A 72,089-nucleotide genomic window follows, 5' to 3' on the forward strand; every position below is an offset into this window, starting at 1 on the left:
ACTAAAAATGGAATGCTAACTTAAGTTTATACCTTAGGACTTCTGATCTGTTATCTAATTTCATGCATGTTACAGGTTGAAGATTGCATTCCCCAGTTTTAATGTAACGCCCTGGTTACCCCAGAACAGTTACAGTGAACGGTGAACCGGAAATTTGACCCGCTACCCGAGTCCTTTGGTTAAAAACGTGATCTAAGTGTTATTATCAGGTTAAGGTAGAAAACCAATAAAAAGGAAAGGGTACATTTCATTAAGTAAACAAACTGCTCATGAGCCTTTCAAAATGTTTACAAGTAGTTCGTAATACAAAAGAGTCGCTATTGTTCCAAATTTACAATCCCCGCCGGCCTAAGCGGCAAAAATAGGGTAAACCCCTAGTCCCTCTGAGAACTCCTTGACCGTGGAGGTCAAGCGGCCCTGTATGTACACAACACCGCCCAAGCTCTTCACTCAAGGCTAGTTAAGCTTCTCCTTTCCCTTACCTGCACCACATAGCACCCATGAGCCAGGGCCCAGCAAGAAAAACACAATAAGACATGATATAATATCAACAACAATCATAATAACCCTTCAGGACCCTCAGTCTAAACAAATAGATGACAATAGCCAAAAGCCACGATAATGAGCATCGCTCTCTCTAGACATGTGACGATAGGGTCACCAGGGCTTAACGGTTAAGTGATTCTTTTGTATGTTCGACCAGGACATGTGCATGGTGATTAGTCACCAACATAACCTTCCTCACGACTCTAGAGTCGAAGCTATGGACAACGTCCCTTAGCCACGTGACTAACGGTCACCGGGGTCGTATACCTTGGCTATAGACATTTGGTCGTAGACCAGGCAAGCGCTTATAAGTTCTTCGACCTTAGGGCCGGTCCCGCATTAATGCCATAGAGCCATTCAATGCGTGATCATCGACTTTAGAGTCGGTCCCTGACTAGTCAGTGTCTTAAACAGGTAATCAGCATTCATTAGCATTTAATATGCAATCCACGTTCACATATATCAACCAACATGCCTCAATATCAAACCATGCATGTCATATACCTGTACAGGGTGCAACTGTATCCACACACTGTTTTCTTACCTCAAGTTCGAGCGAGAAGTATGATAAAGACGACCCCTGAGAACGATCGATCTTTTAGTTCCTTAGCGGTTACCTAATCACAACCAATTATAACCTCCATTAATGAGAATCCATAGTAATAGGGTCTTAACCTAAGCACCACCCTCAGGACCTCGAAACATGCCCACACGGTGAGTAGATTCGATCCCGGGCCTTAAGGATTGAAACCCCAAGTCAAAACCCCTTAAAAACACTCAAAACGGGACTTAGAAGGAACAGGGTAGCACTACAGCGCTCAACCCCTAGTGCCACAGCGCTATACACAGAACCTCCCAAGCGCTAGAAAGCCTCCTGAGGAGCGCTATAGCGCCCTAAGGTGGGCGCTGTAGCGCTACCTCCAGACCCAAACACCCCTGAACCGACTTTCTTCAACTCCTTCGATTCTAACTCGATTTCCAAGCTTCCAAATCCTATTCTTGATGCCAAATGAACCCAAAATCCTTCCCAACACACCCCAAACATAACAAGCATGGGAACCCTAGCCAAAACTCCCAACAAAACCATGAATTCACCCTAGTAATCTCAGCTGCAAAATAAAACCAAAACAGGGCAAACCAGAGAAAACCATGGCTAGAAACTTACCCAAAGCTCGACTTAGGATGCTCTTCAATGGTGGAACACACTCCCAAACTCTCAAGGCTTGCTCCTCAAGCTTGAATCCTCAAAATTGGTTCAAAAACCACAAAGAAAGGTGAAGAGAAGAAGGTACAGGAGAACTCTTTGCATACTCTGTTTTTCCACTACTTTTCTTCAGCCATCAAGAGTTATATCTATCCTAGGGGTGAAATGTCCATTTTACCCCTAGGTCAATTATTACTTTCTAAAGGCTCCCAAGGGCATATTTGGTACTTCCCTCCTATCTCGTTAATCATAGTTAACGCTCTCCAATTCCTGCTATTCTCAATAATCATAAACACCAATAATTTACATCCCGTTACCCTTTATCTCCCGATAACGCTCTAATCATTAAAAACACCCCGAGACTCAACCTAAGCCCCGGCTCTTACACCTGTTGTGACTAAACCACTAATCAATAACCTACGATCGTCTCATGTCGAAAAGCTCGAGCAAACCCACATCATAATGTGGTCTCAACATATATCACCGACATGCATACAATTAACATTATATTATAATATAATTCTCATAAACATGCATAAACACATTTAATGGCATAATTAAACAATTATGGCCCTCCCGGCCTACAAATCCAGCCGTTAAACCACATTAGGGAATCTGGGGCATTACATTTAACCTGTTCCTGAATTTCGGTTTTAGTCTCTCTAGCTCTTAATTTCCATCTCTCAGAACTATAGTACTAAATTTCTAATTCAGATTATTTAGGAACCAGTTGAAATGATAGTAGAATTCTTCTATGGTGTATATTTCTAATATAATACATAAAGGAATATATAGATTGCCATGTTCTGTTTATCCAATTTATTAGAATTTTTTTTCTCTTTCCTCCTTTCAAGACAATTTTCAATAAGTTAATAGCCTTTATTATAATTATTTAGTTAATATATTTATATATTTTATATATGTTGATCTATATTCATGTGGATAAGCAAACCATGCTTGTTTGTGTCTCTCCTTGTTTGTTCAATAATGGCTGCTGTCTCTCTTTGATGAATGTGGTGCTATTTGGAGAGACCAGTGATAAGGAACACAGCATAATGAAAATTTCATATGTTTTCCATAATGGAGTTGTATTGTATTGTATGTATTTGGTTTCGATTCATGTTAGGGTGATTGGTGCAGGATAATTGGCCTTCTGTGATGTTTGCAATGGCAGGAGGGGTGGTACTTAGCCTTGGAAATCTCTCTACTCAGTATGCTTGGGCTTTTGTTGGCTTATCAGTCACAGAAGTGATCATTGCAAGCATAACAGTTGTTATAGGTCCTTTCTTTATGATTTTGTTGTATAAGAAGTCAAAGTGTGATTCTGTTTTTATTCTTTAATTTTTTTTGGGGATATATTGATAGAATTTAGAGTTCTGGAATAAATTCTTCCTCACATAATTTTTTATCATTGAGAATGATATATTTGTTATCTTGATACATTTCACAAGCCTTGTTTTAAGTTGCATGTTTTGTTACTTCAGTCGTTGTTTTGCATGGTAGTACATCTTGCTATACCCTGCTGTTTCGTCAAGTTTTGGAGTTATTACAAATTTAATTTAAACTTTATATGCTTACAGGTGGAAACTAGCTTAAGTCTTATGTTCTTAATAATAAAAGGACTTTTTTTTTTTACAATGTGCAGGTATATTGAGGTGATTTCTTTGGAGCAATTCTTGACAACATTTGTAGTTGAGGCCTTTAGAATGGAAGAATGTATTTCACTAATTTTTGTATACGTTTCTTGTTTTGTATTTAGTGATAAAGGAATCCGAATTGGGCATAAATTATGTTGTAATATGATTTCTTAAGCCTAGACTAGTAGACTAAATATTGTAATTACATTTGAGTAATTAATAAAAATCTATTTATGTTACCTTATTTGGCTTCAACTTTCATATTTGTTTTCCTAGTTTAGTGTAAGTAAAAAAATATTATGTTTCTCTAAGCTAATATAACACATGTGTTATACTAAAGTGTAGTATAACAAAAATAATGTGTTATACTAAAGTGTAGTATAACACAAAAAATGTGTTATACTAAACTATAGTATAACACACAAAAATTTGTTATACTAAAGTGTAGTATAACACAAAAAAAGTGTTATACTAAAGTGTAGTATAACACAAATTTATAAGTATTGAAATGTGTTATATAATCGACTATAAATAACATAATTAAACACTTATCTATTTATTAAAATAACACAGAAATTGTGTTATCGTTGACAGTATAATAACACATCTGTATAACAATGATAAAGTGTTATGTAAAGTACCCTGACCTACGATAACATAGTCGGTCTTAACACATCAAAAAGTGTTATGGTATGTTTTGATAACACATTTTCGGTGTTATTAAAAGCATTTTTTCTTGTAGTGTCGGTGGTATAATTGAGTGGGAGTGTTAATTATAGATATGAACATCTATAGCTTCTGATGAAGAAGTAAAACGATGATTTCCTTTTAGTTTAGTTCAAGGTGCTAAATGATAGAGATCCCATTTCAGTAATTAATATTTGTAATTGAAATATCATTTACAAAGAACTAAGTGTTTTAAGGATGAAATACAATGAGGGGTAAAATAATATTTTAGTCCGATCTTATTGTAGACTGTCTATAGAGGATTGAGTGATAATTATGGTTGTAACAATGGATACCTAATAATGTATCTATATTTGTTATAGAGTGTTCTATGAATTCAATAGTGCAATTTTGAGTCTTTAGTGGAGTCACAAGGAATTAATGAATTAGTAAATTTTTTTGTTAAATTTATGATAATTTATTGGAGCTTGATTTTATAGGCCCATGGTCCCCATAGTACCTTGAATAAAATCATCTAGATAATCCCAATTAATTGATTTAATTGTCAATTAGAATTATCAAAGTTGACCAAGTCAATTTTGGATAGTTTCACAGAGTTATACAATTTAGAGAAGAAAAGAAATTTTAGGGAAGATTTATGAATTAAGACAAATTGGTGTCTAAATTAATAAATAAGTTTAAATCAAGGTTCAAATTATTAATAATTAATTTGATAAAGGATTTAAATAATTATTTAATTAATTAATCAACAGAAAATAATACAGGGCTTGATTTTAAGTCCAACAGGTTTATAATTAAATGAGAAATTTCACGAGCCTAAAGCCCATGAGAATTTCGACATAATGGCTGATATTATCTATTATTTTATTTATTTTTTAATTAAATCAATGACCTAGTTGAGCCTATAAAAGGAATGCTACGTGAGAGTTGAAATCAGACTATCTAACAGATGAACAGAACAACAGAACATCTAGTTTTGATGCTCTAAGTTTTTTAGATTCTCTTTGCAGCAAAAAGTCCTTTTCTAAGCCTCTAAATTCTCTTCTCTTATTCTCTTTGTATCTATCTCATGTGTTGAGAATTTCCCACTGTAGTCTAGGTGATTCTAAGGACATTTGGAAGGCTGTGGAGAAATTTGAAGATCGATTCAGTTTCTTGGCGATCCCCTAGGACAGAAAGGATTCAAGGGTTGGAGAAACTGAAGGAAGGACTAATACATTCCATTGCATATAATTTAAGTTTTCTTATCATTATCTCTATTTCAAATTCAATTATAGAAACATGTTCTAGGTTGTCTTATATTATTTTGTTTAATATAAGATTTACATGAAAATAAACATGATTATGTATAAGTTTTCCCAACAACTGGTATCAGAGACTTAGGTAATCTTTATATTCATGCATAAACATGGTAAAATTGAATCATTAATGTTTTGAGTAATTGGATGGATTTCATGTTTTTTCATGATGCATATTGTTTTTTATGTGATTATTAGCAAATTTTGGTTATTTTGTTGTGTTTTCTTTGCAAATAATTTTTATATAAATGCTTTATTTTATGTAAAACATGGTAAAAATTATTTTGAAAATGTTTTGGGTTGAAAAATTACACAAAAGTTTATTGAAATTTTTTTTTGGGCTATGGCCGCGGCCACCCGTTTTCACTGGTCGCAGCCTAGTTATCCGACGCTAGTGACTACGACCACCAACTTTCATTGGTCGCGGCCTACGATATATTTTTTCTTAAAATTTGAATTTTGAATGTATTTTAATGGGTTTATAGAAAAATATCAAATTTTTTCTATCATTTAAAAATATCTTTTTGTTTTTAAATACGATATTTTTTGTTTGCTCTTTAAATACGATATTAAAATATTAGAATTAAGTTATTAGATATTAAAGATATTTTTTAATACTTGATATTTTGGAAATCTTGTATTTGAAAATAATAATATCTGATTATTCTATAGATTTTAATATTTAAATAATTTAAAATTTGAAAATTTATTGACTAGATATTTTTATGGATATTTGAATTTGTTTAAGATATTTTAGAATTAAGCTATTAGATATTAAGGATATTTGTTTTAAAAATTTATAACTGGTTAATTTTTTTTTTAAAATATCACGTTATGCAAACCAATTAATAAAATATTTTTTTAATAAATGAGATTTAAATTAACTTTGGTTAATTGTTGATAAATCTAATTTAAATTAAATTAATATTTTTCAAAATGACATAAACTAAGTTAATTGTTGATAAATGAAATTTAAATTAACTTTTGTTAATTGTTGATAAAGTTCATTTAAATTGACTTATTTATTTTTGCGAAAATTTCATTAATTCGAATTTTGGATAAATTATAGAAAATTAATTGTTGTATTTTTTGAAAATGAAATAAATTGTGGTATTTTTGCATAAATTCATAGACTTGCTGATTAGTGCTCAAAAATATCATTTTATTAGTCTTAAAAGTGTAAATTATTTAAGTTTTAATTAATATTTTCATGGATTTATTGTCATATATTTTATATTTGAAAATATTAATTTTAATTTAATTTGTATTTAATTTTCAGGAAATAAAATATATTTTTGACACAGAAAAAGAAAAGAGAAAGAAAGAATTAAAATTGAAGAAATCTTGAAGAAAATGGCATTTTTGAATATGAAATGGCCCAAAACTAGGCCCAAAATGGAGCCCAAACCCAAGCAAAATCTTCTCCCCAAGCTGGCAGCTTGCCATTCGTCCACCCGAGCCGCCGAGCCGAGCCAGCTGAGCCGAGCCAAGCCGAGCCACCAACAGCTACCACCTGACGCCGTTTGACGCGCTGTCCAATCTGAGCCTGCACGATGTGACACGCCTGAAGCAACTGCCCCCCTGACGCGCGCCTATCAGCTGCCACAGTCAGCACTTGTCTCCCACGGCTGAACACCATTTTCCCCACTTTGCACCTATTTTTCAGCCATTTTTCCCACTATATTGTACACGATTTTTCACATTTTGGGTCCTAACTTCACTATAAATAGAGGACCAAATGTAGGGAAAAAATAATCAGATTGTGGAAGGAGAGTAGAGAGAGTATTAGAAAGAAAAACACTTATTTTTCCTATTTTTCTTTTACATTTTTGTGAGTGAAAACAATGCCTATTTTAGGCTAAATTCTCTTGTGGAAAGGCTAAAGTGGAGTTCATGTTTAACATTATATTTTTAATATATTGATTCTTTATTTTGTTCTTCATTTCTATATATTTGTTACAATTAAATTTATTTTCTTCTAATTTTTATTATAAATTTATTATTATCTTTTACATAAGTCTAGTCATGTTCTTCTTATGTAATTTAGGTTTTTAATTTAATTTAGGATATTTGTTATATTATATGTTTTTTACTGCATTCTGTCATTGGTATTTTGTCGCTCTAAAGTATATAATATGATAGGTTTTTAAAATTAGAAGTTAGTATAATTTAATTAAAGAACATATTTTAAGGTGAGCTTTATTATATATATTTTCCAACTATAATTAATGGTGTAGACTTATAGTTGAGTATAATGAATCAATTTTATTAAAATATAGATATGCTTGCATGAATGAAACTTATGCTTTCCATATTTTCTTTCTGATTCTAATTCCACAATTTTGTTTATTTAATGTTTACATTCTTTTTCAAAGTTACATCATTTCAAAGTTTATTATTTCTGATTTACTAATCTTCCTTTTTACTTGTATTTTACCTCTCTGTGGATACGGCATAGCCCGATTACTACTGCGACCGCTTAGGAATTTATTGGGCGATATCACTTGCTCATATACTAACATAATTAGGCCCAAACAATTATAACATGTCTCTTTGCACTATATGTGATATTTTTGCAATTGGGCTTAGATGCATATAGTGGACCATATTTTTGCTTTATATATGGATTTTGCTAAATAAAACATTCATAAAATGATAGGTTTTATTTGGGCCCATTAAAAAATGTAAAGTTTAAATTCTCTCTTGTGTTGGTGGTTCCACTTGTGAAGACTCGTTTTCTTTGCATGATTATAGTGAGTCTAATCAATTAATAACAATTAATAAAACAAAGGTTTAAAATCATGTCTTTTGGACCATGTACGTGTAACGCCCTAATTTCTCATAGATTACCGAGAACACAGCGTTGGGTCATAATCGTAAATATTGCTCTTTTATTTAATAAAAAATTAAAAATAAATACATGGATCCATGGTTTTTACAAAAATAAAATACTTGTCTTTAACATAAAAATGAGCAACATTTAAATAAAAATCTAAAATAAACATTCTTTAATAAAAATAGGCCCGCATGATCTTCCTCGACTATATGGTCCCCACGAGTACATCACGAAGCTCTTAGGTTCCACTCGCCACCGGCCTTTCTATCCTTAATTTCCTGAAATAATAACATCATAAGGAGTGGGCTTCTAAGCCCAGTAAGGAAAATACAAACAAGAGTTAGTCATATAATCAAACATAACATATATTCACAATAGTCATACAAACACAAACCTCTAGATCATATCATAGCTTAAGTCATAATTCTACGTCATAATGTAAGTCATAAATCATAAATCATACTCTAAGTCATAAGTCATAGGTCATAAGTCATAAGTCATAGATCATAGGTCATAAGTCATAAGTCATAAATCATAATCATAACTATAATAACAAGTCAGATATAATAAAAAGATAAGTGTTTATACACGGGTGGCAATTAAGCCCCGGACAAAAGTCTGTCATACACCGGACATAGGTCCGTCATAAAGTTTTGGCAACCGAGCCTACCGGACATAGTCCGTCATACATCATTGGACACCTTAAGTCCAGACACACTTACCCCTTTATTGTACCTGAAATGTTAGGTCATACAAACATAAACTATACCATAAACTACATAAACTAAGCCATAATACTAAACTATCTAATTTTCCTTACCAAAAACCAGAATATTGGAGACAAGAGCGGGATTGAAACTCCTAAAACCAAACATAGGAAAACCATAAGTTTCTAAAGAAATGAAGTTGAAGAGAAGATCTAAACCATCGATGTAAGAACTTACCAAATACTTTGTAATGACCCACTAATCTAGACTTTTGGACCATTAACGAAACTATACATACAATCCTTCATAGAACTTACATTTGCAAATATACCATAATTTTATTAAGTAACTTGTAAAAATAAGAGTTACTTACAAAATAAATACCAAGAAGGATATGGGATCCCATTGTCTTTAAAAACAAAACATGATTTAAAATAAAAAGACCTTACATAAATAGTGCGGAAAATACATGTAAAAAGACATAAAAAAAAGAAACTACATCCTCGAATCGAATAACGCTCGGCTCCTTGACTCCATTCACCATCGATACACAATCTCCAAGCTTCCATGAACCTTACCGCCACTAAAAGCTATTTTCCTGCACATAAAACAAAAAGGAATGAGCCTAATGCCCAGCAAGGAAAATCTAACACATAGCCATAAACATAGATTTCGTAATAAACATAAATACATAACATAACACTTAATACATACACTTATAATAATGGCCATTATTACTTGGGGTCCCATAGACTAAACAAGCATATGCCCATGAGATTAGTGGGGTCCTACTAGCTAAGTAGGTCATATGCCCATAATCTATTTGGGGTCTTGTTAGTCATATGGGTCATATGCCCAAGCCTACAAACATACATACATACATACATATCATAACACATTTAATAACATAAAACATAAGATAACATAAGCATATAACATATTGATTCTAGCCTATTTTCCTTACCAAAGTTACCGGGATATGTGGACTGAGTGGGGACTTTTGGAACACTCCTAAAACCATATATAAAGGGTGAGTATATTTGAAGAAAAGAGATGAAATGAAAGGGATGGAAAGACTAAACCATTGAAAGTCACACTTACCAAAACTTATGTGCTCAAGAATTTAGATTTCCTAACCAAAATAAGAATGGGGTTAGGAGACTGAGTAGAAGACTAAGAGAAAGAAAATAACATAATACAGAAATGAACTAGAGTTTTGGTTTACCTCAAAGACTTGCAAGACCAATCTACACCACAACCGAAATACTATAGAACCTTACTTCCCCAAAGTGTTTGATAAGCTTATGATTTTCCCACACAAGTGTTTAACTCTCACACTCTCCTAGCACTTGCAGCTTCTGAACTTAGAGTAAAAGGTGAATAATGGCTGGGTACTAGGTCCTATTTATAGAGTTTGGGAATGAAAGTATCTTGATTTTACTTGAATAAAAATAATGGCTTTTTAGGTGAAAATAATTTGAATAATCGTTCAGCAGAGGCTGAAGACTCGTTCAAAAGATGCTGGACTTATGAAGGAGTTTGAATGGCTGAAAGGGAAAAGAATTCAAAAACATTTGAATATACACTGAAGGAGGTGATATATCGCCCCCTGTAGGCGATATATCGCCTGGGCCAGTATGCCCGAGGCGACCGTGCATCGTCTCGTGTTTTCCGTATCTACGTGCTGCGATATATCGCACCCTATAGCTGCGATATATCGGCACACGCTGAATATTTAAACACGAAATTACACATTTTTAGCTAAGTGTGAATGGAGTAAACAGCCTTGACTAAGCCCTCAACATATTCAAAGCTGCTGATTGACCCTATAACATTCAAACTTTACTCCTTATTAAATTAAATCCTCAAAATAATTAATCTTTAATCTCCCATTCATAACATGTGCTTAAAATCCTATTGGTTGATATCTAAACCTTATAGTATAACAAATATTATCCTTAATATCAGCTATATAATCAAACCTTAGGTTAAAATTAATATTCTTAAACTATAGGTTAAACTTAGAAAGTCTATAAGTACTACTATGAGTGTCCAAATTAATTCTCGGTCTGAACCAAAAATCCACAGTTACAAAGATAATACTATACATACTATAATACTACTAAATAATTAGCTAAGTAAAGTTCTTGGACTCTACATACTTTATGCTTCAAAGGAATTGAACACCTAACCAAAAGTCACTATCACAAGTTAGGATTTGAAGAAAATGAAAGAATAATAGAAACTATAATGAACTAAACCTGAATATAATGAATACCTTAGATAGCTTACAACCTTGATCTATACCTCAAACACCGAAAATCACACAAACACTTACTTCACAAGTATTTATAAAAGCTTAGATTTGAAAAGCTTTAACCCCAAAACCCTAGTGTTTCTCTCTAGAATAATCTTAGTAGCTTGGAGGCTCTGAACTGTGCTTGAATGATGAATGAAATGGCTGAGTGAAGGGTCCTATTTATAAAGTTCAAGGAGTGAAACTAACTCCTTTAAAATGAATAAATAAATGATTAAAAATGAATAAATTTAAATTATTTGTTCAACAAACGCCCAGAACTTGGTCAAAAACATTCAGGAGCGAGTCAAGGTTGTTGAGGGTTGTTTCTAGTTCTGAATTCTACGAAATTCAAAAATTGGCCATTGGAGTCGATATATCGCCTAGGGTAGGCGATATATCACCCCTACCATGATATCGAAGGTCCGTGGTTTCGTTCGTGCGAAGTCGACGTGTTTTCCGTACCAATCATAGGCGATATATCGGCCCCTATAGCTGCGATATATCGGCATACGCTGATATTTCAAACACGTTTTTGCACATTTTAGGATAATTTGAAATTGATTAAAACTTATTTGACTGGGTAAAACGTGATTGTTACACCCAGATTTCAAGCATGAGAAGTTATGATCCTGAAATCTAGGCTCGTTAGGTGTAAGCTTGAAATATGCACTATCGTCATATGGCCCTTCAGTCAAACCGTGTTGCTATAAATAATGACATCGAAAGCTCGAAGAGTGTGTAGCCTCGGATATGCTCTAAGCTCGCAATAGCCATGGTTTGACACATGTATATATTTCCTAATGCATCTCTTGCCTTCAGACGAGATGGTTCGAGCTCGGGAAGTGTAAGCTCGAATGTGATGAATTTATCAATGGATACTTGCTATAAACATAGGTGAAATAAGATGACGAGCTCGTGATTGACGGATAGTCTTGAAGATGTAATGAACTCCCTATCTGAGCTAATCGATTACATATGAATGTATTTATTGTTGTAAAATCCCAATGTTTAGGGGATATTATATAATTTGTTATCCAAACCTACATTTTATGGGATGTTTCCGTGTACGTAGGATATAATGCATTAAATGGCATTATATTATTTGATTTACATAATATCTTCCCTAAATATGTGGGACTGAATTCTGAAACCTTCTTTATAAAAAGAGAAGGAAACTCCATTTGTGAGGGACCGAAATTCTGAGATTGTAATGACCCACTAATCTAGACTCTTGGACCATTATCAAACTATACATACAAATTCTTACTAAAACATACATTTGCGAAAATACCATAATTTATTATAAACTTGTAGAAACAAAGGTTACTTTCATAAAAATAAGTAGGATATGGGTACCCATTGTCTTTAAAACAAAAATAACTTAAAGTGAAAAGAGTTACATAGAAAATGCGGAAAATACATGTAAAACCATAAAAAAAAGTAAATATAAGACTACATCCTTGAATCGAATAACGCTCGGCCCCTTGACTCCATTCACCATCGATAAACATCCTCTAAGCGTCCACGAATCTTACCGCCTCTTAAACTATTTTCCTGCACATAAAACAAAAAGGAATGAGCCTAATGCCCAGCAAGGAAAATCTAACACATAGTCATAAACATAAATTTCATAATAAACGTAAAGACATATCATAACACTCAATACATACACTTATTATAATGGACATTATTACTTGGGGTCCCATAGACTAAACAAGCTTATGCCCATGAGATTAGTGGGGTCCTACTAGCTAAGTAGGCATATGCCCATAATCTTTTTGGGGTCTTGTTAGTCAAATAGGGCATAAGCCCAAGCCTACAAACATACACATTCATAACATATTCATAACATAGCATATTTCATAACATAACACATAAGATAACATAAGCAATACACATATAGATTCTATCCTATTTTCCTTACCAAAGTTACCGGGATATGATGGACTGAGTTGGGACTTTTGGAACACTCCTAAAACCATATGAGAAAGAGTGAGTCTTATGAAGAAAAAGAAATGAAAATGAAGACTAAACCATTGAGAAATATGCTTACCACAACTTATGCGCTTAAGAACTTGGATTCCCTAACCAAAATAAGAATGAGGTTAGGGGACTGAGTAGAAGGCTTTGAGAAAGAAAACAACATGAAGCAAATGAAATAGAGTTTCGGGTTTACCTCAAAGACTTGCAAGACCAATCTACCCACAACCGAAATACTAAAGAACCTTACTTCCCAAAGTGTTTGATAAGCTTATGATGTTTAAGCTTATGATTTCCCAACCCAGGTGTTTACACTCTCACACTCACTTAGCACTAGCAGCTTCTGATCTTAGAGTAAAAGGTGAATAATGGCTGGGTACTAGGTCCTATTTATAGAGTTTGGGAATGAAAGTATCTTGATTTTACTTGAATAAAAATATTGGCTTTTTAGGTGAAAATCATTTGAATAATCGTTCAGCAGAGGCTGAAGACTCGTTCAAAAGATGCTGGACTTATGAAGAAGTTTGAATGGCTGAAAGGAAAAGAATTCAAAAATGTTTGAATTTATGCTGGAGGAGGCGATATATCGCCCACTGTAGGCGATATATCGCCTGGGCCAGTATGCCCGAGGCGACCGTGCATCGTCTCGTGTTTTTCGTATCTACGTGCTGCGATATATCGCCCCCTATAGCTGCGATATATCGGCACACGCTGAATATTTAAACACGAAATTACACATTTTTAGCTAAGTTTGAATGGAGTAAACAGCCTTGACTAAGCCTTCAACGTATTCAAAGTTGCTGACTGACCCTATAACATTCAAACTTTACCCTTATTTAATTTAATCCTCAAAAATACTTAATCCTTAATTACCCATTCATAACATGTGCTTAAAATCCTATTGGTTGATATCTAAACCTTATAATATAACAAATATTATCCTTAATATCAGTCATATAATCAAACCTTAGGTTATACTTAATATTCTTAAACTATAGGTTAAACTTAGAAAATCTATAAGTACTACTACGAGTGTCCAAATAGTTCCCGGTCTGAACCAAAAATCCATGGTAACAAAGATAACACTAAACATACTATAATACTACTAAACAATTAGCTAAGTAAAGTTCTTGGACTCTACAGAGATCTTGAGAGAAAACTTTGGGCAACTATTCTCTGAAAAGTTTCCAGAAAACTCCCAAGTACTAATAACACAGACTCGTGGACTTGGCAGATTTAACTGTTGAACCACATAAAAAAGCATTCTGTTTTTGTAACTCCATGGTTACCCCAAGACCGTTATGGTGAACGTTGAACCGTGAATTTAACTCGCTAACCGAGTTCTTTGGTTAAAAACGTGCCTCTAGGTGTTATTAATAGGTTAAGGTGGAAAACCAATCAAAAGGAAAGGATATATTTTATTTAAAACATAAAACTATTCATGGGCCCATAAAAACGTTTACAAGTTATTTACAATGCAAAATGGTCATTACTATTTAAAATTTACAACCCGCGATCTAAGCGGCATAAATAGGGTAAACCCTAGTTCCCCTAAGAACTCCTTGGTCGTGGTGGTCAAGCGGCCGCATATGTACACATCACCACCTAAGCTCTCCACTCAAGGCAGAATGAGCTTTTCTTTCCCTTTACCTGCACCACATAGCACCCATGAGCCAAAGCCCAGCAAGAAAACACAGTAATTCATATAAATATTATCAAATGATTATAATTATAATCACACAGAGCTTATAGCTCTGAACAGATGAGTGAATATCACTTGAGGTTCTGGTAAACCATAATGAGTGATTGACAAGCAAGTCACTAGCTTAAACAGAAGAGTGACTGATGGGTAATTCACACGGGGCTCGGCACCCACAGCAATGTGACTAAATAGTCGTTGTGGCTCTAAGTAACTAGCCTTTGGCTAGACAAGCGCTTATAGTATTCATTGAACTTGAGGTCGTTCCGGAATTAATGCTCTTTCAAGTCATTTAATGCAGATGTTGATTAGATCTAACCTTTTATCGGCTTGCAACCAGTGCTCAGTACTACTGCCGAACTTGAATAATGAGTCACAGCTTCACAGTTAATACTGACACCATTGCCAACTCTGACTAATTAGTTAGTGACATACACAAGTGAGCAAGGTTTGCTAAGCATTCAATATTCAATCCATGTCCACATTTAAACATTCAACATGCCTCATGAATAACCATGCATGTCACATATGGGTGAAATTTTCTTACCTCGAATTCGAGCGAGAAATAATATAAGAACGACCCTTGAGAACGATCGACCTTTTAGTTCCTTAGCGGTCACCTAATCATAACCAATTGGAATCCATTAATAAAGTAAATTAATGAAAGGTTCACAATCTAAAACCACACTCCCAGGATCAATCCCACACTCTCGAGAATCTCAATCTACTCAAATGGGGTAAAGGAACCAACCCTCGACCCTTAAAAATCATCCCGAGCCCTAAAAATGAGATTTTCTAGAATTGGCCTAGCGCTGGGGCACTACCAAATGGCTCTGGGGCGCTGACCCAAGGCAGAGAGGCCCTAGTCCATGCCCTGCATAGCACTGGGGCACCAGCTTCAGACCAGAGAAATTTCTGGTTTTCCCTCCTTGCGATTTCCCTTGAAACCAACCCTCCAAACCAATCCCAAACCATACCAAAACATCCAATTCAACCCCTAAATTTCATCTACATCACACCCTCATCAAAACCCAAGCAATCTTACTCAAAAACCTCCACTAATTCCCAACTATCAACATCAAAATCTATAAGCTGAAAACTATAAGAAAAACAGAGCAAAGCTTATATTCATGGATGATTTCTTACCTCAAGTTGGTTTTGAGTTCTCTTCAATGGATGAACCAACATCCTAAGCTCAAACCTTTAATTTCCTAGCTTATTTCTTCAATTTGGGCTTCAAAAATCAGAAGGAAGAAGAAGGAAAAATGGTGTACGGGTGAGGGAAAAATCTTGCTCTGTTTTGATTATGCTAATGGCCTTCTACAGCTTCCCAAGGTCATACACATCCCTTGCCAAATGACCAAATTGCCCCTAGTCATTTAAAAGTTTCTAAAAACTCCCAAGGGTAAAATCGTCCTCTTCCACTAATTTTGTTAATCATAATCTACACCCTTCAATTCCCACTATTCTCGATATTCTCAAATACCAATAATTTATATCTCCTTACCCTTTAATTCCTGGCAACGTTCTAATCATTAACACACTCTGAAACTCACCCCGAGCCTCGAATGTAGTCCCGTTATGACTAAACCTCTACTTAATATTCAAATATCGTCTCAAGTCGAATAGCTTGAACAAGTCCACATTATAATGTGGCCTCAACAATATATCACCGACACGGATACAAATATACAATTACGCCCTCAACGGGCCAAATTACAAAAATACCTCTATCATGAAATGTGGACCCACATGCATGCATTTAACATCATATTATAATTTAATTCACAAAAACATACATATAACAGTTTAATGGCATAATAAATCAATTATGGCCCTCCCGACCTACTTATCCAACCATTAAACCACATTAGGGATTTCGGGGCATTACAACTATCCCATCCTTACAGAAATTTCGTCCTCAAAATTTACCTGAACAGCATGGGATACTGACTCCGCATATCTGACTCCAGCTCCCAGGTCGCTTCCTTAACCTTGTTGTTCCTCCACAATACCTTAACCATAGGTATCGTCTTATTTCTGAGGACCTTGTCCTTTTTGTCAAGTATCTAGACTAGCTGATCCTCAAATGAGAGATCTGCCTCAAGCTCTAGATCTTCATAGCTCAAAATATTAGTCACATCAGATACTTACCTTCGAAGAGCTAAAACATGAAACACATTATGCATAGCTGACAACGTTGGAGGCAAGGCCAACCTGTAAGCCACCTGACCAATCCTCTCCAGGATCTCAAATGGACCTACAAACCTAGGGCTCAACTTTCCCTTCTTCCCAAACCTTCTCACCCCTTTCCATGGCGAGACTCTAAGGAAGACGTAGTCTCCCACTTGGAACTCTACGCTCCTACGCTTGGGATCTGCATAACTCTTCTATCTACTCTGAGAAGCGAGCATCCGAGCTCTAATCTTTTCAATGGCCTCACTGGTCCTCTGAACTGCCTCAGGACCTAAGTATCTCCTTTCACCTGTCTCATCCCAATGAATGGGAGATCTGCACTTCCTACCATACAACATCTCATAAGGTGCAACCCCAATGGTAGACTGATAACTGTTGTTGTAAGAAAACTCTATCAAAAGTAGATACTTACTCCAAGATCCACCAAAGTCCAACACACATGCTTGCAGCATGTCTTTTCATATCTGGATCATCCTCTCAGATTTCCCATCTTTCTGAGGATGATAAGCAGTACTGAACTTCAACTGTGTTCCCATGGCCTTCTGTAAACCTCCCCATAACTTGGAAGTAAAAGTGGGGTCATGATCTGACATGATCGACCTTGGCGCTCCATGGAGGCGCACGATCTCTCTCACATAGAGATCTGCATACTAATCAACTGTATAGGTAGTCCTCACTGGCAAGAAGTGAGCTGATTTGGTATAGCAATCCACTATCACCTAAATGGAATCATGCTGACCAACAGTCCTGGGTAACCCCACCACGAAATCCATCGTGATGTCCTCCCATTTCCACTATGGGATATCCAGAGGCTACAATAACCCTGCTAGCCTCGGATGCTCAGCCTTGACCTGTTGACATGTCAAGCACTTAGCCAGATATTCCACTACATCCCTCTTCATCCCCGGCCACCAATACAATGATCTCACATTCTGATACACCTTTGTGGTGCCTGGATGCAAAGAGTAAGGTGTAGTATGAGATTCATCTAGAATCTCTCTCCTCATAGCAGTGTCTAACGAAACACATATCCGCCCCTTGTATCTCAACAAGCCTAAATCAGACACTGTATAATATCTGGATGCTCCAGCCAAAACATCCTCTCTGATCTTGATCAACTGTGGATCACTCAACTGACCCTCCTTGATTATCTCCAACAACGTAGACTGTAGCGTAATATTAGCCAACTGGCCCACCAGCAACTCTATACAAGCTCTGGTCATATCCTCTGCTAACTCTCTAGCTATCAGCCTCGCACCACAAATTTGTCCCGGACCCTTCCGGGTTAAAGGATCAGCTACCACGTTGGCTTTTCCTAGATGATACAAAATCTCACAATCATAATCTTTTACTAACTCCAGCCAATGCCTTTGTCTCATATTCAGATCTTTCTAGGTGAAGAAGTATTTCAGGCTCTTGTGGTCTGTATAAATCTCACACTTCTCCCCATAAAGATAGTGCCTCCATATGTTTAAAGCAAATACCACAGCCACCAACTCCAAATCATGAGTGGCATATCTCTTTTCATACTCCTTCAACTGACATGAGGCATAAGCAATTACCCTTTCTGACTGCATCAGAATACAGCCCAAACCTTGATGTGAAGCATCGCAATAAATCACAAACTTCTCCTGATCTATTGGAAGACTCAGAATCGAAACTGTAATCAACCTCTGTTTCAGATCCTGGAAGCTGTTCTCACACTTATCTGACTACACAAACTTCTGACTCTTGCGTGTCAGCTCAGTCAATGAAGTAGTAATCCTTGAGAACCCTTCCACGAAATGCCTATAATAACCTGCCAATCCAAGGAAACTTCTAACCTCACAAGCATTCTTTGACCTTGGCCAATCTCTGTAGAGTCCAAGAACTTTACTTAGCTAATTATTTAGTAGTATTATAGTATGTATAGTATTATCTTTGTAACTATGGATTTTTGGTTCAGACCGGGAATTATTTGGGCACTCATAGTAGTACTTATAGATTTTCTAAGTTTAACCTATAGTTTAAGAATATTAAGTTTAACCTAAGGTTTGATTATATGACTGATATTAAGGATAATATTTGTTATACTATAAGGTTTAGATAAGGACCAATAGGATTTTAAGCACATGTTATGAATGGGTGATTAAGAATTAAGTATTTTGAGGATTAAATTTAATAAGGAGTAAAGTTTGAATGTTATAAGGTCAGTCAGCAGCTTTGAATACGTAGAGGGCTTAGTCAAGGCTGTTTACTCCATTCAAACTTAGCTAAAAATGTGTAATTTCGTGTTTAATTAATCAGCGTGTGCCGATATATCGCAGCTATAGGGGGCGATATACCGCAGCACGTAGATACGGAAAACACGAAACGATGAACGGTCGCCTCGAGCATACTGGCCCAGGCGATATATCGCCTACAGGGGGCGATATATCGCCTCCTTCAGCATAATTCAAATGTTTTTTAATTCCTTTTCCTTTCAGCCATTCAACTTCTTCATAAGTCCAGCATCTTTTGAACGAGTCTTCAGCCTCTGCTGAACGATTATTCAAATTATTTTCACCTAAAAAGCTATTATTTTTATTCAAGTAAAATTAAGATTCCTTCATTCCCAAACTCTATAAATAGGACCTAGTACCCAGCCATTATTCACCTTTTACTCTAAGTTCAGAAGCTGCAAGTGCTAGGAGAGTGTGAGAGTTAAACACTTGGGTGGGGAAATCATAAGCTTAATCATCTTAAGCTTATCAAACACTTTGGGAAGTAAGATTTCATAGTATTTCAGTTCGAGGGTTAGATTGATCTACAAGTCCTCAAGGTATTCAACACACTCTAGTTCATTGGTTTTATGTTATGTTTCCTTTCTCTTAGTCTTCTACTCAGTCTTCTAACCTCATTCTTATTTTGGTTAGGGAACCTAAGTTCTTGAGCACATAAGTTTTGGTAAGTGTGACTTTCAATGGTTTAGTCTTTCCATTCCTTTCATTTCATCTCTTTTTCTTCATTAGACTCACCCTGTTATATATGGTTTTAGGAGTGTTCCAAAAAGTCCCAACGCTGTCCTCTTATCCCAGTAACTTTGGTAAGGAAAAAAGGGTAGAATCAATATGTTATATGCTTATGTTATCTTATGTTTTATGTTATTAAATGTATTATGATATGTATGTATGCATGTAGGCTTGGGCATATGACCCATATGACTAACAAGACCCCAAAAGATTATGGGCATATGACCTACTTAGCTAGTAGGACCCCACTAATCTAATGGGCATATGACTTGTTTAGTCTATGGGACCCCAAGTAACAATGGCCATTATAGTATGTGTATGTTATAAGTATTATGTTAAGTCTTTATGTTTCTTATGAAATTATGTTTATGACTATGTGTTAGATTTTCCTTGCTGGGCATTAGGCTCATTCCTTTTTGTTTTATGTGCAGGAAAATAGCTTTAAGAGGCGGTAAGATTCGTGGACGCTTAGAGAATGTGTATCGATGGTGAATGGAGTCAAGGAGCCGAGCGTTATTCGATTCGAGGATGTAGTTTTGTTTTATGTCTTTTTACATGTATTTTCCGCACTATTTATGTAATGTCTTTTAATTTTAAATCATGTTTTGTTTTTAAAGACAATGGGATCCCATATCCTTCGTGGTATTTATGTTGCAAGTAACTCTTATTTTTTTTACAAGTTACTTAATAAAATTATGGTATTTTCGCAAATGTAATTTTTAGTAAGAATTTGTATGTATAGTTTCGTTAATGGTCCAAAAGTCTAGAGTAGTGGGTCATTACAATCTCTGACTGCCTCAATCTTCGCTAGATCTACCTTAATCCCCTCCTTACTGAAAATATGCCCAAGAAAGGATACCTGAGATAACCAAAACTCACATTTCTTGAACTTTGCAAACAATTTGTGTTCCCTTAGTCTCTGTAGAACCAACCTCAGATGCTGCTCATGCTTTGACTCAGACTGAGAATATACCAGGATATCATCGATGAAGACGATCACAAACTGATCCAGATAATCCTTGAACACTCTGTTCATCAGTTCAATAAAAGCAGCAGGGGCATTAGTCAATCCAAAATACATGACTAAGAATTCATAATGCCCATACCTAGTACAAAAAGCAGTCTTCGGTATATCTCCCTCCTTGACCCTCAACTAATGAAAACCAGAACAAAGGTCGAACTTTAAGAATACCTTCTTACCTTGCAACTGGTCAAACAGATCATCTATCCTTCGCAAAGGATACTGGTTCTTGATTGTTAGCTTATTCAGTTCTCTGTAATCAATACACATCCTCAGAGAACCATCCTTCTTTTTCATAAACAGAACTGGCGCACCCCAAGGTGAGAAACTAGGTCTGAAAAAACCCAAATCTAACAACTCTTGCAACTGTACTTTCAATTCCTTTAACTCAACTGGGGCCATTCTGTAAGGTGCTCTAGACACTGGCTCCGTCCTTGGTGTCAGTTCTATGACGAACTCTATCTCTCTGTGTGGTGGCAACCCTGGCAAATCTTTTGGAAATACATCCAGTAATTCACAGACTAATCTGGTATCTTCTGGTCTTACTGGCATGACCTGAGTGGTATCAACCACGCTGGCTAAGAATCCAATGAAACCTCCTTGCAATAGATCTCTAGCCCTTAACACAGAAATCATAGGTATACGAGGTCCATGCACAGTACCAACAAACACAAAAGGATCCTCACCTTCAGGCTCAAAGGTGACCATCTTCCTTCTGCAATCAATGGTTGCCCCATACTTCACTAACCAGTCCATACCAAGAATCACGTCGAAGTAAGTCATAACTAACTCTATCAAATCCACTGACAATTCTCTGCCCTCCATTGTCACTGGCAAAGATCTGACCCATCTCCTGGATACCACTAATTCCCCAGTGGGTAACAAAGTTCCAAAACCCACAATATAAAAATCACAAGGTCTACACAGTCTATCAATAATTCTACTAGCAACAAAAGAATGTGTAGCACCAGAATCAATCAATACATTATAAAGGGTTCCAGCACTAAGAAGCTGACCTGAAACTACTGAGGGAGAAGCCTCAGTTTCTGCTTGTGTCAATGCGAACACTCGAGCTGGGGTCGAGCTGTCCGCTTTCCTAGGTTCTTTTTTTCTTGCCTTAGGGCAGTCTTTCTTAAGATGACCCATTACTCCACATGAGAAGCAGGCCTTTGCCCTACACTCTCCCAAATGATGCCTCTTACATCCAGGGCATTCAAGACGAGTCTTCCAAGTTTCACTACCACCTTGACGACCCATTGAAATACCACGGGGCCGCCTATTAGGACTTGGAACTGGCAAGGTGTCAGGAACCTTCCTCTTTTGATCACTGGGGCCTCCACCCTTACTTGAACCCACAAAAGGAGAAACTGTTCTCCTAAAATTCTTTCTGGCTGCATTATCTCGCCAGATCTTATTTTCTACACTCTCAGCTGTGAGTGCCTTCTCAACCACCTGTGCATAAGTAGTAACTCCAGCCACAGTGGTAATGCGAACATCTCGGGCTAGTCTAGGTTGTTGCCCCTGGAAAAATCTCTCCCTCTTAGTCCCATCAGTGGGCACCAGCTCCATGGCAAATTTTTCCAAACGATCAAACTTCAGGGCATACTCAGTCACTGACAAACCTCCCTGAAGTAGCTTGATGAACTCCTCAGCCTTTGCCGCCCTGATGGCATCGTTATAGTATTTTTCATTGAATAGAGTCTGAAATTCTTCCCAACCCAGGGCATTGACATTTCAGGTCTGGGATATAACTTCTCACCAAATTCAGGCATCCTCCCGAAACATTTGAAAAATATATTTTACTAGTATTATTTGAAGACTAAATTTTAAGTGGAATAAATTCAAAAGTGATAACCCAATAATTAATTTAAAATATTTTAACTAAACTTTTAGCCACTATTTAATTTATTTAAAAAATCACAAGTGAATTAATTTCAACATTTTTCTTAATTTAAATAAAGAAAAATCATATCTATTAAAATGAACACTCATGGTTATATGAAAAATATCATTTTTAATATTTTCATAGTTTAGGTTATTAATTTATTTCAACATACACACAAAATTCCTTTTATTTAAAAATACAACTTCACATTTTTACTAAAATTCCAGCAACTAAATATATCCTCAAAATCACCATTTTTATTTTTAAAAACTCATATTTTCTCAAAAATAAAAAAAAAATATGTAGGTAATTATTTGAGCAAAAATATCATTTCAAGGCATATTAAAGTTCCATTTAATTTTTTGAAAACATTATAGCACTTACAAAATTATTTAAACATTCAAAAACATTATTCTCATCATATTTGACACCATTTATACACAAAATCAGCAAGTACTTCAAATCATAAAATTCATCAATTTCATCATGCCTTACAAAATTCACACATTAATCATGCATGTTTAATTAACATAATTAAACACAAACCCTAGCATGCTTCTATCATTCAAATAATCCAAAAGAAAACACAACTAATATATACCCATTTAAAATCTTGCAAACACCCTACCATGTGTCTAATGAATATATACATGACATCAAATAAAATAAGAATGACAAACATGCATCAAATAACATAAATACCAATATCCATATATGCCTTCACATGAAACCTAGCATGTTCCTATTTCCCAAATAACATGACCAAGATCATAGAAACATCAAAGGAAATATAAGCAAAACTCCACATGTATTATCTACATATGCCTTGGGCGAAATCTATATGGGATTTATGCTCTTGAATCCAAAAAATATATATATAATCACCTAACAAGTTTCTCATTAAGCCATCATAACAATAATGCAAAACAAACACCAAGGCCACAATAATCAAAATATTAGATTTCGTTCAAAACATTTTTTTTTTAAAACATCCATCAATATCAAAGCAACACAAACATAATATCCTTACCCAAAACACCAATCCACATTCAACCATGATCTCTCCAAAATAACAAAAATAAAACAACAACAACCATAGATTTAGGGAGGAAATCCAATACCTCTTCTTGATAGTAATTCAAGAACTCAAACTAGAATCACCACCTTGCTCAAACCCTAGGGGTTTTTCAAAAATCCACATGGAGAAGAAGAACACCAACAACACAAACAACTCTAATCAAAATACTAGAATCAAAAGAAGGGAAAATCACAGACATAAACATAAAGAGGCATACCCTAGAATTGATCCCTTCTTCTTCCTCTTTTTCTCCTTCTTCTTCTCTTTCTCTCTTTCTCTCTCTAGAACTCGCCTCTGTCTCTCTCTCTCTCTCTCTCTCCCCTTCTCTCTAGGCCGACGATACCACCATGCAAAATGGCTCTTATTTTTCCCTCTTCCCTTTTTATTCTAATTTGGCCAAAAATAACCTAATAAACAAAATGGTAAGTTTTCTAATGGTGCCTATTTTTCCTTTATTCTAATTTATTTGATTGAAGAAAAAAAAAAGAAACAAAATACATGGGACAACTCTAATGCCCTCTTACCGTCCACACTACCCCTTGTTACCTTTTCTTTTATTATTTTTTTAATCAACTAATAAATAAATCTAATAAAAAAGAAACTACAAAGTATGTAGAAAATTCTACACATATGCACCATGCAACCACGCACATGCACACACTCAATAACTAGAGTGCATCACTACCTACCATGCACCTTAGTGCATTCAACCAAAACTCAATTATTCACATTTTTAAAATAAATAAATAAATAACAGTTAACAATTAAATTCACAAAATTCTACCAAACAACTCTAACAATTAATTCAATCAAATAAATAAAATAATTCACATTACTTAACAATTTAATTAAACAAAGCACAAAATTTAAATAAAAAAAAAGTGGGTGCGCTACATTGTCACTAAAAAGCCTCTACCAATGACATTTTTTGTATTGTCGTTAAACATGTCATCGGTAGAGCCTAACATTTTTGTAGTGTGTGCACTTTACTTAAAAAAAAAATAGGTGGATTTTATTTATTTTTAGAATTTTTAAATCTTGAATTGTTAATAGGGAAAAAGATTGAAAAGAAAACAAATATATATTTGTAGAGGAGAAATGAATAACTCATTAATTAATAATTAGGGATTTTTTTTATTAAAACATATATAAAAAAGTTATACTTTATTTATACTTGAAATTAAAAATTAATTCAAATCTATATAAAGTAAACTTTTTAATGAAAATATACGGTCTCCTCCTCAAAGCCGATTCCATGACAAATCAACTATGTTCATGTGAATTTCCTTTTGCTAATGAATACAAATCTATCCACACAATAAACAAATAAACAAAGCTATTGGATTATATATTTAGCATAAAGAACATATGCATTATTTAATATTGCGAGATAGAAATTGTCAATGTTGTGGCTTTAAAACCACTTTTGACTTTGAATAGCCAAAAGACAGTAGATAATTCTTACATCCCAAAAAGTTATAGAAGCTTGGATGCTTCTTTATTAAGACATTGACTAAGTCAAATGTTATTAATTATGTGCCTAGAGAACTTGATCAAAGTATCTCATTTAAAGCATCTCTATGAAAGAAAAAGACTCAATGAAGAAAGAGAGAAAATAGAAAGTGTTAGAGAGAAAATAAAGTGAGATGTTTCCTATAAACTTGTAATCTTTCCTTAGTTAGAGAGTGAGTGATGTTTATCTTATTATAAGAGAGAAAGAGTATTATTATTTGTGCTTTCCTTACTTTAGAGAGAATTATTATAATCCTTTTATTATAGTGAAATTCTTAATTTTATTTGGAATTCTCATTTTTATTATCTCAACTTTAGTTGTAATTGTGTAGTTCACCAATTTTTTTCTTTTTCTTATTATTATTATTGTTTTTGTTGTTGTTATTTGATTATGTCTTAGGTTATTTTAAATTTAATTATTTAAATGTTAAGTGTTTAATTGTTGAATTGATTTAGTTGTAAATTGTTGTGCAGGAGTTTTGATTGTGTGCATGTGTGTGCATGATTATTAGTTATAGACTTGTTAATTGAGTGTGTGCAAGTACATGACATGCATGGTCATAACTTGAGTTGCAGATGTCCGATATAGACAAACTTGATACCGTTGGAAAGATAATTTGATAACCTACAACTTTGTACAAGGAACCGAACCCTAGTTCACAAGTTATCACGGTCAAAATCAAGTCCCAAAGTGATAGGATCTAGAGCTACAAAAATTAGACATTTCCTTACTAGTGTGGTGCGCCAAGGAAGGAAAGAGAGAAGTTACTGTGCTGTCAATTTGTTAATAGAATTTTATTGGCTGAAACAATCATTTTTTGATTTATTGTTTAAAGGAAATAAAGAATTAATAGAAATTAGGTTACCCATTACACTATAAATAGAACCTTAGAACCCTAGAGAGCATTTTTGCTCATCTTTTCTCTATGCCACAGCCCCCCACCTAGGGAGAAAGAGAGGGTGAATTCGAAAGAAAGAGAAAGAAGAAGAGGGAGAATGAGGTTTCAAAATTCTAGGGTAAGTGTTCTAACTTTGGTGTTCTTGAATCCGCTAAGTCTATATTCTCCTCTTCTTAATTCTAAGAGTTTTTTCTTTTGTGTTTGGTATTGGTTGAACCTAGGTATCAATGGCTTAACCATTGTTAGTGTGTTTGTGAACACTACCAAGGAGGTAATGGAGATTCTAGTGCCTTTATATTTTATTGATGATTATTGTGTTTTTTATCTTTGTTTTGGATTGTGTTCATGAAAGAGTATGTTAGATGATGATGGTTATGTTCTGGTGTTTTTGGTTTTTCTTGAAAGGTTGAATCTATTATTTAAAATTTTAATAAAGATAGATGATTGATCAGAAGCATGTAATAGATCATTAAAATTCACTATTTATTTAATCTATGATTTTATGTAAATATCATATTTTGAGTTGTTGTTGGGTTATTTGGAGTTTGATGATTTGATCATAAAAATGCAAACTTGATAATAGAAACATGCTAGGTTTAATTTTTTTATTTTTGGAAAAATCAATGGATGGTAACATGCTATACGTTTCGGCCAAGGGGGGAATGTAGTATTCTATGGTTGTGTCATTGATTTTAGTTATTCAATTGTATTTTTGGTTTGATAAAAATGCATGATAAAACGTTGGAAAATTATTTTGGAAAAAGTGTATATGGGTTTTGGCCTAGGGCATTATTAAAGGGTCATGAGTTGTATTTTGTTCCTAGATTTTTCTTTTTAAATTATTGAGTAATGAGCATGTTGTTAATTGTAATAATTTCATGTTATTATGTCATATAGAATTTGGCCATGACCCATGAGTGCATATTGTGGTTTAGGCTTGTTTTGATTTTTGTTGTTAGTTTTGAATGTTTAAATGTAATATTGAGTTGTTCAATGTGTAGAAACATATTAGGATAAATTGTTCAATTGTTAAAAGAATTATAAGCATGGTTTAAGCATCTTTTATGATTTTATATACTTTCTGATTTTTATGGTTTTAGAATGGTTTTATTTTATTGATTGAATTATCTTGCATGCTAATTGTAATATTAAAATGCATTAACTGTAGAAACGTGTTAGGTTAATTTGTTAAAATTGTTAAAAATGATTATGAGTATGTTTAGAATGTGGTGTGAATTTAGTCTGGCTGATTTTATTATTTTTGGAATGGTGATATACAAAGATAATTTAAAAGAAAGCAAAATATGTCTTGAGTTCATATTTTAAAACTAAGATGAAAAAAGTGTAAGTTTGGCACATATGTCTTGCATTTATAAATATGGCATATGCTGAAATTTTAGTATTTAAAGGTTGTAAAAGTTGAAATTTAAAAGTGCTTAAAATTTGGTTTTATTGAAAAATATACATATTGTGAGTTCTTTTACCAAATTTAAATAATTATGAATAATGTGATTTTATGGCCTAATGATTTCTAGAAAATAAAATAAATATGTCACATTTTATTTGTAACGCCCTCCTAATCAAGGATCGTTACACTGTGTACTTAAAGTTGTGTCATATCTGCTAATTAGGTCATTTTGATTCAAATGTGTAACTAAGGTTAGTGACAAGGGTTAGGGTTAAAATTTTGGTCAAAGAACCGTTGACTTTTATTTAAAAAAATTCACATAAACATGGGATCCCAAAATATTACAACTAAACTTTTAAAAAGGTAATTATACACATCAAAAATTACATCAGCCGGCCTAAGCGGCAAAACAGGGCTATAACCCTAGTTCCTCTGAGATAACCTCGACCGTGGTGGTCGAGCAGCCTCATATGTACACGCCGCCACCAAAGCTCTCCAACTCATGGCTGGTCAAGCTTTCCCTTGCCCTTACCTACGCCACAAAGCACCTGTGAGCCGAGGCTTAGCAAGAAAACTCAACATATGCATAAAAAAAAGAATATAAGCATCTAGACATCCATTTTACAAATTCAGCAACATTAATCCATAAATACTATTATTCAATACAAACAAGTGGCCATTGGACCAATTACGGGGTCGCTGCCCTAAATAGATGGCCTTAGAGCCAATCCCGAAACCTATGCCCTAGCTACCTGACCATAGAGTCACCTGGGCCCTCGCCCTTAGCTCTATCTCACTAGCCATGGAGCTAGCCCAACCCCATTGGTTCAATATCGACCTTAAAGGCGACCAACATAATAGTACGTTACTTGTTTAGGCCTAAGACTTTCGACCAGTGCGCAGCGCGCTATTGTCGTCCTTGACTCAATACATAAGTCAAGCCCTGATCCAGGATTACATACCTCAATACAAAAAATAGATGTGGATAGGCACATCCCAACAACTAAGCACACATGCACGTTAAACATCTAATACCACTGAATAACCATTTTCCACAACACTAAACATATCCATTTAACGGGGCCACATGCCCTAACCATAGAGTTCATGCAACGATCATAACACTTAAGCATTTATCAGCAAACATGTGAAACAATAACCTAGCATAAACATCCTGGGGCCTAAACCCTATTCATAATAACATATAACAGTCGGACCAAACCCTAATCACATATAACACGTATTGGGTGCAGTTTTCTTACCTCGGGTCCAAGTAAGCGTACACAAGAACGACCCTCGAGCACGATCCCGTTCTGAGCCCTAGAGAAGACCCAGTCACAAACCATAAATGGTACTTCGATGAGTTTTAAAATCCAAAGCCCAGTCCTAGGACCAATCTCGCGCCCTCAAGATCTCTAATTCCACCAAATGGGGTGGTGAAATCGTCCCTTGAGCCCCTGAGCAAAAACTGTAAAAAGTACCCAAAAATCTAGTTTTGAAAGCTGAGTAGCGCTACAACGCTACCTGTAGGGCGCTACAGCGCTAGAGTCAGAGACTCTAGCCCCCAAATTCGCAGCTTAACGTTGTAGAGCTCCCAACCTAGCGCTATAGCACTGATACCAGAAATGCGATTTTCTGGGTTTCTCTCATCAAATTTCCCCGAGCCAAAGCTCCAAAAATTCGTCCCTTAAGACCTCAAAACCCAGAATTAACCATAGAGATCCACTCTACTCATCAAAGGAAACAAAACCTACCCAAGTTTATCCCAAAAACTCCAACAAATCCCCAAAATCCTTGATCAAACCCTCACACTTAAGAACACACCAAGAACACAAAAAACTCAAAGATTCAAAGGTTTAAATTATTACCTCTATTGTTATGAACGACCTTAAGTTGTTGCTACACTAATTCCTAGTCCCAAGCTTCCAAACTCCAAGCTTTCCTCTTTCAAAATGGCAAAATCCCAAGGTAGTAGAGAGAGATACGGGTAATAGAGGTAAAAGGGAAGTGTTTGCTCTGTTTTCCTTTTGTTTCTTCAGTTTCCTATTTTTGCTAAGTATAGACAAATTCCGCAAAAGACGTAAATGCCCTTAAGTCCAAAGCTTTCGCTCTAATGCCCATAGGGGCATGAATAGTCATTTGCCACCATTTCTTAACATTTCCTTAAATAAATCTCAACTATCTTAAATAACACCAAATAAATATCCACTACCCAATAATCCTAGGTAATGTACTAATTTACCAAAATACCCCTAGGCTCACCCTGAGCCGGGTATTTATTCCCATTGTGACATTTTTCGCTAATTGCTCACTAGGATCACCTCGTGCCTAGTAACCAAAATAAACCCACATAATAATGTCGTCTCAGACATATATCACATAATTCACATAATAACAATTAATATAATCATTAAACACATAATTACATATATTGTCATTTTGACCTCCTAATTAAGGCCCTAAAGCCTTATTAGGAAATTCTGGGACGTTACATTATTAGTCGAAAGAAAAACTATTTTCTTAATTTTTCCAAATTCAAGGTAGCTTTCATAAACTTAATTATTTTGAAAAGCGTGTTTCCAAACAAGTTATTAAATAACAAACAAGTTTATTATTTTGTACAATTTAACCTATGAACATTATGAGAAAAATAAATTTTTTTAATAAAATTTATGTATGGCTTTGGTATGATTTAAATGAATAAATAATAGTAACTAAGTTGGTAATTTATTTTAAGATTTGTAATGCTTGTTAACTTTTTGTGAAATAAACAAGAAAATGAGAGTTAATATTACCAACTTTAAGCAAGTTTTTAAGAGTGGTCTCACGTACGCATGTTACATGCAAGAGTATTTTTACGTGCAATTATATGTTATTTGGTTAAATGCATACTGCTTGATTAAAAATCATTGAAGATTAATTGGTAGAAACAAATTATTCTTTTGTGATTTTTATGTGATACTAGATGTATGTTTCTGTTAGAACTAAGTTGTTGTGCAAATTATGTGGGTTAGGTGCCACGCGTACATGGCCCATGCACACATGGGATATACTTGTATGATATGCTTAATTTTACTTGATATTAAGACGAGTGTTTGATTGATTATTCTAGGCTCATTGGAAGCTACCTCACCATTTTTATAGGTCGGACTTGAGGTAAGGAAGTTAGTTGGATTCTTATGTGCTATGTTGGACCGTTGAGAATTGATCTTGATATTATGAGATGAATTGTATGTTATTGATATGATGTATGACTGTATTCAAAGAGTAAATTATTGTTAGCGTGTTGAATGCGACACAACAATATGAATTATGTTACTTTCATATTAAAGTTATGATGTTGAGACTAGTTTGCTTTATGAATATCTGTTATGTTTTGTGCTTGTACTTCCTTACTAGGCTTTTAACTCATCACCCCCTTGCTTTCCTCCTTTTAGGTAGACGAAAGAATTTCTGTTTGGCACGCATGGTGATCTGGGGAGTTCCAAAGGCAAGTGTGTATGCTGTTGGGAGCTATGAAGGAAAACGATTTAGGAACGCCAATAGACTTATGTTGAGTTTTATTATGTTTATTTAAATTTTAGTGAGACTCTAGTTATTTTTCTCTTATGAACTGCATCAAAGACATTGTATTTTGTTTTGAACAAATGAGCCTATATTGCATGTTTTTAATAGGGGATTCTTCATAAATGGCTTTTATGTCATTATTGTGGAAAAATATGGGGATTACACTTTCATAATTTGTATGAGAAAATTTATTAAAGAAAAAAACAAAGTATGGGAAACACAATTGCTAACTAACTAAATATGGGAAACTTGATTAAGAGTAAAACTATGACATAACCTAACTTTTATACAAAAATATGGGAAACTAAACCCATAAGAGTGAAAATTCTTTGAAAAAATTCATAGAATAACTTTTTTTTTGGAAAAAAAAACACTACTTTTTCAAACTTTATTAAAAAAACTCATATAAAATGTAATTTCCTCTATTTAATAAGGCTCCACTAGACCTTTTTGGATAATTGTTGGTATTTTTCTAAATAAGCATAAAAATGGCGTTTTACAAATTGAGTGCTTAGTAGTATAACATTCCTAACAAATGGTTTGGATTGTGAAACTTGGTTTGAATTATAATTTATAAACCAACTCTTGAAACTCCTTAAGCAATTCTTAAGGCAAGTAGTAATAAACTCATATGTAACCTATTAAGCAACCACTGAAACTTCAAAACAACCCATAAAACATGTTAAGAAATTGTTAAAACTCAAAAAAACCATATATAGCAACATTTAAAACTCAATAGCATCCTATAAAGTAACTCTTGAAACTCTCACTACTACAAAATTGGGCTATCCCGACACCTAACCACGACAAACAACTCTGTTGACTGTCGTAATTGCTTGGCGGGACTCTACGTCGACAGTTAAAAACTGTAGGCATAGAGACCAACGCCGACAGCTAATAATTGTCACCATTGCTTTTGAGTGTCTCTATTGACCCCAACACCGACAGTTAATTTGAGACCAATGCCGACAGTTAAAATGTGTCGCTATTGACCCCAACACTGACAGTTAATTCGAGACCAATGCCGACAGTTAAAAGGTGTCGCTAATGACCCCAACGCCAACAGTTAATTCAAGACCAATGCCGACAATTAAAAAGTGTCGCTAATGACTCCAACGCCTACAGTTAATTCAAGACCAATGCCGACAGTTAAACGTTGTCGCTATTGACCCCAATGCCGACAGTCATAAAATGTCGCCAAAATTCAAATAAAAAATCTAAAATTATAATTAATGAATAGTATAATTTTAAAAATAAACTAAATTATGTAAATATATATTTATAAAAACTATGTATTTATTACAAACTTTTAAAACTATATGTTTTTTGTTTCTAAAATTTTCATATTATTAACTTTTGTATTTATAATAATTTTTATATCAAAATTTAAATTTATTACTCTTTAACATATTTATAAAATTAACTATATTATTAACTATATTATTCTTTAACATATTTATAAAATTTGTACATTATAATTATAAAAATAAACTAAATTATGTAAATATATATTTATAAAAATTATGTATTTATTAAAAAAATTTAAAACTATATTTTTTTTGTTTCTAATTTTTCATATTATTAATTTTTGTATTTATAATAATTTTTATATAAAAATTTAAATTTATTATTCTTTAATATATTTATAAAATTTGTATTAGTTAAAAAGAGTTGTTTTATTAATTGGAAAAATATTGCAAAAAATTAATGAATAGTATAATTTTAAAAATAAACTAAATTATGTAAATATATATTTATAAAAGTTATGTATTTATTAAAAAATTTTAAAACTAGATTTTTTTTGTTTCTAAATTTTTGATATTATTAAATTTTGTATTTATAATAATTTTTATATAAAAATTTAAATTTATTATTCTTTAACATATTTATAAAATTAACTATATTATTCTTAATACATTTATAAATTTGTATTAGTTAAAAAAGAGTTGTTTTAATAATTAGAAAAATATTATAAAAAAATTTAATGTATAAATTTATTAGTAATGATTTTTTTGTTAATATATATATATGTTTAAATATTTTTTTATAAAAACTTATTATAGAAATGCAGAAAATTAAAATATGTCATTACTGTGGAATTATAGAGTTTTAATATTTTTTAATGAAGCAATATCGACTGTTATAAGCTATCGTTATTGGAGGCAAGCTATCGGCATTGCCTCGTTAAAAAAATTTAAGCCTCCTAATATTTCTCGCCCCTTTCTTTATTTTTCCCTCTTCTCTTTTCCTATCCGTGTCCTCCGACCTCCCTTCCTCTCTCTGACCAGCCCTCTCTCCTCTCCTCTCTCCGCGACTCACTCTCTCTCCTCTCTCCCTTCTCACCGATCCGCAACGTTCGCCTCCTCTCAGTCTCAGTTCTCATCCCTCTCAAACAGAATTTGACTGTACCGGCTCGACATGGACTTGGTACAGTGAATCTGGTTGTGGCAGCTTGGTGAAGCCATTCTCTAAGTGGATAAGGGGTTTATGTTCTTGCCCAAACTGAATCTCTGAAACTTCACCCCAAGAGTACTTTACTGGAATGCCGGGTTCAAATGCTGCAAAATTTACTTCCGATTCCAATGGCGCAAAGGAATGGTAGAAACTCATTTGTGAACTCTTATTCTTCTGAGAATCAGGAAGGTTGACTGCAGGTGCCTTAGCTTCTACCACTGGCTCTGAAACTATGTTCCTGAGATCGTCTTCATGGCTGCTGGAATCCACATTCTGGAGAAGTAAGTTACTGCTGCAAATTCTGTAGCTTCCATTCAGAACATCATTTTGATGAACACTAGTTGAGCTTTGAAGGCCAAAACTTACTGAAGGATCTTTTAGAGGTATATCATAATGGTTTAACCCTCCAAAAGAAGTTTTCCCATCACTTTCCTTTTCCTTTTGCAGCCTGCTCAGGTAAAGGCGATACTTCTGCAGAGGTGAAAATTGCTCAATGAGAATCCCCATCATAACACTCAAAACATATTAGTTATTACAGGACAAAGTTTATCTGTTCATCACAATTTTCAAGGAAAAGAAGATACTGTCACACATCTATTCCCAGCATATAAGTGGTGAAAAAAATAGAAGTGGATATTTCTAAAATATCCTAACCAAATATCCTGACATATATTAACATTAGACAGATATGTATCATCCATCTTAATGATGTAGAACTATGTAGTAATAACTACAAATTTATTTGTAATATATTAGTATTTTGTTGAAGAATGTCTAAGATTTCAAATCTTAAGTTGTTTTGTTGTTGGCGATAAGCTTTATTAGTTATACTGGTCTACTGATTTGAATGAATACCACCATATTCTTTGCACTGAGTTTTGACCATTGTAACATAAGCTATTTTTCTTGTATATTTTCAGACAGTACCATTGAACTTTGCTAAGGACACCTTAAGAATGAGGGTTCTGTCATTCTTTTGATTTCCGGACAGAGGATTTTGGTCTGTTAAATTTGAAATAAAGCACAAAAACTACAGCAAAAGGAGAGCTGAATTTAGTTGTGGTTGGAAAGTCTTTGCCAAGGACAATTATTTGAAAGTTGGCGATGTCTACATTTTCGAGCTTCTTAAGAGATCCGAAAATGTATTCAAGGTTTCCATTGATTGTGCTGCTGATTATGCATCCGACTAAAATCTCAAGGTTATTACTTGTTAACGTTTTCAATTTTGATGTTGGTATTTGAAGTGGTGTAGATTTTTGGGTTGGTTACTATAACATAAATTGATGTGTATGCAGCTAGTGGAATCAAAGCTCCTGCCTCGGATCCCCTCTACTCTCAAACAGGTAGCTAAATTTAATGGCATAAAGCCCATTGCACACTCTCAGTTTCTTGAGGACCTCTGTTTTTTTCTCCTTTCTATTATGAGTTGATATTTGTTCAGTTGTATCACAGCTGCAATATATTCAAGTAACGAAATGTATGTTGTTGAAAGTGAAGTATATGCCTTTGATATATTATTACAATGGTCAACGAGTCTCATTATATTGTGATATGTTTCCAGGTTATTTAATAGTGTCTCATGAAAAAGGCATATGAGCAAAGATAATTAGTGGATAATTTGAGTTTAGGGAATCATTTGGCTATCTTGTACTTTGAATAAATGAAAAGTATTACTGTAGGATTTGTTATTTGTTGTATTAGTTATTCTCTTGATAGTACATTTAGTTGTCATCTCTTCCCAATGAGTTTCAGGTTGACAAAAGCCATATGTAGTAAACTATTTTGAAGTATTTCTTCCCCATTACAGTTTAACTTAGTCTTCATTATGATTATAGATTTTTTTCTGTAGTCATTTTGCTCATTTATAAGTTTTGACAGTTACACACTTTTTGGGATCATGAAAGCTGTAAATACATAACATTTCTTTGATAGCGTGGGTATTACTCACATAGTCAAGCATAAGCAGGAGGATCACTGTACCTTAGTCTTAATAATGTTTTATTTGCTTGTGTTAAGTTCTTGAATTTTCTTCAATAGCCACAAATATATCATGCCACGTTTTACTTCGTTTTGAGGTTGTATTTCCTTTTGGAATCTAACCTTCAGTTTTCTACTATTCTTAGATTTTACATATAGATACCGAAGATTCAAAGAATATTCCACTGGCGCTAGCTTGTGTGGTAAGTTCTAGCTTATACTTGCTCTTAACATGTTTTCATGGTTTCATGTGTATGCAATTATCTGATTTCTTACAGGTATTAATAAATAAAAGCTTTATTATTTACATGTTAATTTTATTTTTAGACCCAAAATAACATGCATTCTATTTTGGGCCCATTAATTTGAAGATATCCCAGATTTGAAACCCATTCTATGTTTTTGTCATAGTTTGAACAGTCTCTATTACAAATTAATGGCCAAAACTGAAGCAACAGGAAAAAAAAACCTAATTATTTATTTATGGAAAGAGGAGATGGTGGTGGCAAGTCACGAGGCCCTGCACTCAGTTAGGTAGCCTGCAAGTCACGAGGACTGAGGTGATGGTGTGCTCTTCAATGAACTCATTTTTTTATTTTATTTTGTAATTATAATTGAAAGTGGCTAATAAAGATATACATATAAAAAAATTAGGTGGCCTGATGATACAGTCTATATATATATATATATATATATAGTCGATATCCTCGTTTATCCTTTTCCCTAGCTGCACATTTTGTTATCTTATTCCTAAATAAACAAGAACAAAAAAAAATATAGAGAACAAATCAGCCTTCAAGCTTGTCATATATGTAGTTTGGTATTCATATATAATATCATAATCTCAACATATGCTTGGTCATGGCCGAAGGTCAAATTCAGTTATATATAAGAATTAGTTATGTGTGTTATTATATTGTAATTGAAAAATTAAGGATAATCCTCAAAGTCACAGTCACTTTGGTAAAGCTTTCTTATTTATTCACTTCTTGAGCAGCGCAAAGAAGAGTTGAAGAAAACTTGATTTGAGATATGGTAGGGCACTTGTGGGACATGTGATTGAAATATGGAACATTAGTTATATTTATCATCACTCTAGTTACAACATATATAGCATATAGATTGTTGGTGGTGACTCTTCTACATGCACATAAATATTATAAAGGTTGTAGGTATAAATATATGTATATGTATATATATATTTATATTAGTTTTTTGTCAAAAGGGTAATCTATCTTTGCATTTTGAAAATAGTATAAACTAAGTTATGACGTAGTTTTCTATATATTTTAGGTGGACAAGCTAAGTATTTGAGTCAACCCAAGGCTGAGAAGAAAGAGTAAGATGAGCATTTGGTTTTTCTCCTCATTGCATTATTATTTAATTATTTAATTCAGATTTGACTCACTTTCATTATATATTATAACATTGTAAATGTGTGTATGTGCTGAGATAGATTTCAAAGAAACTTTTTTTTTGCAACAGTTTGCAAGAGGTATGCCTCTAACTTTTATTTTAATACTATGCAAATGTTAGAGGAGTTTGAACATCTTAAATATTCATCCATAGTGAAGTAGGTTCTGAGATTGTTATTGTGTGTTGCGGTGATAACGGAAAGTTGAGAACTTGTGTGTTTTAGTGAAGTAAGATCTGAGAAATTTGTGTACTGCGGAGATAAGAAAGAAAACTTGTGTGTTGTTTGAATTGATGTAGACTTGTCCATGATTATCCTATAATTGAATTGTGTTTGTTTGATTGGTTTGATTATAACAATACTTGTATGAATGTACTTATTGCGTGTTGACATACACATATAGCATAACATTTTGTACTTTTTGTCCCTTGTCTAATATCTTTGGTGAGGTGATTTATAACATTGAGCATCACTTTTGGTTTTTGTGATCACATTTAGGTTCAATAGTATAAAGTGCTATACAAAAGTTTGACGTTACTAGCATATTGATTGACTGAAAACCTCAGTCATCCTTTTTATTTCTTTTGCAACCTCAAGTACTCTATTTATTTTAGTTTTGGTTTGACTTTAATGGTGTTTATTCTGTATTGTAGGCTAAAACTCTACTTTGATATTTAAGAGAACCAAGGCAACAAGAAATTCTTCTTCAAGTTGTTGGGTATTATTTTCTTTCTTGCTTGTAAGAATTATGTACAGTGAGGATTTGATGTATTATTTACATTAAGAATAATGAATTTTTATTGAGAATTATAATGAGTTTTTATTGAGAATTATTTAGTTTTCATGGGGATTTGATGTATTATTTACATTTCAATTGTATGAATAAATGTTGTACGTATATGAATTTTTATTATGATAAATATAATTTTTTTACAAGTTATGGTAATAATAATTAATTATGTGAGTAATTTTTTTATTTAAATTTATATCAAACTTCAATTGTTAAAAATATAATTAAAAGTTGTAAAATATAATATAAAAAAATTATCATATATATACATAAATTTAATGTTATGGTGACACCTATTAACTGTCGGCGTTACTAGCAATGACGACACCTATTGTAATGCCCCGAATTCTCCGATGTGTTTAAAGGCGTGAATAGTAGGCCGGGAGGGCCATACTTGCTTAATTATGTTATTAATTGATAAAATGCATGTATATGTTGATTATATTATAATATGATGTGAAATGCATGCATGTGAGTCCATATTTCTAATTACAGGGGTGTGATGGTAATTTGGCCCGTTGAAGGTAAATTGTTTATTTGTACGCATGTTGGTGATATATTTTGAGACCACATTATAATGTGGGTTTGTTCGAGCCATTCGGCATGAGACGATCATGGTGTTAATTATCGATTTGGTCATAACAGGCTTAAGCTCGGGGCTCGGGGTGAGTCTCGGGGTGTTTTTAATGATTAGAATGTTACCGGGCATTAAAGGGTAACGGGACATAAATTATCGGTGTTTGAGATTATCGAGAATAGCGGGAATTGGAGAGAATTAATTATGTTTAACGAAATAGGTTGGGAAATACCGATTTTACCCTTGGAATAACTTTAGAAGCCTTAAATGACCTAGGGGCATTTAGGTCATTTGGTTTGGATGTATATGAGACTTTAGATGGCTGTAGAAAACAGAACAAAAACAGAGCAAGAAATTCCCTTCCCGTACATCCATTTCTCTCCTTCTTCCTTTGAAGTTTTTGGTCCCAATTTGAAGATACAAGCTAGGAAATCAAAGCTTGGAAGTTGTAGACTTGGTTCATCCTTTGAAAAGGACTTAAATCCCATTTGAGGTAAGAATTCATCCATGAAAACAAGCCATACTCTGTTTTTCTTTATAGTTTTCAGCTTATAGTTTTGATGTGGATAGTTGGAATCAATGGGAGTTTTTGTGTAAGATTGATTGGGTTTTGATGAGGGTATGATGTAGATGAAGTTTAGGGGTTGAATTGGGTGTTTTGGTAAGGTTTTGGATTGGTTTGGAGGGTTGGTTTCAAGAGAAATCGCAAGGAAGAAGAACCAGAAAGTTTCTGGTCTGTAATTGGCGCAGCAGCGCTAGGCAGGGCAGAGAGCTGGGCTCTCTGACTTTGATATAGGGCTGCAATGCCATTTATTAGGGCTGCAGCACTAGTCCATTTTTCAGCACACCTATTTTAGGGCACGGAATGATTCTTAAGGCTCGGGGTTTGGTTCCTTTGCCCCGTTTGAGTATATTAAGATTCCCGAGAGTGGGGGATTGATCCCAGAAGTGTGGTTTTAGATTGTGAACCATTTATTAATTTATTTTATTAATGGATTATAATTGGTTATAAGTAGGTAACCGCTAAGGAAGCTAAAGGTTGATCGTTCTCAAGGGTCGTTCTTTTATTCATTCTAGCTCGAACCAGAGGTAAGAAAGCTGCACCCCAAATGTGACATGAATGGTTATTCATGAGGCATATTGGTTGTATAAATGTGGACATGAATTGATTTTGAAATACTTAGCAAATGTTGCTCACTTGTGCATGGTACTGACTCATTAGTCAGATTTGGCGAAGGTGCTAGTATCAACTGTGAAGCTGTGACTCATTAGTCAGGTTCGGCAATGGTACTGGGCACTGGTCATGTTGCGCTGACTCATTAGTCAGGACAGCCTTAGCGTGTTTAACGCAAGCCAATAAAGATTAGATCTAATCGACTTTCTGCATTGAATGACTCAAAGAGCATTAATGCCGGACCGACCTCAAGTTCGATGAATATTATAAGCACTTGAAGGCTAGTGGCTTACTTAGCAGCCACTCTTCCATTTGAATTAGTGACTTGCTTGTCAGTCACTCAGTATGGTTTACCAGAACCTGTTGAAGGCTAGTGGCTTACCTAGCAGCCACTCTTCCATTTGAGTTAGTGACTTGCTCGTCAGTCACTCAGTATGGTTTGCCAGAACCTCAAGTGATATTCACTCATCTGTTTGAAAACTTTGAGCTCTGTGTGATTATAATGATAATCATTTGATGATGTTTACATATAATACAAAGTTTTCTTGCTGGGCTTTGGCTCATGGGTGCTATGTGGTGCAGGTAAAGGAAAAGAAAAGCTCACCCAGCCTTGAGTGGAGAGCTTAGGTGGTGATGTGTACATATGCGGCCGCTTGACCACCACGACCAAGGAGTTCTCAGAGGAACTAGGGGGTTTACCCTATTTTTGCCGCTTAGGTCGGCGGGGTTTGAATTTTGGAACAGTAATGACATTTTTGAGTTGTAAATAACTTGTACATGTTCTTGTGGGCCCATGAACAGTTTTATGTATCAAATAAAACTTATCATTTCTTTTTTATTGGTTTTCACCTTAACCTGTTAATAACACTTAGAACACGTTTTAACCAAAGGACTCAGGCAATGAGTCAAATTTTCGATTCACCGTTCACCGTAACTGTTCTGGGGTAACCAGGGCGTTACACCTATTAACTGTCGGTGTTGCTGGCAACGGTGACATCTATTAACTGTCAGCGTTATCAGCAATGGCGAAACGTATTAACTATTGGCGTTGCCAGCAACGGTGACACGTATTAACTGTCGGCGTTGCCAGTAACGGCAACACATATTAACTGTCGACGTAGCCAACAATGACGACACTTATTAACTATCGGCGTAGCTTCCCCTACGCCGGCATAGGCAATACGACAGTTAGTCGACTGTCGTCATTGCTCAATGGCGACAGTTAAAAACTGTCGGGAAAGCCCGTTTTTGTAGTAGTGTCTAAAGCAACCCTATATAACAACTTGTTAAGAAACCCATAATCCTTATATATATATATATATATATAAAAGGTAACTCTTAAAACATATTAAGGAACCCATAAAACAACTTATTAAATAATCTTTAAAAAAAAAAACTCCTAAGCAACCCATATATGTAATTGTTGAGAAAACAGGATCCCAAAACTAGCAACCACCAAATCAAACACACAAGCACAAACAATATCATATTTATGGGTTTATGGGATCATGGATTTGAAAATTAGATTTCCAAGGGTTTATGGGATTTTAAAAGTACATTCTCAATGGGATTATGTGTTGCTTAAAAGTTTCCAGAGTTTCATTCTGGGTTGCTTAAGAGTTTGAATAGTTGCTCAATAGGGTTGCTTACGAGTTTCAATGGTTGTTTAACAAGTTGATGTATAGGGTTGCTAAAAAGGGTAGTGTGGATGCCAAAAATCCACCAAGAAAAAAATTGAGGTTTACCCTCACTAGCCACGGGCAAACCAAGCAACCCAATATTTTGCCCCACGCGAGTCCCATGTCTTGTAGGAGGCCTTTGCGAAGATGCCCCTAGAGACCCGAGGGCCTCCCATACGAGGCTGCCCGACATGCACAAGTACCTGCCAAGGGAACAAGGGCCTCACTATGCGAGGCTGCCCATGACCCGTGCGCGTCTCGCGACTCGGCTGCACACCCGAGCCTCCCACACGAGGCCCCCGTCTCACCTCGGCCATGTGCACTCGAGCCTCCCACGCGAGGCCACCATCCGTGCCCAAGGGGCGTGCCACACGAGGCCACCATGCGTGCCCAAGGGGCATGCCACGCGAGGCCCCCATGCGTGCCGCGCGAGGCCACCATGCGTACCCAAGGGGCGTGCCGTGCGAGGCCACCATGCGTGCCCAAGGGGCGTGCCGCGCGAGGCCACCATGCGTGCCCAAGGGGCATGCCGCGCGAGGCCACCATGCGTGCCGCACAAGGCCACCATCCTTGCCCAAGGGGCGTGCCACGCGAGGCGCCCATGCGTGCCCAAGGGGCGTGCCACGCGAGGCCACCATCCTTGCCCAAGGGGCGTGCCACGCGAGGCCACCATCAGTGCCCAAGGGGCGTGCCACGCGAGGCCACCATCCATGCCCAAGGGGCGTGCCACGCGAGGCCACCATGCGTGCTCAAGGGGCGTGTCGCGCGAGGCCACCATGTGTGCCCAAGGAGCGTGCCACGCGAGGCCCCCATGCTTGCCCAAGGGGCATGCCACGCGAGGCCACCATCCATGCCCAAGGGGCGTGCCACGCGAGGCCCTAGGGCCGGCATATTCTTAGGAGGCCATCACACCATGCCACGCCATCAGGAGCACCCCACGGAAGCTCTCACGCCTAGCCCTCTTAGCCCGACCAGCAAAGTTTAACTCTCACGCGTATCTTTTGGAATGTACCCGCAGACCTAAGGGAGTCAGCGTACGAATATGGTACCTCTGCCAGGCAAGTAATGGGAACGCCAGGAGAGGGGGAATGGCATATGTGTCTGTGGCTAGATGTCAGAGTCGACACCACTACCACCTGCACCACTCCTCTGACATTCGTACGGTCAAGTAGTGGAGACATCCTCCTGGCACCTGTTCTTGTACTGGTTGCAAGACCACAATCTCTGAAACCACTCTCGAGACAGTGTACCTATGTACTACCTAGTCCCCTGGACCACAATGTATCTAGGGCCATTAGAGCCCACTATATAATGAATCCCAATTCCACATGGAAGGGGGTTGGAAAATTGATTGTATGCTAAGGCTGTTAAGTAATATACAATTTCGACTCCATTGCAGTTCTACATTTTTACTCATTTAAGTTTTCTCAATCTTCTTCTGAGATACCTTTGGCAATATAGTCTTAGTTTTCTAACCTTATATCGTTGACGAGATTTCACCGTCAACAGGTAGCTATATGAATTCCTTATGAGCTTTAGAGTTTCAATAGTTGCTTTATGGGTTGTTTATGAGTTTCAATGGTTGCTAAAAATGTTTCTATATGAGTTGTTTAAGAGCTTTAGAGTTTGAAGGGTTCATCAATAAGGTTACTTTATAAGTTGCTTACGAGTTTCAATGGTTGCTTAACAAGTTGATACATAGGGTTGCAAAAAAGAGTTGTTATAAGAGTTGCTTAAGAGCTTTTGAGTTTTAAGAGTTGCTCAATAGGGTTGCTTTATGAGTTACTTACAAGTTTCAATGGTTGCTTAACAAGTTGATATAGGGTTGCTAAAAGGGGTTGCTATATGAGTTGCTTAGGAGATTTAGAGTTTCAAGAGTTGTTTTCTAAGTTGCTTACAAGTTTCAATGGTTGTTTAGCAAGTTGATTAGGGTTGCTAAAAAGGGTTGTTATATGAGTTGCTTAAGAGCTTTAGAGTTTCATAGGTTGGTTAATTAGTCGTTTGGTATGAAGAATTCATAATTTTCATATTATTGGGAAGTTAAAGATTGTAATCTTATAGTCTAGAAACTTACATAACTGTGTTTGATTGTGTACTGTAATCTTATCTATGATTCCTGGTAATATCATTTTCTATGTTTGGTTGTGTATAGGAATCTATCAGGTATTCATATTTTCATAAAATTAATATAATAATATATTTTATCAAAATAATAAATCATATAATTATAAATAGCAAATGCCATTTTAAAAGATTACCAAAAATTTCCTTATATTATAATTTATAATTAATTTTACTTATGAAATATTTTTTAACAGAATTAAAAATACAATTATCAAATACTAGAATCAAGTTAACTTTTAAAAATACAAAACTGCCCTTATTTTAGTTTTAATAATATTTCATTTGTTATTTTAAACTAAAGTAATGTTATAAAAGCTTTACATATCAATTTCTCTAAATAAACAAATATTATTTATCATTTTATAATTTGATATATGTATATTTATTTTTTATGTTATAAGCAAATAAAATAAGTCATTAAGTAAAAAATTCTTAGTTTAAGATTTAAAAAAAAAATTAATTAATTTTGAACTGTTTCACATTCCTGGGCATCTGAAAACCACCTGTCAGGTGGGTTTCACTTGAACCTAGAATCAAGAAATATTAAAACCCCTAGAGTACAGTTTCTCAGGTTATAAAAATTCAAACACATTACCAAACATGAGAAAGTGTTCAGATTCTTATTACCGTCTCCAGATTCATGCATACCAAACGACCTCTAAGAGTTTGAAAGATTGTTCAATAAGGTTTCTCAAGAGTTTCAATAGTTGCTAAATAAGTTGATATATAGGGTTGCTATAAATGATTGCTATATGAGTTGTTTAAAAGTTTTACAGTTTCAAGAGAATTTCCTTTTGGGTTGCTTTCGAGTTTCAATGGTTGTTTAACAAGTTCATATATAGGGTTGCTAAAAGGGGGTTGTTATATGATTTGCCTAGGGACTTTAGAGTTTCAAGAGTTGCTTTATGAGTTTCTTACGAGTTTCAATGGTTGTTTAACATGTTGATATATAAGGTTGTTAAAAATGGTTGCTATATAAGTTGCTTATGAGCTTTAGAGTTTCAAGAGTTACTTTATGAGTTGTTTTATGGGTTGCTTATGAGTTTCAATGGTTACTTAACAAGTTGATATATTGGGTTGCTAAATAGGGGTTGTTATATGAATTGCTTAGGGGCTTTAGAGCTTCAAGGGTTGCTCAATAGGGTTGTATACGAGTTTCAATGGTTGCTTAACTAGTTGCTATATAAGGTTGCTATATGAGTTGTTTAAGAGCTTTAGAGTTTCAAGAGTTGCTTTTTGGTTTGTTTTATGGGTTGCTCACGAGTTTCAATGATTGCTTAACAAAGTTGATATATATGGTTGCTAAAAAGGGTTGTTATATGAGTTACTTAGAAGATTTAGAGTTTCAAGGGTTGCTTAAAAGTTTGAAAAGGTCTCGTCAAATCCAAAAAACCATATCAACCAAGTTTGCAATTAAAATTAAAAAAGCAGCCAATATTGTTAGATGCTATGGTTGAAAGCTCTTTGAATTTCGATTTCAAAATCGAACAGCCATTAAAATATCTGCAACTTTCAGATATGTGCTAAGCTTAAAATTCAATTCACTTACAAATATTGCAGATCATATAATGGAATCCAATAGAGATCTAAATTGGAATAAAATTCTAACACCCACCATTAAATTTAGTTTTTGAAAAGAAAAAACTATATAAATTCTCCACAAAATATTATTATTATTTAAGTTCTAATTTCACATAAATTCTACACTTCATTATATATATAATTTTAATATAATTCATGGATTTGAATATAAATAACAACATGGATTAAGGGTCTAATTGGCCGGACTTTTGCTTTAACTTTTAGTTTTTTAAAAACACTTCCCTAAAAGTCAAATTGCATTGTAAATTCAACTAGTGTTAAAAGTGCTTTTAACACTTCAAAAGCCAAAAAAATGGCTTTTTAGAAACCCAGCCAAGCTACCCATGTATTCCTTTTTTAAGTGTTTTCCACTTAAGATTAAATTGAATGCAATATTGACTGAAACTTGAATGGTTGACCAAAAGTTAAAAAGGACATTTCCAATATATATGTATGGAAACGAAGTGGGAGAGAGATTGAAGAAGAAGAAATTTCGACGGAGAGAAAGAAGAAGAAAAAAAAAACAATAGAAATAAAATAAATAAAACATATAAACCCGTATATTTGAAAATAAATATTTATAAAATTGAAAAAGAAAAGAAATAACATAAAATTGAAAAAACATGACAAGTAAATGTATAGGGTAATTTTATTATTATTAGAATAGGATTTTTGAATCAAAGTTATACATGGTGTTAAAAAATATTTGAACATCCAACAATGGTCTATCAAACTATGAATTTGATCCTTAAAAAAAACTATGAATTTGATATAAATTATAAAGACCACAATCAATATCGATGTTGAATTTATATAACATAACATTATAAAACTTAATTAATTAGATTATAGCATGTGTTACTACTCAACATCATAAATACATTTAAATATTAGACAAAAATATGTACACGTGTCTATCCCTTTCAAAATTTTCATTATATATATATACTAGTTAATAGGTACGTGCCTAAGGCACGTGCCCCGCAATTAAAAAGAATGTATTTTTGTTAATTATTATTTTTTAACATTTTTGTAAAATAAATTATCATTTTTATTTGTTTAGATTATATTAATTTAGTTTTAATTCAATTTTTGAAAATGAGAAATTATAACAAATAAAATGAGTAATTATCTAAATAAATAATTATCAATTCAATTATTACATTTTTTTCATGTTATTATTGATTTTATTTATTTATCCATCTCTTATTATTAGTGTATTACTTATATTACGGAATATATTATTCAAAATGTATATACCTCGGATGTAAAGAATTAAAAATGTAATCACTTTATAATAAATTAGTAATTTATTTTATTAGGTTATTTGTAATTTAATATTCATATTATATAAAAAATTATAATAAACACAGTCCAACCTAAAAAATACTGCATAATAAATATAAAGTTTGTTTAATAATATATATCATTAATAACTGAGATTGTAGATTAAAAATTTGAGAATGAAACATGAAAGTAATATCTAATCCCAAATTATAATTTCTTTCTAATTTATTAATAAAATAACAATCGTGCCTTTATATATAGTCAATTATAAACATAGTAAATTAACAGATAAAAACATATAAAAAATAAAGATAAAGTAAAAAGAGCATATTTAAAAAAAATACATTCAATTAGAAAACAAAATACATCACAAGTTAATGAGATATATCATCATAAGAAAAAAAAATTGTCTGAACTAAAATGATGAAACAAAATTAAATATTTTTAAAGAAAGTTATCTCTTTAATTGCTTGTACATAGTCTTAAAAAGCATAATGAATTGTGCACATTTTTCATATAATAGTATTTAAAAAAAATCATATAATAATATTTATATAAAAGTTTTATTTTTTATATAATGGAAAGACTGAATGGATAAAAGAAAATAAGAAATACGTGACACATATATAATAAGTAGAAGATTAGAATTTTAAAAAAATAGGCACGTAAATTTGTATTTAAAAAATAAGATATAAATATTTATATCTCTAAAAATATTACATTGAATAGATTCGGCCAAATAAACAAGCAAACATTAAATAATAAAGTTATGATAAGGGATGCAAAATGACAAAAAATTATAATGAATCTTTCTACTAATAATGAATATTCCTAACTTATTTAATCATCACTGCTTCTATATATTAGACATCTTTCCATTTCTCACTATAAAAAATTTGTTGTAGTCAAAATATTAATAAATGAAGTGTAAGTGTGCATGCTTGACACCTTTTCATTTACTTTATTATTTTCAGAAACGAATATTTTAATAATTTATTATAACAAATATATAACACTTCACTATGTCTTATATGTACATAAAAATTTAAGCCTAAGAGTGTACTACTGTTGACGCCGTTTTTCGTCAACAGTAAATATAGAGCACGTAAACAATAAATAGTTATAGCAAAAAAAAATACAATAAAACAAGAAGGATTTTTTACGTGGTTCAGCAGTTAACTCTGCCTAGCCCACGAGTCTTTGTTATTAGAACTTTAAGATATTTCTGGAAATTCTTCAAAGATGAATTCCCCAGAGTTTCTCCCAAGATCACAAAATTTTCCCTCCTTTTCAAAGGTACAAGACTTCTCTATTTATAGAGGAAGTCTCAGAATACTATCCCACACGTCTCTGGGAATTTCCCCTTTACATCAATAAATTAAATGGCTTTAAAAGCCTGTAACTCCTATATACAAGAAAACGTCCCCTGAAGACCAGGGGGCGTATAACTGAATAATAAATATCCATTTATTATAGGGAAGTTACAACAATAAATGTAGACAGCGTCTCTCCAAGTGACTCATTAAGATGTTCGAAGTTAGCAATCTACCTCGTCAGTGCCGTGCCAGCCCAGGTCTCTTAGTGACTTTCAAGTTGTAATATTTTCCCGAGATCATGTGGTTTTGAGCTCATACTTATGTCAGGCTCAGAACTCCTGATCTGAGGCCACCAGAGAATAGATGTACTCCGATGTCTGTCTTTCGAGCTTGTGAGGACTTCGAGGCTACCATCTTCGAGGTTACCCACCTGCTTTGTAGGTTCGGTGCCTAGGTTGTGGACACGGATTCTAGACATTGCGAGCTCACACCTGACGAATCCAGCTTTCGAGATCACAATTCTCAAGGCTCGAAATCTGGGTATAACATTTTGCCCCCTCAAAAGTATTTGTTCAAATCCTATGAGAAGGAAACTTTTGAACTACTTTTCTCAGGAACTTCATCATCACACACGTTCGAATATGGACACGTGCCAGCTGGGTATTGCCCACTCAAGGTACTCGAGTGCCTTGGAAACCTGCCCACAATCGTTCACCTGCCACCTTTTCGGCGCCATCTTGTCATTTGTCCCAGACCGTCAGATTTGATAAGGATCCTGATCAATGGTCCAGATCATTCCTTCTATTGTCATTTCTGGTAGCCTATATATAAGGCTTCAATCATCTTCTTCCCTTCATTTCTACGTTTACCAGAAGAATAGAAAAAAGAGAAGAGAAAACCAGAGGCAAGCCCAAAAAGTGTTTGGTGTTACATGTTCTCTTGGCCAAAGAAACAAAGGACCGCCAGCTTGTTCGAGATCGTGAGATCATACCTGCAGCCTCTTCCTCAATCAACGCTTTCTCTGCAATCGTCGCCTTCATTGTGTAAGTATCTGATATATACATATTTTCTTTATCAGCTTCTGGCCCTTTTTTTTTTTTGGAAATGCACTGGTTCATTTTGTAGTTTGATATACTAGGACGCTTTTACCAATAGGTATTTAGGTTTAGATTTTCCCATTACTGGTTCTAAATCCAGTTTGTATGTAGAAGAAACCCAAAAATGGTTTCTTTTTTCTGGGTTTCCAAAAGTTAAAAACATAGCTTGCACACCAAGATATTGGGTACAAAATCTTGGTTTTAAAGAATGCACGATACCCAAGACTACCATTTTTGAATAACCGCCACCTTTTTCCCTGATATTTCGGGATTCTCAAAAATTAGATCCACTTCCCTCCTTTTTCTCGTAGAATACACGTTCTGACCCCTAATCGGGTTTCCAGGATCGAGCTCGTCTCGTACCTAAGCACTTCCGAGCTTGTTTCACCAAGCTCGTTTTCTTGACTCCTTGCATGCATGGCCCTCACCATTTTTTCTTTCTTGCTAGATGTCACAGAATTTGGAAAGACGGTGGGGGTCGCTGCTTGCCATTCCGTACTCGCCAAAAACTTCGAGCCCAGAATCGCTGTTTTCTCGGAACCAACACCTGATTCGTGAATACGACCTTGCGCGCGAACAGGAAGAAGTCCGAGCTCACTATCGCCACCAAATCGTCAAGGTCATAGAAAAGAAGAGAAGAATCCTTCGAGAGGTGCTTTATCCAGAATCTGGTTCAGGGCCCAGACCTATCCCCCTTGATCCTAGGTTAAAAGTGATGATCGCATACAACCCGGGAGAGCTTTAATTCTCATTGATGGGGGAGCCCTCTACCTCGCAGCCAAGGAGAGAATTTTTCGAGGCCGAGCACTACTGGAGCTCGGTTACCTCGCTAGGTCAGATAAACGATATCTTGGCCTTTCATGGTATAAGACTGTCAGGCTCGCTAAGGTGTCGAGCTCCTACTTCCCAAGAGCGAAGCTACCGCGCCCAAGGAGATGGAAATCCTGACAACAAGCTGAGATATGCAGCTTGGAGCCAGGAACATATGAAGGCAGGGGCGATACTGCCTTTGAAGTCTTTCTTCAAGGACTTCACGGACTTCGTTGGGTTGGCTCCATTCCAGCTCAACACTAATTCTTACAGGGTTCTATCTGCCCTGATGTCAATTTATAACGAGCTGAAGTGGGAAGGACCCACGCCAGCAGAGATCTTGTATCTTTTCTGTTTGAAAAGCAATCCCTCCCGAGCTCGGGGAGGAGATGGCTTCTATTATCTTTCGAGCTACCTGAAGGAGAAAAAGATGTTTGAGGATCTTCCCAATCATCCTCCTGATTTTAAGAAGGCCTGTCTCCGTCACGATGCTATTCGTTCAGACGGATCCGTAATTATCCCACCTCCTTTATTTCTGTGTTCTTTTGTCTATAGACTTGTACTTAGTTGGGATGTATTTTATTTTCCAGCCAACTATCGCCGTTCCACTCCTTCTGACGAGATGAAGGAGCGCAGGGAAACCCTGCTCCAACTCCCTTATGGCAGGAGATCGCTCTCGTACCTTCTGCATGAAGATAAACTTCGAGCTTGCGGGCTCTTGGGAGATGGCCAGTCCACCTCGGACTGGTCTAACAAAAAATACGACCTCTGGGAGCTTGTGCCCTTGCCAACAGGCATCCTCCCCCTGAGGAGAGAGGTGAGGCCCCCGCCTCTAGTTCGCCGAAGGAGCCCACAGTCAGGGAACGAGGCCAACGATGAAGCCTCGAGCTCGGGCTCGGATGATCAAGGTACAGTCATCCTAAGCTCGAAAATGTGGTCCCCCACCCTGTTAAAGCACAAACCCGATAGGCTAGTTTTGTGCGAAGACGATAGGAACCTCTTTTATGTGTGGACTTGGGTAGATGAACGGGTTCATAGGTTCGATAGCTGGCTCGGGCAATACGATACTATGTATAGCCTGAATGAGGTATGGAACGGAATAGCCGTCCAATACAGGACCAATGACTATAGGGACCTTTTGAGGTTGACGTCCACCTATAGGGAAGGTACTCTCCCCGCCTCTTCTGAAGATGGGGGAATTTCATGGTCTCCGAGCTCAAGCTTGGAGGAGAGTTCCAGTTAGGTTTTTCTCCACTTTTTTTTTTTTATTATATCTTCTAAGTTTGTTAGCACCATGCTAAACCTTGATTGCAACTGTGCAGGTGCTATGGACTCTGACCTTGATGTCGTGCTCTGCAGTGAAAGCGAGGGAGCTCCAAAGAGTAAGCGCTCGAGAGGATCGCGGAAGTCAGACCGACCTTCCAAAATCCCCAAGCACACTGAGAAGACCCCATCGACCCTAACTGCTGCGAGCACAGTCGAGGACCCGAATGCCCAGGTTGATGCATCTGTCTCGACCGCATCTGACATGCTTCCTCCAGCCACAACTCTTCCGATGCTCAGCCAACCCCCGAAGAAACCCTCAATCTCCAAGTCACTCCTACCGTCGGCCTGACCTCATGTTGATGAGTTCGTGCTTGACAGCACCGCTGGGGCCCACGGAGCCGTAATTAGTTCGGATGTCCTTTCTCTGGTGGGTCAGAGTCTTTCAGGATTCGACGCTGATCATTGGGAGTTTGTGAATAAAGCCCGAGACTGCAATACTCTTTATGAGAAGAGTATTGAACTTACTGCCGCGGTAATTTTTGCACTTTACCTTTAATAGCTCACATGCCTTGGTTTATGTTCTAATTCAATCTCTGTGTTTCAGGCTCTTGTCGTCTCGGCTCAGCTTAATTATAAGTTGACCAATGAGGTGCATACAAGCATGTCTCTGGCCCAGGAGTCGAGGGATCTCCAGCTTAAAACGGCTGATGAACTCAAGGACTCGAAGGCAAAGATTGAAAAGATGAAGGCTCGTCTTGCGGAGCTGGAGAAAGCTAATGCCCAGCTCGAGGAGGAGAAAGCTGCCACTTTCGAGATAATCAAAAATGAAAAGGCCCGCCTCCTTAACGAGTTCAAAGAGAAGAAAGACAAAGCAGTTGATCAAGCCATGTACAAGATCTGGGCTAACAATGCTGACCTCGATACCAGCTTCGTAGGTCCTCTTGAGGCGAAGCTCGTAGATCAGTGGAATGCTCGACTTGAGGCGGAGGAGGCTGCTCGGGAGGCTTCTCGGAAGGATAGTCATGCTATTTTTCCTCGGGGGTCTAGTGCTGCTGGTGCCGAGAAGGCTAAGGAGACTGCTCCTTCTTGAATCTTATCTCAGGGCTGTGTCCCTTTATTTTTATAATTGTTTTAATTTATGCCCGTAGGGCTGATACAATTTCTTTTTCTTTTCTCTTAATACATATGCTTTACATTTCTTGGTTTGAAATATTTTGCACATTTTATATTAAAGAATTGCGTATGTTTGTTTATTCGTACGAACATAGTTTGGATTTAGGCTCGAGGCTCAATGCATTCATGCACAGTTTGCTCGAATTATCCGCTTCCGACCTCGTTATTCATCAAGGTCAGATATTACTTTCACCATGAACCCGAAAGTACTTGTATGGTGTGTAATACAAACGGTTTAGTTATATCTTATTTTTTAGTTACTTTTTCTCGTCCTCGGTTATCTCTCCGAGGTTATGAGTTCAAAACTATTTTTTATAAGATACTCCAGTCTCAATCTCGACTTAACTCGAAGTAGGTTTATGTTCCAACTTATCATCGATTAGTTTTAGCTGGTTTGCTCCAAACCTTTTAAGGTCGTGATTGGTTTGTAATCCATACACTTATAGTTTTATCCAAACTATCTTAACTCGCGCATTTGGTTACATCCAAACACTTATGTTTTTAATAATTTGGTTATATCCAAATTATCTTAGCTCACGTATTTGGTTATATCCAAACACTTATGCTTTTCGTATATCTTAGTTTATTTTTCAAGCTAGTGGTATTTATATATATACCAATGATGCCCCCTTAATATCCTATGAATGTGACCATAGGTTATTAGATTAAGAGGGATTGCAAAAATAAATCATATCAGACAAAATAATTCTTTATTTGATAAAATTCGAGAGTAGACAAAACAGTACAAATAGACAAGCATGGTTACAGGCAACATCCTTCCTACACTATTGATAGTAAGGTCTTAGGTGTTCACCATTCCATGCTCGCGGTATTAGGCTTCCATCCAATCTCGCTAGCTTGTAGACACTGGGTCGGATGACTGACTCTATCTGGTATGGTCCTTCCAAATTTGGCCCGAGCACACCAGCTGTTGAATCTCGCGTCACCAAAAATACACGCCTTAGCACCAGATCTCCGACACCGAACTTTCGATCTCGAACCCTCTTGTTGAAGTACTTGGTAGCTCGCTGCTGGTAGGCAGCATTCCTCAGTTGAGCTTCGTTTCTTCTTTCTTCGATCAAGTCTAAGGTTTCTTCGAGCTGAGTGTGGTTCGAGCTTTGGTCATAAGCGTGAGTTCGAATTGTACGTATCTCGACCTCAATAGGCAACATAGCTTCGCAACCATATGCCAGAGAGAACGGGGTATGTCCTATTGATGTTCGAGCTGTAGTCCTATATCCCCATAGGACTTGGGGCAATTATTCGGGCCATCGTCCTTTTGCTTCCTCCAACTTTTTCTTTAGTGAACTTTTGAGAGTCTTGTTTACAGCTTTGACCTGGCCATTCGCCTGGGGATGAGCTACTGACGAAAAACTCTTTATTATTCCATTCTTCTAGCAAAAGTTGGTGAACAAATCGCTATTGAACTGGGTTCCGTTGTCGAATACAATTTTCCTCGGCATCCCATATCGGCATACGATGTTCTTTACCACGAAGTCAAGGACTTTCTTGGAAGTTATTGTTGCTAATGGTTCAGCCTCTGTCCACTTTGTGAAGTAATCTACGGCAACTACATCATACTTCACATCGCCCTTGCCAGTTGGGAGAGAGCCTATGAAGTCGATTCCCCATACTGCAAATGGCCATGGGGAAGTCATCATGGTCAGCTCGGATGGTGGAGCTCGAGGAATCGTGGCGAACCGCTGGCACTTATCGCATTTCTTTACGTACTCAAAAGAATTCGATTTGATGGTAGGCCAGAAATAGCCTTGGCGTATGATTTTCTTGGACAGGCTATGCCCCCCAGTATGGTCTCCACAAAACCCTTCATGAATTTTTTCAATGATCTTCTTGGCTTCGGGTAGAGTCACACATCGAAGTAATGGCATGGAATATCCCCTTCTATATAGCCTTCCATCAAAAATGGTGTAACGGGGAAGCTGATACATTAACTTTCGAGCCTGGTTCCGATCTTTCGGAAGGACGCCGGTCTCGAGATATTCGACTATTGGGGTCATCCAGGTAGGCTCGGAATTAATCATACACACGTCTTCCTGCTCAGGCTCGTTAATGCTAGGCGCCGAGAGATGTTCTATTGGCACAACATTTAGCCCATCACTCTCGGTGGAAGTAGCGAGTTAAGCCAAGGCATCTGCATTCGAGTTTTTCTCTCGGGGAACTTGTTTGATCTCATAAAACTCGAAACGTCCTAATGCGGACTTGGCTTTTTCTAAGTAAGCTGCCATTTTCATGTCGCGAGCCTGGTATTCTCCCAAAATTTGGTTCACCACAAGCTGGGAGTCTCTGTAGCAATGTATGGCCTTAGCTTTGAGCTCCTTGGCTATACGGATTCCTGCCAGTAAAGCCTCGTATTCGGCCTCGTTATTCGATGTGTTGAAGTCAAATCTTAATGCATAATGAAATCTTCTTCCTGCGGGAGTAACCAAAATGACCCCTACCCCCAATCCATTTTTGTTAGATGACCCATCGACGTAAAGTTTCCACAGCTCGTGGGCCGGGGTTATGACTTCATCGTGGGTCATGCTGGTACACTCCACTATAAAGTCCGCCAGGGCCTGTGCCCTAATGGTCGTCCTCGGGTGGTAGGTGATCTCGAATTGCCCGAGTTCAACTGCCCACTTAAGAAGTCGACCTGAAGCTTTTGGCTTAGACAAGACTTGTCTCAGCGGTTGATCGGTTAATACATGGATGGGGTGCGCCTGAAAGTAGGGTCGTAATTTGCGAGATGAATGAATTAAGCTGAGAGCTAGTTTTTCCATCAAGGGGTATCTCGATTCTGCCCCCAGTAATCTTTTACTGATGTAGTATACGGGCCTCTGTACCTTTTCCTCTTCTCGCACGAGCACTGCACTTATTGCGTGTTCGGTAGTGGCAAGATACAAGTATAGTGTTTCTCCCGTAACAGGTTTTGATAAGATGGGGGTCTCTGCGAGGTGCTTCTTAAGTTCCTGGAAGGACAACTCGCATTCTTCCGTCCATGCAAATTTCTTGCCTCCCCTAAACAGATTGAAAAACGGAAGACAACGGTCTGTAGATTTCGAGACAAACCTACTTAGTGCCGCCATCCTGCCGGTCAAAATTTGGACATCTTTGTGTCTTCGAGGTGAGGGCATGTCGATTAGGGCCTGGATCTTGTTTGGGTTAGCTTCTATCCCACGAGCATTTACAATGAAGCCCAGAAATTTTCCGGATGATACCCCAAAGGAGCATTTCTGAGGATTAAGCTTCATGTTATACTTCCGGAGCACGGCAAAACACTCTTCGAGGTCGTCAACATGGTTATCGTTAAGTTGAGACTTGACTAGCATGTCATCAACATAAACCTCCATGTTGTTCCCTATTTGCTCCGAAAACATCATGTTCACGAGCCACTGGTATGTGGCCCCAACATTTTTGAGCCCGAATGGCATGACGTTGTAACAATATAGTCCTTTGTCTGTTATAAAACTCGTATGTTCTTGGTCAGGGGCATGCATGGGAATCTGGTTATATCCAGAATAGGCATCCATGAATGACATCAGTCCATGCCCTGCCGTGGCATCCACGAGCTGGTCAATCCTTGGTAAAGGAAAACAGTCCTTTGGACAAGCCTTGTTGAGGTCCGAATAGTCAAAGCAGGTTCGCCATGTCCTATTTGGCTTCGGGACCAACACCGGATTGGCTACCCAGTCAGGATAAAAAGCATCCCTAATGAATCGATTTGCTTTTAACCTATCGACCTCCTCCTTCAATGCCTTTTTTCTATCGTCATCCAGTTGTCTTCGCTTTTGTTGCTTCAGTGGAAAGCTTTTATCGATATTCAGTGCGTGGCTCACTATGTTCGGACTTATTCCAACCATATCCGAATGTGACCACGCGAAGACATCCTGGTTTTTCTTCAAGAAGCAAATTAATTGCTATTTAGTTTCCTCCTGGAGATGTTTCCTGACCTTTACTGTTTTGGAAGGATCTGACTCTTCGAGCTTGATTTCTTCGAGCTCTTCTAATGGTTCGAGGTCAGTTTTCTCCTACACCCTTGGGTCGATCTCCTCATCTATCTCCAAGACCGTCCCATCTTTGTTTTGAATGATTACGAGTGCCTGTGCACTCGTCTGTCTCTTTCCTCTAAGGGACATGCTGTAGCATTCACTTCAAGCAAACTGGTCTCCCCTCAACATCCCGATGCCACTAGGAGTAGGGAACTTAATGGCCAGATGCCTCACAGACGAGACTGCCCCCAACCCTACTAGGGCGGGTCTTCCGAGCAGCACGTTGTAGGTCGAAGGTAGGTCTACTACCACGAACTCCCTCATCTTGGTTGCTGAGACTGGGTAGTCGCCCAAGGTTACGGGGAGTTCGATGGATCCCATGCAAGCGGTCCCTTCTCCTGAAAAGCAGTACAATGTTGTCGCACATGCTTTCAGGTCGTGAAGAGTGAGTCCCATTTTCTCTAAGGTTGCCTTATAGAGAATGTTAACTGAGCTCCCATTATCTATGAGAACCCGGTGAACTCTCTTATTTGCCAGCTGAAGAGTGATGACCAGTGGATCATGGTGAGGAAATTGAACATGGGACGCGTCGTCCTCAGTAAAGATTATTGGCTGAGATTCTATCTTTTGATTTTTAGGAGCTCTAGGTTCGGGTTCATAAGGAGACCCGTCCCCAGTTTTTAGCTCGTTCACATATCTCTTCTGGGCATTTCTGCCCATTCCCACGAGATAAGGCCCTCCCGAGATGGTTATCACGTCTTCTCCATCGATTGGCGGGGGCCTATCTTCTTCCCTGGCTCGGGAATTGTTGTTTTGTGCAGGTTGTGGCGCAGCTACCCTTTGGCTTGTAGGCGCCTGATTAGTGTTCTGGTTTTGGACATATTGCCTAAAGTAGCCCCTCGAGATCAAACCTTCGATCTCGTCCTTCAACTTTCGGCACTCATCAGTAGTATGCCCAGTGTCCCTATGAAATTGACAATATTTGCTGGAGTCCCTCTTGGACTTTTGATTTCTCATTGGGTCTGGACGTCTAAAGGGGGCCTGGTTTTCATTAGCCAGGTCCGAGACTCATTGAGCTCGGTGTACACTCTGTATACGGAGAAATATCTTTCCCCCTTCTTTTTCTTTCCTCCTTCAGCCTCGGGGTTACTCCCTTCGTTCTTCTTCCTCTTGGAAGGGTTTTCCGCAGCAGGCTTTGAGGCTGGTGGGTCCGCCGATGTTGAGGCAGAGTTTATGTTTATCGTTGTAGTTACGGGTTGGGAGGTCACATTAAGTGTCGACCTCGCTTCCTCTACATTGACAAACCTCTGTGCTCGTTTGTTAAACTCGGTTAGGGACCTCACCAGTTTTCTCTGCATGTCGTCCCAGAGAGCGCTTCCTAGCATTACTCCAGCTTGGATAGCCATTAGATGACCGCTGTCATCCACATTTCGGGCCCGGGAAACTTCTAAGTTAAACCTCGTAAGGTAACTTTTTAATGTCTCGCCTGGCTGCAATCGAACATTAGTCAGAGTTGATGCCTCGGGTCTGACCCCTATCATGGCTCTGAACTGCTTCTTGAAGTCCTTAGACAGCTGATCCCAAGAAGTGATTGAGTGTCTTCTATATTTTTTGAACCAGCTCTTGGCTGGTCCCGTTAGCGATGCCGGAAATAACATACATCTGAGCTCGTAACCTACGTTACTTGCTCTCATTATGGTATTGAATGTACTCAGATGGCTGTACGGGTCGGACTTTCCCTCAAACGTTGGGACGTGAGGGATCCGAAATCCTTGAGGAAAATGGGTATTGGAAATATTGGGAGCGAACGGTTCGAGCTCCTCATCAGAGTCCTCATACCGACCTTGGCCTTGCTCATTTTGCAAAAGTCTGAAGGCCTTCTCCAGCTGATCGATTCTTTCCTGGACCGGGTCCGTGAGAGGTCTTGCCTGAAATTGATTGTCATTGATCACAATTCCAGGCTCGCGCCTCCGCGGGGGATCTTTTCGCCCATTTAGGCGATCCCTCAGGTCCGGGTTTGTCGGGTTAACGTTACCCCGATTCTGATTCAAGTGTTCCTGTAGGTCGGAGCGATTCCTGCGACTCCCAGTATTCTTTCGACCTTGGTCATACATACTGACCGATCTAGTATCTCCCGAGTCGTCACTGGTAAGACTCATCACATGATTATTTCGAGAGGGGTCTCTTTCATGCTGCCTTATTTCTGCAGTGCGAGACCGGGACATTTGACTTCTTGTAGACTGAGCGCCCCTTCACTCCCTGAAGGCTTCTCTGTTCCCTTGCCTCATTCCCGCACGTCTTTCCTCATCATCTCGATCTGGCTGAGCATTATTGCGAGGTGGAGAAGGATATCTTATAGGTGATGGCGGGAAGCGTATGGGTGAAGGTGGTTGCCACCCATTTCGAGGCCTAGATGGCCCGGAGTTTGCCCGAGATGGGTTGGTTGGATTCTGCGTGTTACCAGGGATTTGAGTCTAAGCCTCTGCAGTGGTTCGGTTATTCCCAGTTCCCGCTGGTACTTCCGCAGTTGAATTAACCGGAGCCTTAGCTCGGGTACTCCTCTGGGGTCTCGAGGGAGCGGATGGCTCTGCTGGTGCCGGAGGCTGTTTTGGCCTTCTCGTGACAGCATTTTTTCGTGGACGCCCACGAGGCCTGTGGGGAGGAACATGCACGTCCCTCGGAGGAGGGGCTTGGTTTTCACGCGGAGGTGGTAACTGGGCTGCCTGAGCCTCCGCGGCTATCCTAGCCAACTCCTCATTCCGTTTGTTGGCTTCGGCCAATTGTTGTTTCAGCTGCCGGCTTTCAAGTTCCACAATGGGAACGTACTGCTCAGGGTTGTAGTACATATCCTCATCCCTTGGAGGTGCTGGCGGTCCCCGAGAATCAGAGGACTCGCTTCTTTCTTCATTATCCTGGTTTACCATTGGCTGCTTCCCAGGGCGTCTCGGATAGTTTTCTTCAGGAATGTTTTGATCATTTGCGGCCATAACTTGTTTAGGGACTGAATGCTTAAGGCTCTCAATGAAAGCACCAAACTGTTGACGTCATTTTTCGTCAACAGTGAATATAGAGCACGTAAAAAATAAATAGTTATAGCCAGAAAAAATACAATAAAGCAAGAAGGATTTTTTACATGGTTCAGCAGTTAACTCTGCCTAGTCCACGAGTCTTTGTTATTAGAACTTTAAGATATTTCTGGAAATTCTTCAGAGATGAATTCCCCAGAATTTCTCCCAAGATCACAAAATTTTCCCTCCTTTTCAAAGGTACACGACTTCTCTATTTATAGAGGAAGTCTCAGAATACTATCCCACACGTCTCTGGGAATTTCCCCTTTACATCAATAAATTAAATGGCTTTAAAAGCCTGTAACTCCTATATACAAGGAAACGTCCCCTGAAGACCAAGGGGTGTATAACTGAATAATAAATATCCCTTTATTATAGGGAAGTTACAACAATAAATGTAGACTGCGTCTCTTCAAGTGACTCATTAAGATGTTCGAAGTTAGCAATCTACCTCGTCAGTGCTGTGCCAGCCCAGGTCTCTTAGTGACTTTCGAGTTGTAATATTTTCCCGAGATCATGTGGTTTCGAGCTTATACTTATGTCAGGCTCGGAACTCCTGATCTGAGGCCACCCGAGAATAGACGTACTCCGATGTCTGTCTTTCGAGCTTGTGAGGACTTCGAGGCTACCATCTTCGAGGTTACCCACCTGCTTTGTAGGTTCGATGCCTAGGTTGTGGACACAGATTCTAGACATTGCGAGCTCACACCTGACGAATCCAGCTTTCGAGATCACAATTCTCAAGACTCAAAATCTGGGTATAACAACTACGTCTCATGATAATCTCCCAATTAATTAAGTACAAGAGTTTAAATATATATAGACAAGTAATGCAAAAACGTATAAGATGATATATACATAGACACAAGGAATATTTTTTCAGTAAAGAATATTTTATGCTATATTGAACATCACCGCATGTATTAATATAGTAGATATATATACATATTATTGCAATTTCTTGATAGAAAAATGGTGGCTTAGTGGAAGAAGACAGTACTGAAGTGAAGACTTGATTCGTGTGTGCAAAGTTTGTGCTTCTTGGCAATTTCAGTACCACAAATACAAAAGCTCCTGTATCAATTCCTGTTTGAGTTAATTCCAAACCAAGCAAACAAACAAAAACTACCAGTTTTGTGAAAATATCTGCTCTAAACAAAAAATGTATGAAAATATCTAATTTCTATTGAATATTTGAAAATATTTTTCAATATAAATGCAACCTCTTTTCGTACGTTGGTTTGAAAAAAAAAAAAATACTATAAATATAATAATAATGCAAAAAAAAAAAATCTCCTTAAACTTAAGTGTTGAAACATCTCATCACCATTTTTTAATATTCTGTCCAAAACTATCGACTTAATTTTTTTTATATGTTATAAAATACAAAAAATATTGAAAAAGTAAAAAATCTCATCTTTTTCTTTTTCGAAATTTGACTGATTAGACACAAATTGACTTATATTAGTTTAGCTTTGATAGTCATTCCAATAAATCTGGTTGACAGCTGAGGGTTAATTAATTTGTTCAGAGGAAAGAAATCAATATTATAACATGACATTATATGTTATAACTTAACTTCTAGAGGCAGCTTTTGGCAGATCCACTCTTCTATTTTTTGTACCTGCAAATACATAATTCGTTAAAATTATTTTACTATTATTTTGCTTGATATTTGTCATGTTTTTTTAGAGTGAATTTGTTGCTAATGTTAATGCACTTTGAATATGTATTTTTGAGGCCACATCTGTGGAGAAAAAAATCGAGTTGCAGATTGTTTAGGGAAATTTCAATTTGTATGTTGATAAATGTTATAATTTAAAAAAAAATATGCTAGGTATATTAAATATTTTAAAATAATATTATTTTTTAGTATTTTATCCAAAATACTCTTACTATTTCCCTTCTCACTTTTCACTTCTCATTTCTCTCTTATCTCTTCTCTCTTCCCTCTCTCTCTCTCTCTCTTATTTCACTCTCTCTCACCTCACAGCACCACCAACACTACCACCACACTAAATATTGTATTTCGAACGGATCTGGGCATGATTTTTTAGTTTTTTTTTTGCGATTTTTTCAGATCTGAAACTCTGAAATCTGCAGAAAATCGACCTTGCTCGATGGTCGTTTGATGGTGCTCGATGCCAGCTTGATGGGACCTTCAAAATCATGATTTTTCATGAAAAAATTACTTTTCTCGATGGTGCTTCGATGGTAGCTCGATAGTGGCTCGATGGTACTCGATGCAATTCTTGCAAGAGAAATAATTTTTCACTCGGGTATCTGTTTGGGGTGATTTTTTTTTATTTTGGGTATTTTTTCAAGATCTACACGTTTGACATGTTCATATGCACATTTGTGAAGTGTAACACTTGTAAAAAATACAAAAGTGCAAACATACCTCATGTTTAAGACATCATTTTGTATATTTTTAAGTTTTAAACTTCCCAAATGTGCATATGAGTATGTTAAACGTGTAGATCTTGAAAAAATACCCAAAATAAAAAAAAACATCACCCCAAACGAACTCCTGAGTAAAATATTATGTCTCTTGTAAGAATCACATCGAGCATCATCGAGCACCATCGAGCCATAATCGAACCACCATCGAGCAAAGTCGTTTTTTCATGAACAATCTCGATTTTGAAGGCCCCATCGAGCTGGCATCGAACACTATCGAGCAATCATTTGCTGGGGCCTTCAAGATCAAGATTTTCATGAAAAAATGACTTTGCTCGATGGTGGTTCGATTATGGCTCGATGGCGCTCGATGCGATTCTTGCAAGAGACATAATTTTTCACTCGGGTGTCCGTTTGGGGTGATTTTTTTTTTATTTTGGGTATTTTTTAAATATCTACACATTTGACATGCTCATATACACATTTGAGAAGTTTAAAACTTGAAAATATACCAAAAGATGTCTTAAACATGACATATGTTTGCAATTTTGTATTTTTTACAAGTGTTACACTTCACAAATGTGCATATGAACATGTCAAGCGTGTAGATCTTAAAAAAATACCCAAATTAAAAAAAATCAACCCAAACAGATACCCGAGTGAAAAATTATGCCTCTTGCAAGAATCGCATCGAGCACTATTGAGCCACTATCAAGCTACCATTGAACCACTATCGAGAAAAATCATTTTTTCATGAAAAATCATGATTTTGAAGGTCCCATCGAGCTGGTATCAAGCACCATCGAGCTGGTATCGAGCACCATCGAGCAAGGTCGATTTTCTATAGATTTCAGAGTTTCAAATCTAAAAAAAAATATCGCAAAAAAAACTCAAAAATCATGCCCAGATCTATTCGAAATACAATATTTAGTGTGGTGGTGGTGTTGTGAGGTGAGAGAGAGTGAAATAAGAGACAGAGAGAAGAGATAAATAAGAAGTGAAAAGTGATGAGAAAATGGTAAGAACATTTTGGGTAAAGTATCAAAAAGTAGCATTATTTTAAAATCTTTAATATGCCTAGCATTTTTTTTTTAATTATAGCCTTTATCAATCATACAAAATGAAATTTCCCATTGTATATAGCATCTAAAAGTTTAAATATTATCAACAATTAATACATGCTAATAATGATAATCTTAGATTGTTTATTAATGACGATGGTTGTGGCAAGTCTTTCTTGAATTTATTGTAATGATTATAATTTTTTTATTTAATAATATATTGTTGGAATAAATGTAGAAGGAGAAACCAACATGGTTGGAATGTCCTAACTCCTGTCATGTGTGGCACCACCAATAAACTTACACAAATAAAAATGGTATACTAAGGGCATGTTTGGTAACCATTAAAAAAATAATTTTTTATTTTTTTAATTAAAAATATGAAATTATGGTTAGGAAACACATTCGATAATACAATTTTGTTTTTATTTTTTTAATTTAAAATCAAAATTAATTAAATTTTGAAAACATTATTTTGAAGCTTTTAAAAAACATCAAAATGTATTTCGTCTCTCGTCTTCCTCACCTTCGTCAAGTAATGGCTTCTTCTTCACCTTCCTCAATAAACTGAGATTCACCTTCCTCAATCAACGGAGCCCAGGGCGATTTCTATTATTAAGGTATGATTTTCTGTCATTTTTAATTTTAGGTCTGTGCCATTGAAATTGTGGTTGTATTTCTCTTATTTCCTCCCACCCAGTGCCGAAACCATTGCCCCCAACTTGTTCCTTACCATCTCATCTTGTTTCTCATGACCTCCATGGATCTCACTCGCCCCCAACTCGAAGCTTCTCGTCAAAACCTCAAACCCCAAATCATCTTCTTTGATTTCACCCATTGGCGACGTTGTGACTTATTTTTTTCTCCTTATCCTTACTTTTAAGTACTATGAACTCAAAGCAAAGAATCCCAAAACTTTACTCTAAAAAATTCAATGGTTGTATTATCTGTTTCTCTATTATATAAAGGAGAATACATGCCTTTATTTTTAAAGTTTGAACCCTTCTGTCTTTGTGTTTTTCGAAGAAGAAATGGAAAAAAAATCTTTTAGTCATATACTATATCCTGTAGAGCATCAATAGTATTAGTCACTAGTTAAAATCTTGTTATAAAGAAAGTATATATACATACATATAAGATAAATAAAGAAAAAATAAGAAAATTTTCTAAATTTATGTATCGATTTTGTGGTTTCTAATCCATTTATGGTATTAATTTGGTTTCAAATTTGATTGTTTCAGATTGATTGGCTTAGTGGATTGGTGGCTTTGAGTGTTTCAGACAGTTTGGCTTGGTGACTTTGAGGTATATTATTATAAATTATGTTGATTAAATTCCCACTAATCTGAGTTGTGGTTTTCATCAGAGGCTTTGAGTTGTTTTTCCTTGTTCTAATATGTTTGATGTATTGCATTGTCCTTAGTTGTTGAGTTGTGATTCATTACCTTTCACTATCTTTTTTTGTCACTTTTAAGTTTATTACATTTCTGTATTGACTTTACGTTTCTATATATATTTGTTCTAAATATTGGGGGTGCTCTTCTGTTGAGACTACATGTGATATTGAACGAGACTTCTGTGTAAACTTGAACTTGTATTGTGTTTGTGCTACCATTTCTACATTATTAATTTTACATGCCTGTTGTTTTTTCTATTACAATGCTCATGTTTTTCTTTTCATAGTAGAGTAGACTCTGTTTTGGCATAGTTAACTTGTAATTGGTAGCTCTTATTTTAAAATTAGACAGTATAGTGGTGGGGTTAGCCTCATTTTTTTGCATTGAAAATTTGAGCGAAATTTCATATCTTAATGCTTATAAATAGAAAACAATTCTCTGGTCTGAAGTCTATCTAACTCTCTCTATATATATATGTATATATGTGTATGCATATATGTAACAAAAAGGCTCTGGCTCAAGCTCAATATTAGCAGTGAAATATTGCACATTTCTTTATATACTATATTGTATGCATTAAGAATGGGAGTATAATATACTTTAGTTCCATATAGCATAAAACTAACAAGTACTCATCTAAACTATCAAGTTTAGTAACATAAAATTTAGTTTGTTCTGATTGATAGGATATAGGCCAGTAATAACAAAATATTATTAACTACATCAAATCTAAATTTGGTTTGTTCTGATATAAATAGGATAGCCATGCATGACATGTAAGAATCTTCTATCTGGCTGCTTCTTCCTCATTTATTCCTTATCTATCATCCCAAGAACAGTAAGGCATGATGAATAATTGAATGGGTTGCAGTCTCTCCTTTAACTAAATTTGGGTCCATTTACTTCTCTTACTTGTTATTGGAAGATAAAAGACTTTCAATATTTGACCACACAATGCATGCTTCTCATGAAATGAAAAGGAGTGATGATAAAAATCCATATTTTACTTGCTGTCTCTGTCAAAAGTCTTTGGAGATTAAAGAGATGCGTAAAATAGTTAAAGGGTATACACACACATATATATATATATATATTGCATATGTATAACTTATAATGACTCATCATGACTCATGATATATACACTACATCTGTACATGCATCATTATGAGTTCTTTGAGTATAGTTCTTCTGTTGACTAGCTAGCTAGTGGTAATCCTAGAGAGTTTTATTAAGAAGCTGATTAGTAAATGTCAATATATATTTCAACTGCATATTGCACAGTAATTAGAATTATAATTGTAATTTCTACTTGCACTATCTAATCACAAAAAGCATTTTATTGTCTGAATGGTCCAACAGGCCCAATGTTTTGTCTTGTATATGAATCATTATTATTTTGTCTTGTATTATTAAAATAAAAAAGAGCATGATTACTTGTATAGGATAATAAGTAGTAAGGACAAAAGGCAGGAAAGAAGAGTATATGAGATAGAGCTAACTTATTTTCTTCCCATAATTCTTTTGCTGTCGCGTAACTTTTCCATAGATAAGATCTTTCTCTCAGTTGTTGGTTTGTATATTAATTTTCATCCAACCATCAATGATGTCTGCTTATTTTATTTTATGGTTTGATTTTGACTTTGAGTGTTTATATATTGAATGTAAAATTTTTAAAAAAAATTCTACTATCAGGATAAAATGTCTTTAAACGTTGCTTGGTTCAACAAGGATAATTTACTGGACGATTCAGATAATGAGTTTGGAGAGATTTTGCTATATTTTGCTTGTGAGGAATATAATCAATTATATCTATCTAAGCAACCTTGTAGAAATTCAGCTCTTTCAGGCCATGAATACGTTATGGAAGTGTTGCACGACCATTGGAGTAGGTGTTATGATTTGTTCAGAATGAACAAAGATGTTTTCAAACTATTTTGTGCTATTCTAAAGGAAAAAAATATTGAAGAACTCACAATATCTGTCTGTTGAAGAACAAGTGGGTATGTTCTTATTTGTGATTGGCCATAATGAACGACATCATGTGGTTGCTGAACGATTTCAGCACTCCATCTCAACCACATCTAATTATTTTAGGAAGGTTTTGAAGGCAATATGTCGTCTATCCAAAGAACTAATTACTCTACCTTCATTTGATGTAACTCCTCCACAAATTCGATTCAATCGAAGATACTATCCATTTTTTAAGCTACAAAAATTTGAATTATTTTTTTTCCTTTCTTGTCAATATTTAATAAAAAAAAATATAATAATTTATTTTATATTTTAGAATTGTGGTGGAGCTATAGATGGGACTCATATTTCTACACATGTTCCAATTGATGAACAAATACCATATCGAGGCCGAAAAGTGGATACAACTCAGAATGTTATGTGTGTATGTTCATTTGACATGAAGTTCACATACGTTGTTCCTGGATGAGAAAGATCAACTAATGATGCACGAATTCTTCTAGAATGTGCCACAAACTCAGATTATGGATTTCCAATGCCGCCCCAAGGTAAGTATTTATCAAACTTATTATGTTGATTGACATTATTTTATATTAAATATCTATAAGTAAAAACTAACATGAATTATCATTGGATCAAGAAAATATTATCTTGTTGATTCTGGCTATACAAACATGCATGGTTTTCTTTCACCATATCGAGGGGAAATGTATCATTTGGGCCAGTACACAGATCTTAATCCCATAGGAAAAAAAGAGCTTTTCAATTATCGACACTCTTACTTGAGAAATATCATTGAGCGGTGTTTCGGCGTGTTGAAGGCTCGCTTTCCAATCCTAAAGCAAATGCCTTCATATGATCTAAGAATACAAAAGTACATTGTCATTGCTTGCTGTGAGATTCACAATTTTATAAGGACAAATGTAGCAGCAGATGTATATTTTGATGGAGGTGAAGGAAATTCTGAAGTACATGCCACTACTTTACAAAGCACGGATGAAACTTTGACTGATAGTGTAGAGTTCAGTATTTCTAGGACTCATATACGTGAAATGACTCATGTTCGTGATGAAATTGCTGATCATATATGGAAAGCTAGTTGACGATAGTGAGATTGAGTAAATACATTAGTTGATTGTTAAGACTCGTTAAATACTTTAAGTTTAGGCAATTATCAGTTCATACATTTTTATTTTACTATATAGACTTTATTGATTTTGTGTTATCTCATGGATAGATATTAAGTTATGAAAATTGAGATTACTTGGATATTATTAATATGATCTTTTTTTACTATAATTTTCTTATTTTTTATTTTAAAATAATAGATAGTGGTCACAAAAAATATTTTTATTTTTTAGTTTAGAAAATGAAAATAAAATATAAAAAAAATGTTTAAACATTTTTTTTATTTTTTAAACAAAAAATAAAAATAAAAGTTACCAAACACATTTTTATTTTTATTTAAAAAAAAAACAGAAAACAAAACTGGTTACCAAACGCATTTTTATTTTATAAAAATAAAAAAATAAAAAATATATATTTTTATTTTTGAGTTTAAAAAGTTAAAAAATAAAAATTTTACCAAACGCAAACTAAATTTTTACACAAAGCACTAAAACCATATGAAGAGAAGTATAATTTCCAAAAAAACTATTCTAAAAAGTGACCCCATTTAAAACAACAATGGTACCAGTACACCAGTCATTTCAGAGTACGCAATTAAATGAAAAGAATAAACAAAACTTGTGCATGCTAGCAACAAAATATATTTTATATATATCTCTTATGTATAAAAAATGTGTAGATAACGAAAATTATTGGTTTTAACGGTTTGTTTTCTTAACTTTAACGGAATATACTTTTAAAACTAATTAAAGATAAATATTTATTAATTATATTAATATAACAAACAGTATAAAATATCATTATTATAATAATATATAATACAAAATTAAATATTTAACAATTATATTAATATAAATTTAAATTATATAAAATATTATTGTGATAATAATATATAATCCTATTTTTTTTTACTAATTATATTAATATGAATTCAAATATTATTATTATAATAATATTTAATACTTATATTAATATAATTTTAAATATTATAAAATTTTATAATAATAATAATATATAATCTTAAATTTTATTAAAAAAATTATATATATTTTAAAAAATCATAAACAATATTTTGGTTTAATTTTCATTTAATATTTTTATGTCATTATTTTATATATAATGTTATTTATTTAATTGAAATTTATATGACAATGATACAAATTTAATAAAAATGATTAATAAATTCTATAAATAAAACTAAAGAAATGTACATCGCACATTATTTCGTATCTAATATATATATATATGGGGGCACTCTTAATGGTTACTACCTATGTTTGATTACTTTAATATTAACTATTGGGTTAAAATCAATGGTCCATATTTATAATTGTTAATTAATATTTCTAAAAATAAATTTTGACTTTTTTAAACTTTTGGAAGGGCTGCCTAATGACATGACGGTCACATATTTATTAATTAAATAATAAAAAAAATCTTATTTAATATTCATTCTCCATTCTTTTTTCATTCTTGATTAATTCATTTTAACAATTCTATGAGAAAAAAATCATTTTGAAATTAATGGGAATAATTAATGTGACAATTATCTTTCTAACTAATATTTATTGCCTAATTAAACTAAAAAATTTGAAAGTATTGATTTATATATTTTATTTATTTATTTTCATCATCATTATAATCATTCCTCATCAAAAACTTGTTTAGTGATTTGTGATAACCATTCATGGGTAATAATCATTGAGAAGTCTTCTCTCTCTCTATATATATAATATATATATACTAGGTGAAAACAACGTGCAATACAAGATTGCTTAATTTTAAAGTTGTAAACATGCTTATTCAAACATGTATTTTTTTAATTATCATATAAATTTTAAATAAAAAAACAATATCCTAAAAATATATAAAATATGTTTAATATTGTTACACTCAGATTTCGAGATAAGAGGTTATGACCCCGAAAACTGGGCTCGTCAGGCGTGAGCTCGAAATGTATGAGAACATCATATGGTCCAACCATAAAGCCTCTGAAGTAAAACAACGACCTCGAAGATGTGTAACCTCGAATATTCTCTGAGCTCGCGACGGGCAATGGCACGCCACTTGGATATATGTTTTACCGATTGCCTTCAAGCAAGATGGTTTGAGCTCAGAAAGAACAAGCTCGGGTGTGATAGCCTCGACAGGACCCATATTCCGAGCGTAGCATGAAGTTGGGTGACAAGTTTGTGATTGACCCATAAGTCGTAATAGACTCAATGCCGATTGTTGATCTCGAAGACCTGATGAATCACCTGGGATAGACCATTACGTATGAACATATTTATTGTTGTGTAATCCCAATATTCAAGGGATATCATTTAATTTGTTATCCGTTCCCGATACGCATGGGACATTTTCGTGAATATTGAAGATAATGCATTTAATATCATTATTTCAATTGATATACATAATATCTTCTCGAAATATGTGGGAGTAAATTCTGCAACCTTCTCTATAAATAGAGAAAGAATCACCACTTGTAAAGGACCGATTTCTGATTTCTGGAGAGAAAGCTCTGGGTAATTCATCTCTGAAGAATTTCCAGAAAACTCCAAATCTTAATAACATAGAATTGTGGACTAGGCAGAATTAACTGCTGAACCACGTAAAAATTCTCTTGTTTCTCTTTAATTGTTTAATTGCTCTACAATTCAAGTTGGCGAAAAACGGCATTAACAGTTTGGTGCTTTCATTGAGAGCATTAACCAATACGTCTGTGAGTCTAGTCATAAAAGCCTCCCTGAATCAACAATGGCCACGAATGATCCCAATGTTCCTGAGGAGGAAATTTTAGATGAAGCTGACTACCCCCGACACCATGGAAAGCAGCCTATGGTGAATTCGGACCTTGATGAGAGGAGTGGTTCATTCGAATCTCAAGGACCACCGGTACCCAGGGACTACGAGGACATGTATTATAATCTTGAACGATATGTCCCGATAGTGGAGCTCAAAAATCGTCAACTGCGAAAGCAGTTGGCAGAGGCCAAGAAACGTAATGAGGACCTGGCCAGACTAGCTGGTGAGGCACAGACAGCTCAGGCCCCACCTCCGCTAGAGGCTCAAGCTCCGCCTCCGCGGGATGTTCATGTTCCACCACGTAGGCCTCGTGGGCGACTGCGCAAAAACGCTGCCACCCGGAGAACGAAGCAACCTCCGCTGCCAGTAGAACAACCTGCTCCATCAAGGCCCCGGAGAAGTAACCGGGTTAGAGCTCCTGCCAACTCAACTGCGGAGGTACTGGACGGGGTAGGGAATAACTAAGCCCCCACGGAGGCTCGGACCCAAAATCCTGGTAACGCGCAGTGCGTTCCTGAACCAGTTCGAGCAACCTCGGGGCCTTCTAGGCCTCGTGATGGATGTCAGCCACCATCACCTATAAGGCACCCACCATCGCCAATAAGGTATCCCTCACCAACTCGGAGAAACACACAACCGACTCAGGGTGATAGGGAAAGGCGAGCTGGGCAAAGACGTGGAAATGGGGAGACCGCTAAGGAGCATAGAGGTACCCAACCCACGAGAAGCCAAATGTCTCGGTCTCACACTATTGAAACGAGGCAACCGGCAAGGAACCCATCTCGCAACAACCGCGCAACGAGCCATGTCAATGAAGGCTCGGGAGACACTAGATTGGTCAGTGTGTATGACCAGGGATGCAGAAATACTGGGAATCGAAGGGATCACTAAGATTTACAAGAACACCTGAACCATAATCAGGGTAATGATAACCCCTCGAATCTAGATCTGAGGGATCATCTCAATCGACGCAAGAACCCTGTGCTGAGGCGCAAAACTGGGGTTGTGATCAACGATAACCAGTTCCCACTGCTTCAAGTCAGAACCCCTGTGGATCCAGTCCAAGAAAGGATTGAACAACTGGAAAGAGCATTCAGGCTCTTACAAAATGAACGAGGTCGGGACCGGGACGAAGAGTTCGACGAAGAACTCGAGCCCTTTGCCCCTCATATTTCCAGCACCCCGTTTCCTCGGGGATTCCGAATTCCTCATGTCCCACCATTTGATGGGAATTCTGATCCATACAATCATTTGAGTACATTCAACACAATTATGTGAGCGAGTAATGTGGGCTATGAGCTCAGATGCATGCTGTTTCCAGCCTCGCTCACAGGGCCGACAAAAAACTGGTTTGAGAAGTATAAGAGACATTCGATCGCTTCTTGGGATCACTTGTCTAGAGATTTCAAGAAGCAATTCAAAGCCATGGTCGGAATTAGGCCCAATACGTCTGCCTTGACCAATGTCCGACAACAGCCGAATGAAACATTGAAAAGTTACCTCACAAGGTTTAATTTGGAAGTCACCCGAGCTCGTGATGTAGACGACAGTGGCCATTTAATTGTTGTCCAAGCCAGATTAATGCCTGGAAGTCCTCTTTGGGAGGACATGCAGAGGAAGCCCGTAAGGTCCTTAACCGATTTCAATCGACGAGCTCAGAGGTTTGTTAATGTAGAAGAAGCGAGGTCAGCATTGAATATGACCTCTCAGCCCATAACTACAACAATAAACGCAAGCTCTGCCTCGACCTCGGTCGATCCTACGACCTCAAAACCCCCTGGGGACAACCCTTCTAAAAGGAAGAAGAATGAAGGGAATAATCCCGAGGCAGAAGGGGGAAAGAAGAAGAAAGGTGAAAGATATTTCTCCGTATACAAGGTGTATACCGAGCTCAATGAGTCTCGAGAGAATATCTACCTGGCTAATGAAAACCAGGTCCCTTTCAGACGTCTAGACCCCATGAGAAACCAGAAAGTGAAAAGAGACTCCAACAAGTACTGCAGATTCCATAGAGATATCGAACATACAACCGATGAATGTAGGCAATTAAAAGATGAGATCGAAGGCCTGATCTCGAGAGGATATTTTAGGCAATATGTTAG

The 72,089-nt window shown here is 36.0% G+C and overlaps 2 long non-coding RNA genes across 10 annotated transcripts; both read left to right on the forward strand.

The window, feature by feature from the left end:
- Nucleotides 1–33,630: 33,630 nt before the first annotated feature.
- Nucleotides 33,631–38,207, forward strand: LOC133778021 (uncharacterized). Of its 9 annotated transcripts, none has more exons than XR_009868967.1 (5): nucleotides 33,631–34,286; nucleotides 34,824–35,102; nucleotides 35,199–35,246; nucleotides 36,027–37,375; nucleotides 37,948–38,207. It is a non-coding gene; the product is annotated as an uncharacterized LOC133778021 (long non-coding RNA). The 9 variants fall into 9 exon arrangements; XR_009868962.1 differs by adding an exon at nucleotides 34,351–34,382 and having other exon boundaries at nucleotides 33,631–34,184; nucleotides 36,027–38,206; XR_009868966.1 differs by having other exon boundaries at nucleotides 36,027–36,083; nucleotides 36,292–38,205.
- A 24,967-nt stretch (nucleotides 38,208–63,174) lies between these two features.
- On the forward strand, nucleotides 63,175–67,240 carry LOC133833911 (uncharacterized). Its single transcript, XR_009893205.1, has 3 exons — nucleotides 63,175–63,306; nucleotides 63,928–63,991; nucleotides 66,371–67,240. It is a non-coding gene; the product is annotated as an uncharacterized LOC133833911 (long non-coding RNA).
- The last annotated feature ends 4,849 nt before the right edge of the window (nucleotides 67,241–72,089 follow it).

Source organism: Humulus lupulus, chromosome 5 (genome assembly GCF_963169125.1).
Source record: "Humulus lupulus chromosome 5, drHumLupu1.1, whole genome shotgun sequence".
In the NCBI taxonomy this organism is placed as follows: Eukaryota; Viridiplantae; Streptophyta; class Magnoliopsida; order Rosales; family Cannabaceae; genus Humulus; species Humulus lupulus.